This window comes from Notamacropus eugenii, chromosome 4 (genome assembly GCF_028372415.1).
Source record: "Notamacropus eugenii isolate mMacEug1 chromosome 4, mMacEug1.pri_v2, whole genome shotgun sequence".
Classification (NCBI taxonomy): Eukaryota; Metazoa; Chordata; class Mammalia; order Diprotodontia; family Macropodidae; genus Notamacropus; species Notamacropus eugenii.
In genome coordinates, this window is record NC_092875.1 from 420,597,040 (window position 1) to 420,669,128 (window position 72,089).

Consider the following 72,089-nt stretch of genomic DNA (forward strand, 5'->3'; position numbering starts at 1 on the left):
AGAATTGGACTCAGTAATCTCCAAAGTCCTTACCAGCTCTATGATTCAATAAGCTATAAATTTAATATAAATATAAATATTTAATATAAATATAAGCTATATATTTAAGAATGAAGAGTAAGATGAAAGTTTACTGCTGAAAGCTGCAAATAAATAAATAATGATAATAGCAGTAATACCAAATAAATCCTGTAAGACTTTCACTTATTTTATATATTGATTTCTTAAAGCTATAAGATAATGGCTTAAAATGAGATTATTCTTAAAAATCATCTCCAAAATGTCTATGACAAAGAAAATAAGTCAGAAAACTTGCTCTGGCTTCAAGTGACATAAGCAGCCTCAGAATCAGTTTTACCTTTAAGCCCTTTAAAATGGGAGGCTGAACCAAATGAAGGGTTTAGTTAGAGTCTATAATGAGGGTGAAGATTTGGGATGAATACAATAACATTGAACCAAACTAGGCAGAGGCTTGAACAAAGCAGCAAATATTGGTCTGCTTATTCTTCAAGCTCATAGGTCAATAACTTCATGACAGATACTCCAATGATCTCTTGTATTCACAAGGGAAGTATTCAAATGGGCCCATAAATCAATACCTGCCTAGTAAGAATCAGTCGATATTACTGTGAACACCATTACTAAGTGAGCAAAGAGGCTCTTTTCACTGTGGATATGAAATGGGAACTTCCAAAGGCAGTGACAAGGCTTAGTGAAGACCTCAACAAATCTCAGATGTCTCATTCTTTCATTAAGATATTGAAGATCATGATCAGAAGTTGCAGAGTCACACTGTATATAACCCAACTCTCCCCACTGTCAGGTACCTGGTTCTCTGCCTGTCTCCTCTCTTTCCTATATTCTCCTATTGTCTTTTCATTTCTTTTGTACTGTTGCTTTTCACTTCAGCAACATACGTGGATCCAAGACTATAGGAGTGTGGACAGCTAGGATTCCTTTAACTTTCTAATTTCATGTTCTTCAGCACCATTGCTCATCCTAGAACCACATTTGGGATCACGGGCAATCATCCCTCCTGCCAACCCGTCTGTCATGAATGTTGGCACATGAATACACACAGTTGATAAACCATTTCCAATTTCCCCTCTGTATTGTATTACTAACCCCCAATATTCCACAATTTGTCCCAGACAAAATATATTTGTCATAAGAAAAGGCATCAAGCATATGGTGAAAATTTTGCCAGATAGAAGAATCAGTGAGGCAATAAAATAAATTTATTTGAAATACTAATCAAAAGCCAACTTGGCATAAAGCAAAAATGGTCTAGACCGCTGTGTAACTAACTTTCCTGGAAAAAAAAATTCCAAAAATATAAGAATTCACTAGAGTGACATATTTCCTGGAATTAAAACAGAGAGGCCATTGGTGAAAGCTGTTACATTTCATGGCCAAGAGGTCTTTGGGGTTCCTGCTGAGTCATTTTCAGGTATTAATTGTGCAAAATGGGCCTGGGGGAAGGAATGGTTTTTCCTGCTTACCATTACCCTCACCCTTCATACTAGCAACCTCGTGATAATTCTAAGCAACCCTTGGCTCTCTGGTCAGCCAATCTGTTTTAAACAAGGACCTGTGATGGTAAAACAATCTCAGGGAACAAACTGTGGTGAGTGAGCAATAGGTCTGCAAAAGCTCTGACTGTGGGCCTGGCTGAAGTCCGATAGCTAGCTTCTAAATTACAATTCCATGTGTCCCCTTGGACAGTTATTAATTAGCATTTGGTACAGTTGAATTTGAAAAAGTTCTTAATTGTAGATAAAGTCAGGACCTCAGAAATCTCACTTTCAGCCAATATGATACAAGTATTTCTTAACATGGAACATACTTCCATGTTTCAAAAGAACCATAATGGGCTAGCCCCTCCATGAACACAGATTATTACCTACTCAATCAACAGGTCTAAGAGTCACTGTGACAAAAAAAAAAGGAAAAAAGAAAGAGAGAGAGAAAGAGAGAGAGAAAGAAGGGAGGCAGGTAAGAAGGAGGAAGGAAGGAAGGGAGGGAGGGAGGAAGGAAGGAAGGGAAGGAGGGAGGAAGGAAGAAAGGAAGGAAGGAAGGAAGGAAGGGAGTGAGGGAGGGAGGGAGGGAGGAAGGAAGGAAGGAAGGAAGGAAGGAAGGAAGGAAGGAAGGGAGGAAGGGAGGGAGGAAGGAAGGAAGGACAAAAACTGCTGGGAACACTAGAAATAGTATGGCAGAAACTGAGTATGGACTAACCATCTGACATTGTATACCAAAATAAAGTCCAAATGGGTGCATAATTTAGATATAAAGCCTGATACTATAAGCAAATTAGGGGAGCAAGGAACAGTTTATTTGTGAGATTTATGGAGAATGGAGGAATATATGACCAAACAAGAGATAGAGAATATTATGAAATGCAAAATGAATAATTTTGATTACATTAAATTGAAACGTTTTTGCATAAACAAAGCCAATGCCACCAAGATTAGGAGGGAAGCAGAAAACTGGGAAAGAATATTTACAACCAGTATCTCTGATAAAGGCCTCATTTTTACAATATAGAGAGAACTGAGTCAAATTTATAAGAATACAAGTCATTTCCCAGTTGATAAATGGTCAAAGGATGTGAAGAGGTAGTTTCCAGAGAAAGAAATCAAAGCTAACTATAGTCATATGAGAAAATGCTCTAAATCACTATTGATTAGAGAAATGCAAACCAAAACAACTCTGATGTACCATATCACACCTGTCAAATTGGCTAACATAACAAAACAGGAAAATTTTAAATGTTGGAGCAGATGTGGGAAAATTAGAACACTAATTCATTGTTGGTGGAGTTGTGAACTGATCCACCCATTCTGGAGAGCAATTTGGAACTATGCTTAAAAGGTTATAAAACTCTGCATGCCCTATGACCTAGCAATACCACTTCCAGGGCTATATCCCAAAGAGATTGTAAAAATGGGAAGAGGACCTACATCTTCAAAAATATTTCTGTGGTGGCCAAGAAATAGAAATTGAAAGGAGCTCCATCAGTTGGGGAATGGCTGAACAAGTTGTGATATATGAATGTAATAGAATACTATTGTGCTATAATACATGATGTTTCAGAAAAACCTGGGAAGACTTATATGAACTGATGCTGAGTGAGGGGAGCAGATCCAAGAGAACATTGTTCATAGAAACAGCCAAAGTGTACAATGACTCATTTTCATAGACTTAACCCTTGTGAGCAATGGAAGGACCTAAAACAATTCCAAAGGACTCATGATGGTAAATGCCATCCACATAGAGAGATCGAATTATGGAATTGGAATGCAGAGCAAAGCAGTCTATTTTCTTGCTTGGCTTTGTTTTGTTTTCTTTCCCATGGTTCCTCTCATTCATTCAAATTCTTCTATACAACATGACTAATGTGAAAATATGTTTCATAGGAATGTATGTGTAGAGCCTATATCAGATTACATGCTGTCTTGAAGAGGGGGGAGGGAAGGTAAGGGAGAAAATTTTAAACTTATGGAAGTGAATGTTGAAAACTCAAAATAAATAAATTAAATTTTTAAAAATGCTCAGGGATTGCCTCCAAGCCTAGTAGGAAATTAAGAACCTAACTACATAATGGACAATGCTCCACAAAATTCATCAAAGTCAATTAAGTGGGAAAGTCACTGATATTCTGCCTCATTAAAATACAGTTTGTTTGAAGTGATAATCTTGCAATCAAGCAAAGCCATAGATAAAATGAGGCCAGGTTGTACCCACAATGGCCCAATTCAGAGTGTACTAAGAGTGAATGTGCTCCTACAACAGATAAAAATAACAGTGTGGCAAATGGTAAGAAAGAATAATTAATTACAGTTGGAAGCTACTAGGTGGCGCATTTCTTTCCCCAACACACTCACTCTGGGTAGTTTCTTTCCAGCCTGGGGCCACTCTCTTTGGTCCCTCCCACTGTGGTGGTCATCCTGTCAGCTGGCTTCATGTTCTTTTGGTATCTCTTACCATGGCATGTATGTTCTAAGCTCTGTCTCCTCAGGTCCAAATCTCTCCTCAAAACCCATTGCTTCTCCCTGATTGTTTTTGGAGTACTAGCCATAGGTACCAGATTTGTTAATCATGTCTCTGGTATCAAGGAGCCATAATAATAAACACTCATTTCTATTGTTGAAAAGCTTAGGATCTCAGACCAGGATTAACTTTCTCTGACAGGATAACAAAGCAAATGTTTAGTTTTGTGTGTAAGTGGGAAGGAGAGGAACTATAATTACAAACAAACCTTAAAATGCTGTACTGGATGTATGAATAGTTTTCTGAAATATTCATGATCGATTTATTCAAACCACATCAAATTAGCAATTGTCACTGGGTTTTCAGAACATCAACAAAGTGTCAGATTCTAATTTGGGCGTTGGTATTATCCAGGATGCAGTCAATTAATGTGTTCCCATTTAGAACAGATACCAATCCAATAAAGGTGTACCAAGCTATTAAGCCTTTGTTTGGCCATCTGTTTCAGAGATGCTGTTGGGAGACGCATGATTTATTCAAATTGATTCTAGAGTCACTAAATGGAAGCAAGTCTCCTCTCTATAGACAAAAATAAACAACCGCACGCAGAAGGAGTCTGTTTGAAACAATTTCCAGATCTCTAGCTTTTCCTGAGTAAATACCTACTTAGAAGGCTAGATATCAAAGAAATTATCTGAAGTACAACAAATACACTAATTATGTCTCCCTTTTTCATTGATCCACACACAGAAATAATGCTGTAAAAGTTACCAAGTCAAGCTTTTATTAAATTTTTACTGTATGTGATCAGTCACTGTGCTAAGCCCTGGGGATACAAAGAAAGGCAAAATCAAATAAAAAAACAGCCCTGCTCTCAAGGAGCTCAATAACTATGTGCAAACAAGAGACATTTGGAGATAATTTCAGTGGGAACACGCTTAAATTAATGTGAACTGAGAAAGGCTTCTTGCTGAAGATGTGAAGGAAGCCAGGAAAGCCAGGGGGTGGAGGGAAGGAGAAAATGGAGGGATAGATACTGAAAATAATGAGAATGGAGAGTTGGAGTGTCTTCTGCAAGAAAGAGCAAGGAATCCAGTGACACTGGGTCACAGAGTAAATGGAGGAGAGGAAGATGCAGGAAGACAGATAAGATAGGAAGAAATCAGGTTATGAAGAGTTTTACAAGCCAAACAAATTATTTTATAGTTTATCCTGGAAGTAAATCACTGGAGCTGATTGAATTGAGAGGGTAAAGAATGAGGGTTGGGGGGGGAGAAGGGAGAAGAAGCAGGTCACATGGTCAGACCTAAGCTTTAGAAAGATCCATATGACAGAAGGCCCTCTCTAAAGGAGACGCTAAAGAGTCGTCAAAGCTAACTAAGTAAAATGTCACAGGGTTAGAAAAGAAGTGTGTTTGTGGCAGGGTGGCCTTGATGATTACAATAATAAAATAAAATTTCTCCTAAATGATACAGAACCCCAAATTACAAGTGACGAATACAGAGATAATGTGTCTCATTTGTCATTGTTGAAATGCTATCAGTGCTTTTACCCATTGCACTACTCATCTTGAATTGTCATTCTTAGAGAGAAAAGAGTAAGGATTTTAGATCTTCAAAGTTATTGAAGAAAACAGGCTGCCGTTTGTTGTAGGGGGGAAGTAGGACAAAAGCCAAAAAAGCCTTTTTTCATCTCTACGTAGCCCAACGCTGGTCTTTTGAATAAAAAATAGAGTATAATCAAAGGAGTTTGAACTCAATTTGGGGCAGCTAGGTGGCATAGTAGATAGATTGCCATTCCTGAAGTCAGAAGTACGAATCAAACCTCAAACACTTCCTAACTGTGTGACCCTAGATAAGTCATTTAACCCTGTTTGCCTCTGTTTCCTTATCTATAAAATGAGATGTAGAAGGAAATGGAAAACCATACCAGTATTTGCCAAGAAAACCTCAGATGGAGTCATGAGGAGTCAGACATGACAGAAATAAATCAAGAACAAATGGAATTGCCTTACCACAGTTTTACTCATCTCTTTGAGTTCAGTGAAATGGGATCCTGGGGATATTTGCCTGTCTAGAAGGATAAGATAAAAGCTAAGAATTAATACCAGTTTTGAACAAAAGTCAGATAATAGTTGGACTATAGAATTCAGAAGAAACAGTGGAGAAGATAGTATTTTTTAAAAAGCCTTTGAAGAGTTCAGAATTAGACATGATCTTAACTTGGGTCCCTCTTTCTATCTGTGAGCATAATGGTTTAAGTTAAGAGCTTCATGACTATTGAAAAGATATGGCTAAGAGCACTTCATAAGCATCCATTGAGAGAACTGACTAAGGAGAGCTCAAGACTTTCTCTGCAGAGTCTGCAGCATCCTCAGTGGATGTTGGTCATTGGAGCAGATAACCCTAGATATCTACCTGACTAACTTAAAGATAGAGCAACGAAATTTCTTTGCCCAGGCAAGTAGAGAGGGAAATATCGGAAGGCAAGACCCCAAAGGGAACATGCCCAGCAGAGAGCAGCACAAAAACATGACCATATACTATCAATAGTTCTGCACTTTTGGAGACCTGAGTTGGCTCTCAATATGTATGTCCTAACCATTCCTATATATGCATTCCATCCATACAGAAATACTGACTACATGTGTTTCCCTCTTATGTATGGCCCACACAACATCCACATGCATGTTGATTCTTCTTGCTGAGGATAGGTTGATATGTATGAGGATAAACTCAAGATTTAGAGGGAGAATGTTCTACTGGTGTTCTATTATGTCAGGAAAGAATTTCCTATTTGATAAGAACTGCTGGGAAAACTGGAAAGCAATCTGGCAGAAATTAACATTAGGTCATCATGTCATACCCTCTACCACCATAACAAGTATGTGTGGTGACCATGAAGCATAGATTGCCTACCACCTCTTATATGGGCATATATGGATACCTACCCACTCTATGATTGGCCTGCTTGCTCCATGCTGCCTTCACACTGCCAGGATTCAGTTCTGAGAGATATACTATCACATGTTAAAATCAAATTCTCTGCTGTGATGGAATATACACTATGTACGCCATTGAGCTCTTAAGTCCCCATCAATGCCTTTCTATTTACAAAGCAAGATACTCAGAATATTGATATTTTTAGATTTAAATGGAACAATTTGCTTAAACTGGAGCAATAACAATCATTGTCATTGTAATAATATCACAAACACTCATGTTTAAAACAAATGTATTAACAATAAAAACATCACAATTTGCAGATAACTCTGAGAACTATCCTTCCAACAAGGCACTCTGTTTCTGTAGGGAATAATGAGTCCACACTTAGAGAAACCAACTAAGGAGATATATGAATAAGGAATGTGTTGAAGTAACTTACAACTGTGGAACTGTGAATTTCAGTGTCTTCTTTCTCAGGAACTGTCCATAAAAGTCCCTTGATGAATGTAGCTTCTATGTTAAATAGATGCTTCCAATAGTAAGCTGAGTTGATACACACTATACTTCACTAATATCTAGATACAGTATTTCAGCAAACTAGTTGATTAGATGAAAACTTTTCTATTCTCTGTTTCCAAATTGTTCCTCCACTCAGATATAAACTTACTCATTAATAACAACTATGGTACCTATCACTTTCAACTTAAATTTAGCTGTTTGAGGCAGATCTAACTCTCTTCTTATATCCTCTCTCTCCACTTACCTTAATTTGTTTAAACCCTGGATCCTCTCCACAAATAACTCCACTTCAGCTTATAATTAGTAATAAAATTATCTTCCATCTACAGTTAGAGAAATTATGTTCATTCCAAACTCATACAGCAGTTCTGGTGTCCATATCTTCCCAGTTTTCTATAGTTCATTACGTTAAATAAAATAGCAACTGCTTGCTCAGAATTTTTGATCAGTCTTAACCCTCAGCAACTGCCTTTCAGAGTAATTATAACTTTTAAAACTCTAAATAAACTAAAATCAACAACAAATTTTAAAGAGATATTAAATTATGCCGCAGTAAATTCAAAACACATCTGTAACCTTTAAGATCATACCATAAAAAAAAAAAATTGGAAGACAATCAGGTGATATGCTATGGGTAGAAGGCACTTCAAGGTAAGGAACTATAAGTAGACCAGCATTAGTGGATGGTAAAGTTCATGAAGAGGAGTAAAATATAACACTAGAAAGACAGGAAGGAATTAGATTGTAAAAAGTTTTAAATATCAAATATAGTGATTCATATTCTTTTTCCTAGAGGTAACAGGAAATCACTGGAGCTCATTGAACAAGGGATGAAAAATTAGATCTTTGTTCTTTGTGGTTGAAAGAACTGGAAACAAAGGAGGTGCCCACCAATTGAGAAATAGCTAAGCAAATTTTAGTACTTTAATGTAATGAATACTGTGATGCTGTAAGGAATGATGAATACAGATAAGCAAGGAAAAACATATGTGAACTGATACAAAGTGAAGTGGACAGAACTATGGGAAAAAAATGGGAACAAAGACTACAAAAATATAAATGGAAAGAACAAGAAGAAAAAAATAATAGAAATTCAATACTGTGAAATTGTAATGATATGAGAATGTCCTTGTCTTCCAGTTTTATGCTAGGTTTGAGACTACAGATATGCAGTAATTCATATAAAACCAGATTTTTTTTCAGTATATGTTTTCCTAAACCTGGTTTTCTATCTCCTTTTGCCTTCTTCATTGTGAGGGTAGGAGGAGGAAGGGGTGGGTATATAGAGGTGGAAAATGTAGGTGATGCAAAAAACAGATGATATAAATAAAAATGTATTTTTAAAAAGACTAAATGGCCCACTTTAGGCAGGGTATTGACTGCTGTTCCAAATAAGTCAGACCTTTCATGCTCTGCTACTAGAGCAGCTTTAAACTCATTGATTCTCATTATAACTGCTTGACATTTGGAACTCTGAAGCCCCCTGGGCTTCTTCCCTTTCAGCCTCTCATCCCTACCACAAAGAGACACTGGAGCTATGTAATTGCAGACAACCAACTGTGTAATCCCATCTTGTCAGGTTTATGTTTACAGCTAGAAGGGAGCCACTAAGTAAATGGGATATATATCATTGCACAATATGAATCAATTTCTATGAAAGCAAGATAGTTTGATATAATCACAAAAAAATGATCACTATCTGAGGACGTTGTCCAATTGAAAAAACACAGAGAATGGCATAATTAGGTGATGGCTTTCTCCCTAAAATTCTTCCCTTAAGAAATTGTACTAAGATAGATTAATGACTGCCACTGGACCTACACATACACTCAGATTGTTGAACACTTTGCTATTTTAAATTGTCATTGCATTAAACTAATCAGATTAATTATAACATCTTGGTGACAAAAAAAATAAGCTATCTCTCACTTATCTCATAATCTCTGATTAGGGAAACTTTGATAAAATGTACACAAGAAAAATATCCCATCTCTCAAACTCACAAATATAATGATGCCAGCTAAGGTTAGGTTAGTTTCCACCTAAACCCCTCCCTTGTCTCTGTCTCTTCACCCCCCTCCTCTTCCTCTTCTTCTTCTTCCCCTCCTCCTCCTCCTCCTCCTCCTCTCCTTTTACTGATCAGTCCTAATCCACTTCCTGCCACTTGAATCTGGTTATGCCTTGTCTCTCCAACCCTAACCCTACCCTTACTTTCATTGGCCCATATGTCCTTTTCTAATAGCTGTTCAGAGATTAATAGTGACCTGCCAACATGCTGCTCCCTACTCACTTGGGCAAGATGGAGAGGAGTCTTGTGTGGCCATTCCTGTATATCTGAAGCAATCCCTTTCAAAAAATCCAAAGGAAACCAGAAAGATTCACAACTTTTAGAGCAACCATGTACTCTAGCCTTTAATCATCCCACCTCTCACTGACATATATCTGAGAAGGAAAGGTTTTTATATTGATTCTGTGAAAATTGGTCAGCCAACAAGTAGAAGGTCAGTAAGAATTAGGGATATTGATCATATGAAGGTTGGATAGCTGATAAACCAACAATAAATTCTAGCCAAGACCATGAGGATGGAGGAAAAATTACATCCTTTTTTTTTAAACCACATGCAGGGCTTTATTTAATTGACTGTCAATTCTAAACTGCTTCTGCCCAGATCAGAGGTAAATCAATAGAGATGGCCAAATAAGCAGTTTGATATTCTGGTTGCAAGCATATAACACTTAAAAAACCTATGGAGTAGAAGGACACACCTCTAGAAGCTCTCCTCCTACAGCCCACAAAATACCTGTAAAAAATGACTCTAAACAAATTCTAGAGCAGCAGAAGCCAGAGCGAAAGAGATTTTCAGCCCAAGGAATCCTGGAAGGCCTACAGGAAAGGTCTATTATGCCAGGCATAGAGCAGAGCATGGGCTGCACCAGGACAGGGACAGGACTGAAGCTGGATTCAAGGCACCACCACCAGCATCTGTGGGTCCCAGATTCATCAACTCACAAGCACCAAAGAAAGCTTCAAAGGTCAATGAGAAAGTTCTTTCACTTGGGTGAGAAGGGAACACAGTAGTCTAGCCCTGGCCCCAGGAAGCAGCAGCTTCCATTGTTGGAGCCCTGGCCTACAGCCCCTGGGGGAATTGAGCAGCTGATCTGTACCTCAGTCCTGAGTAGTGGTCCTGGGGTTTGAAGGAGTGCTGGCTGACATGGTGCAGCTGGTGGAGGCTCTGGAGAGGGAATCCTCTCACAGACCAGAGCACAGGCCAGGAGAGGAATAAACTCCTCTCCCTTGATTGTGCCACCATGGAGGAACTGAGAACTTACAGGTCCCCAGAGTATATCCGTCCCTTGACAAAGACTGAAAACTCAAGTAACTGGCTGGGAAACTGCCCCTAAAATAGAAAAAAAGAAAAAAACAATAGAAGGTTACTTTCTTGGAGAGCAGGTATTTTCTTCCATTCTTTCAGATGGGGAGGAACAATGCATACTATCAGAGAAAGACCTAAAAGCCAAGGTTTCTGCATCCAAAACTTCCAAAACAAATATGCAATGGTCTCAGGTCATGGAAGAACTCAAAAAAGAATTTTGAAAGTCAAGTAAGAGAAGTAGAGGAAAAATGGGGAAGAGAAATGAGAGCAATGCAAGAAGATCATGAAAAGGGAGTCAACAACTTGCTAAAGGAGATCCAAAAAATGTTGAAGAAATTAACACCTTTGAAAATAAACTAACTCAATTGGCAAAAGAGACCCAAAAAGTTAATGAGAAGAATGCTTTAAAGAGCAGAATTATCCAATTGGAAAAGGAAATTCAAAAGCTCATAGAAGAAAATAGTTCCTTAAAAATTAGAATGGAGCAGATGGAAGTTAATGACTTAATGAGAAACCAAGAAATTACACAACAAAACCAAAAGAATGAAAAAAATAGAGGATAATGTGAAATATCTGACTGACCTGGAAATAACTGACCTGGAAAATAGATCTAGGAAAGACAATTTAAAAACAATGGGACTACCTGAAAGCCATGATCAAAAAAGAGCTTAGACATCATCTTTCATGAAATTATCAAGGAAAACTGCCCTAATATTCAGAAACCAGAGGGTAAAATAAGTATTGAAAGAATTCACTGACTACTTCCTGAAATAGAATCAAAAAGAAAAACTTCTAGGAATATTGTAGCTAAATTCCAGAGTTCTCAGATCAAGGAGAAAATATTGCAAGCAGTCAGAAAGAAACAATTCAAATATTGTGAAAATACAATCAGGATAACACAGGATCTGGCAGCTTCTACATTAAGGGATCGAATGGCTTGGAATATGATATTCCAGAAGTCAAAGGAAAGACTCAAACCAAGAATCACCTACGAAGCAAAACTCAGTATAATACTTCAAGGAAAAAAATAATCATTCAATGAAATAGAGGACTTGCAAGCATTGTTGATGAAAAGACCAGAGCTGAATAGAAAATTTGACTTTCAAACACAAGAATCAAGAGAAGCATGAAAAGGTAAACAGGAAAGAGAAGTCATAAGGAACTTAATAAAGCTGAACTGTTTACATTCCTACATGGAAAGATAATATTTGTAACTCTTGAAACTTTTCTCAGTATTTGGGTAGTTGACAGGATTATACACATATATATAGAAAGAGGGCACAGGGTGAGTTGAATAAGAAGGGATGATATCTAAAAAAAATAAAATTAAGGGGTGAGAGAGGAATATATTGGGAGGAGAAAGGGAGAAATGGAATGGGACAAATTATCTTTCATAAGAAAGGAAAGAAAAAGCTTTTTCAATGGAGGGGAAATGGAGGAGGTAAGAGGGAAAAAGTGAAGCTTACTCTCATCACATTTGACTTAAGGAGGGAATAACATGCACACTCAATTTAGTATAAAAATCTATCTTACACTATAGGAAATTAGGGGAGAAAGGGACAAGTGGGATGTGGAGGAAATGATAAAAAGGAGGGCAAATGTGAAGAAGGGGGTAATTAGACATAAACACTTTTGGGGAGGGATAAGGTCAAAAGAGAGAATAGAATAAATAGGGGGCAGGATAGGATGGAGGAAAATATAGCTAGTGTTTTACATCATGATTATTATGAAAGTCTTTAGCAAAACTAGACGTATATAGCCTATATTGAGTTGCTTGCCCTCTAAGTGGGGAGGGAGGAAGGGAGAGAAGTTGGAACTCAGTTTTAGGAGTGAATCTTGAGAATTATTTTTGAATGCAACTGGGAAATAAGAAGTGCAGGTAATGGGATATAGAAAGCTATCTTGCCCTACAAGAAAAGAGAGAAGATGGGGATAAGGGAAAGGAGGGATATTATAGAAGAAAGGGTAGATTAGAAGAAGGGGTAATCAAGATGCACGGTGTTTTGGGGTGGGAGAGGAGAGAGGTGGGGAGAAAATTTGAAACTCAAAATCTTGTGGAAATGAATATTGAAAACTAAAAATAAATAAATAAATTGGGGAAAAAAGCCTATGGAGTACCCTGAAATCATCTTGCTTTATTTTAGGTGGGAAAATATGTCTCTTAAACAACTAAGATCTAGGGATAATTCCAAGAAAGTATGGAGATGCTGCTCCCTTCTCCTCTAAAGGAACTATACATCTTTGCAGGCATAGTTTTACTTTCCTCCTGCCCAAATATAAGGCATAAAATCTGGCTTTTGTATAAGTGTGGTAATAAAGAATGAGGAAAAAAGAGAGATGAAATCAAGGACACTTCCTGGGAAATTACTGAGTGAAAGGCTGAGACACAGAGTTATCAAAAGCATATATGACTGACCAACAATTGTGGGACCCTAGTCAAGAGATAGGGAAGAGAATATGAGGAGACAGTCCTCCCATCTCCAGGGTCTTGAAGCAAAGACAGATAAGTGGCCATCACCTCAGGAGATGCATGGTCAAAATAGCCTTTGCTTCATCTCTTTTCCCAGACTGGCACCCAAAACTGTAGCTATGGAGGAGGAATTCTATGGAAATCTTCTGCCTATGTTTGCCAGAGCTAAGAGCCCTCTAGGTCCAACAGAGGAAATTAATATTTCAGAAAAAGAATAGCAGGTTTCAGGTTTCATATAAACACAAAAGAATTATATGTCATTTTTCAAACTGCCACAATACCAGCTTAGTTTATATATGGTCATTCACAAAGCAATCTGACGTACTTCATAGTTTATTTATAGCTACATGAATAAAGATTTCCTTGCCCAGGATGTTTCCCAGCATAATGCCTTGCAAATATTTGGAACTTTGGAAGTGATTGTTGAAAGAATAGATGGATAGATCGATGGTTAGATAGATGGATGAATAATTGAACAGATAGATGAATGAGTCAACTGTAGCCATAAAATTTCAAGACAGCTATGTGGGAAGGTCCCTATAAGGGTTCAGGGGTCCATTGGAGAGCTTGTGGAATGGAACGGACAGGACTTACCCAGAACAAGAACACATAAATAAGTTGTGAGATTCCTCTTTGGGCAGACCATCCATTAATGAGATCACAGATCCATCAACATATAACTGTGCACAGTAGCTTATATGTAGAAAGACGTTCCAAGTACTATTTGTTGGTTCAAAGAACCCAACAAAATGCATCCAATCTAGTATGTTGGAAGTATCCCAAAGAGGAATGAACTATCAAGAGATGTGATGATCTTTCCATATTCCACTCAATCCTTCTGTAAATGACTGTGACATCCCTTCAGACTTTAAATTCTGTGCTTCAGTGAGAACAAGTTGACATGGGTGGAGGAAGGAAAGGAGGGAGAGAAAGAGAGAGAAAATAGAGGGGAAAACAGAGAGCTAGGAACAGAGCAGGAGCAGAGACAGAGTGACAGAGAAAGAGAGAGAAACAAACAGAAAAACAGAGAAAGAGACAGACAGAAAGTCAGAGACAAAAAGAAAGAAAGAAGGGAGAGAGAAAACAAAAATAAAGACAGAGTGGAGAGAGAGAGAGAGAGAGAGAGAGAGAGAGAGAGAGTTAGTTTTGTCTTCAAGAAATGTATATTAATAGAAAATGAAGAAAACACAGATGATTAGAAACACTGTGAAGAAAAAGTTCTAGTTCACATCATTGGGATTACTAATTCTGAATCTATAGGAATGCCATGGAATTCCCCAAGATCATCTTATTTTAATTTAAAAATAAAAATGTCTTTCAAATAATTGGGACTCAGGGGAAATATTCAACATGTTTGTCCTGAATTCTAGTAGAAATACTGGCCCTAACTGAAAAGGGGGAAATGCTCATAATTATGGGATAGTCTCACTAATTTTTTCTTTTTTTTTAATTGGAAAAGATTGGACTAATTTACTTAACATGTTGACAATATGCAAGGGTCACTACTGCCCTCTGCTGCCAAGAATATCAGAATTCCTCATATTCCCGAATCAGGCAATCACCTCTTTGTTTATTGCCTACAGATTACTAGGTTTATGCTTTATGACTTCCAATCCTTATAGAAACCTTCCACATGGCATTTGTGATACACCCATATACACACATATACATAGATACACGCATATATACATGTATGGCTTGTTTAAATGAACATACTGTTTCTTTTAAAACGTGATACCTATGGGCATATATACATGTGTGTTGTTATAATAGGTATATATTTAATATTTTTAAGTTATTAACATCTTTGTTTTTAAAATGCCATAAGTAACTGCTCTAAAAATCAATCAGCAAGCATTTTTAAGCATGTGTGGTATGATATGTTAAGCACTGTGTCAATTGCTATAGGCATGGTAATAAAATAAAAGATAGAGTTCTTGCCTCCTATACACCAAGAATTCCACATAAGTATAAATGAAAGCAAAATCAAAGCTCAAAACAGAATCATCAGAACTCTTCTTTTAGAAGCAAATGAAGTTAATAAATACCAGTCTGAGGTTAGAAAATATTCTCTCTAAGACTACTGTTAAGAAGCAAGACCAAAATGTACCTTGTTAAGTTCATCATATGAAAAATAAGCATTGACATGTTAATGTCATTTTAGAGGGAACATAATTTGACAAGAAATGCATAAAAATCCATATAATTAAAAAAAACCCTCTGCTCATAAGATCATAGAATATCATATGAGGAAGAGGACTTAGAAGTCCTCTATTCCAACTGTGTCGGACCAAGAATCCCCTGTTAAGATGCAACATCTAAGTAAGTGGTCACTCAGCCTCCACACTGGCCTCCACCCTCATGTCTTTCAAGTGGAACCTTGAGTTCTGCCCATGCAACACCCAGCACTGATAAGTGAGCCTTCACCTGCTTTGCCAGGAATTAGGCCTCAGCTTCACTTCCCAGACATCTCTGCACAATACCTCCATGTGTTTACCATCCTACTTACCTCTTTCTTTCAATTCCCTTTGAATGTCTTATGTTCCCCTATTATAAACACAAGTTCCCTGAGGGAAGGGACTCTCTAATTTTCATATGTTTGTGTTCCTAACTCTTATCTCAGTGCCTGGCACATAGCAAATACTTAATAAATTCTCCTTGTATCTAAAGATCTGTCTACCCATCTATCATCTATCTAATCCATCCATCTATTTTTATTATCATTATAAACATTTATTTATCTATCTTATCCATCCATCCATCCATCATCTTTCTGTATTACCTATTTACTTGAAGACTTTCAGTGATGCAGTTTACAATCTCCCCAAGGCATCCACTTTTGGACAGCTTTGATTGTTGGGATGTTTTTCTTTATAAAAAAGCCTAAATTGGCCTTTCTACGACTTCCAACGAATGTTCTCAGGTCTGTCCAAGTAAAACAAGCCTAATCCCTCTTCCACACAATAGTCCTTCAAATATTTGAAGACAGCTATCATTTCCGCCCAGAGTTTTCTTTTCTCCAAACTAAACATAGCCAATTCCGTCAGCCATTCCTCATATGGCAAATTTTCAAGTCCTCTTGTGATCCTGATCACCCTCCTATGGATACTAGAGTGACTGTCCTTCCTAAAATCTGGTGCCCAGAACTGAATATCATACTCAGAATGTACTCTCACTCAGAAAGCATTATGTTATATTGGATTCCTATCATACTTAAAGACTATAACAAGTTTACACTTGGCCTTTGCCTGTTGCTTTCTATCGCAAATGTTCTGCTTACGAATTTGCAGATGGTTTTTCGTAGTACTTGTTGAACTGAATAGGATAGAATAACCGATATGCATGTTTTGTTTCTGTCTAGGGGCCATCTTACGCAAATAGTGCAGCAACAATGTTCTATAACATTTGACCTCAAGAAGTAACTGTACTCTTGAGCTTCTGTAGTTTAAGCTGCGATCGGAGACATTAATGAGAGGAATTTTGTATTTATGAAAATGAAATAAAATTAATCCTTCATTTCCATATAAGCATTATTTCCTGTCTTCTCTATGAAGATTGTTACTGCCCATACTGGTTTGATGCTACCAAAACAGGCAATAGATGGTTAAGTAGAAAATGGGGGAGGGATCCTTTTTTTGTGTCTATAGCTTTTTGGAAAGTGATGAACCTGACACCTTTACTGATTAAACAATTAAAGGAGATCATGAGGATATGCAAAATCGATTTTGTATTGTAAGAAATACAACAAAGATGGCAGTTAACATCATAAATCAGCATTAACTCAAGTCAAAAACTATTTCAGAATCCATTCCTCAACTTCATTAACATTCCCACCTCTTATGCATCAGCCAAAATAAGGCATTATTTCATTCAAAGCTTTATCATGCAATTTTGATGTTCTGATGGTGTGATATGAACCAGAAAAGTACTATTCATTTAGAAAAGAATTAAATTCCTTTCATTCAAGTGAATAAATGGCATTCTTGTATAACATTTAAATTGATGATAAGTATAGCCCACATTTATTGATCATCTACTCTGTCCAAAGCTCTACAGAGTTGACAAGATGTTGAACAATATTTCAGTTTGGACCTCATGTGGGAAAAAAATGAAATCTGTTATTCTAAGTGGGTTTTTTCAATGCAGTCATTTGAGAAGATTGCAAGGATAGGAGAAAAGCATATTTTGTCTAATTACAACGTTGCCTATAGCACAGCTGAATTCAGTTGCTGAGAATCACAGTTATGATTCCCAGTTCTGAAAGAATTAAAAACACTTCTACGGAGAAGGAAGGTATGATTTTCTGGGTCATTTCTCTTTACTACCAAAGTACAAATGAGGTTGGCATAGCAAGCATATCAGCTTGAGCAAATTTTCTATCAGGATAATCTAAAGAAGCTATCCATGTATTGGGTTCCTTTCTTAGCACTTCCCCAGCTTGGGAAATTAACATTGGGAGGCAGAGCAGGACAATGCTGTTTCCAGTACTTTGGAAATGACACTCATTTGGAATAACTTTCCCCACCATCTGTTTCCATACAATTTATTAGACTTACTGAAACTATCAAGCCATGCATAGGTTCCTGGAAATTGAACTTTATGGGCTGATGTCAATTAACCACAATATTAAGTTATACACTTGCTTTTCCTCCTTCCAAAATGACTTCAGCACCATCATGTAACCTATGCTAACACATAAAAGGTAGGATTGCAATGGAGGGCAATTGGAAGTATGTTCCCTAATTAAAAATAGAGTGATTCATCCCCTCTTTAATGGGCACTGGGAAGAACCAATGGCCTCTTTCAATGACAGATATATTACTCTAAAGTCTTTGAAGACTCAAAAAGACCATCTGGTATTTGGAAATATGACCTTTCCAAACATATTCACTCACACACGTACACACATAACACATGTAGACTAAGACTCCTCAGAAAGTTTATGCAAATAGGTCAATGTAAAGTACAGCAACAATAATTTTGCTGTGAATGCCAGATTGTTTTCAGACCAATCTTTCCTACATTTTGTTTCCTCATACTATAACCTCCAGGAGAGAAATATTCACCTTGGACTGAACTCTAATGCTTTTTTGTATATGTTGGAAAGCATCACAGGAAGATAGTCTGGTCAGTCTCTAAGGATCATTGTCATTTAACTATCAGAATATTATAGGAATATAGATGTAGACTTGGAAAGGATCTTAAAAGATCTTATTTAGTCCAACCCTATTGTCTTAAAAAGGCAAAACTGCTTTCCAGGGAGTCAGTGACTTTCCCAAGGACATGAAGGGATTAAGTGGGAAAGCTGGGATTCAAAGTCAAGTCTACTGACTCCAAGCCCAGCATTCTTTTCCATTCTCGCCATTATGTAACACCCCCTTCCCTGATCCACTAATCAGAATATGAGGCAGAATCACAACCACTTTTGTGACAAGTCCATCTGAGAAAATCAAGCTCTTTTCTAAATCAACTTATCTCATTTTCTAAGATGAAATCATAAGTCAAAAAGGAGGCAAAGTGAATTGTCTAACTTTAAAAGGCTAGGCAGTATCATAACTGGAAATCAGAGATCCATGATTCCTCAGTGCAGGCTTTGTCTTATGATAATTCTCCATGTGCTTCCAAGATGAGTTATAAGTGGGGAAATGGATATCTAGCTTCTCACTTGATACAGATGCCATTTCTGATACACAATTCCCTTTATTTCCTTTCTTGCATCAAATACCAGGTTTTCTCTTTCTCCTACAATATGATAACCTTCCTCTAATATTCTTCCATTAAAGGCTTATTGTAACCTTATTTTGTTGTGGGTTTTCAAAAGCTATGTCAATGGACTGCAAATTCTGCCATATCTTACTAAGATGGAAAGGCATCAAATTTAGGCATGCAAAAGATATAGCTGTCATCTCAGGACCACTTTAGCTAAATTTGTAGTCTTATCCTCAGACCTTGAACAGGTGATATACTTTTCCAGTTACAGCAACTCATGAAGTTTTTCTATTATGACATGAATTGTGACCTTTGTGGAGAGAGGGAGTCTTCATAATATTTGCCACACCAAAGAAACCATGGATCATTGGCATATTGAAAAAAAAAGATGTTTACAAAGATATTTAGCAATCCTTTTCACAACCAAAATATTCCTACTTCAAAGTCTCATTATGTCATGGAGGTGACATTGTGTTCTTGAAGATTCTACTAGAACAAGACCAGGGAGGCTCTACCATATAGTACTTCAAGTGTGATCCCAGTGACAGACTGCTTTATTTTTGAAGATCAATCTACCTCAGAAATACAAAATGCTCATTATCACTAGGTTATCTGCAAGGTGATGAATGTTCATACTCTACATGTAAGGTCTTTGTAAAATAAACATCAAGTCAACATGCTTGTGAAGCAGCCAAATAAATTAATATCAAACTCTGCTCAAAATAAAATCAGAAAACAGCAAGACATCACAGCTAACTTATAGGATGGTATACAAAATTTGGAAAGGCAAATGCAGAAATTTCTGGAATTGATTTTACCACATTCCGAGGTAATAAGAAACTATTTCATGGGACATTTGGTCTTCTCATTAGATGTGCACAAGTAAAAAGATCATTATGAAAATAATCATCACCTTTCTTCCAAACATGAAGAAGTGAAGAGTGCAGTAAGTCCCTCAAATTAATTTGACAGATGCTTTGATACTTGTCACGTCAATGCATAGTTTGTCATATGGGAGGATTGTGAAAATTATGCAGGAAAACATTGCTCAGGATCAAGAAATAATAGGTCAAAGACTTAAAGATTACACTGACATGTCACATTTATGTATTATGAATATTTTCTCAGGAAGATATTTGAGAGACATTAGACATGGCAAGTATTAAGTAATATCAAAAACAGAAGTGACTTTATCTTAACTGGATATAGATGTAAAAGTCATTTTCAAATCATCTGTTTATGGTCAGATTATCAACTCAGCATAAACAGCAAATTAGGAGAATAAAAATGAAAAAAACACCTGACAGGCAAATAAAATAGTGCTAAAACCAAAAAATGAAAAAGTAAATGAAAAAGGCAACAGATATCTAGCATGTTTTCTATAGTGTTTATATGGCATATAACAAAAATCAAAATAAGAAATGCAAAAGAGCCCAGAAATTCCTTCAAGTGAGCAAACATTTTACCTCCTTGCCAGATAATGAGATTTAGTAGCCAAACACAATACTGGTCTGGAATATAATCTCTTTTATGAAAATATACAGAGAAAGATTGTGAAAGATTACGAGCAATATTGCCTCATAAAAGATGAAGAAGTGGTGGGGGCAAGGGCAGGGACAAACTAATAGACAACTTGGTAAGAGACAGTTAAGCTTGCTTGACCATCTTGGAGAAGTTGAAACTTGTGTTTAAAAGATAAACCAGGAAGGAAGATATAAAACAAATGAAAAATTGAAATGATTTGCTAAAATTTCTGTTGTTATAGAATTATTTATAATTCATTATATTTTCTTTTTTTTATTAATTTTTAGTTTTCAGGATCCATTTCCCCAAAATTTTGAGTTCCAAATTTTCTCCCCATCTCTCCCCTCCCCCACCCCAAAATGCCGAGCATTCCCATTAACCCTTCCCCCAATCTGTCCTCCCTTCAATCACATCCCTTCCTTCCCCTATCCTCAAGGGCAATATAGATTTCTATACCCCATTACCTGTATTTCTTATTTCCCAGTTGTATGCAAAAACAATTCTCAACATTTGTTCCTAAAACTTTGAATTGCAACTTCCTCCCTCCCCATCCATCCTCAATGAGAAGGCAAGCAATTCAATATAGGCTATATATGTGTAGTTTTGCAGAAGACTTCCATAATAATCATGTTGTAAAAGACTAGCTATATTTCCCTTCATCCTATCCTGCCCACCATTTCTTCTATTCTCTCTTTTGACCTTGTCCCTCCCCAAGAGTGTTTACTTGTAATTGTTCTCTCCTCCTATTTGCCTTCCCTTCTATTATCCCCCCACCCCACTTATGCACTTCAACCCTACTTACCTGTAGTGTAAGGTAGATTTTCATACCAAATTGAGTGAGCATGTTATTCCCTCCTTAAGCCAAATGTGATGAGAATAAGCTTCACTTTTTCCCTCTCATCTACCCCCTTTTCTCCTCCATTGAAAAAGCTTATTCTTTCCTTTTTATGAGAGATAATTGAGATAATTTGCCCCATTCCACTCACTTTCTCCTCCCAATATATTCCTCTCTCACCCCTTAATTTTATTTTTTTAGATATCATCTCTTCTCATTCAACTTACCCTATCCTCTCTGTCTATACATATGTGTGTGTGTATGTGTGTATATTCCCTCTAACTACCCAAACACTGAGAAAAGTTTCAAGAGTTACAAATATTATCTTTCCATATAGGAATGTAAGCAGTTCAACTTTAGTAAGTCCCTTATGATTTCTCTTTCCTGTTTACCTTTTCATACTTCTCTTGATTCTTATGTTTGAAAGTCAAATTTTCTATTCAGCTCTGGTCTTTTCATCAACAATGCTTGAAAATCATCTATTTCATTGAATGACTATTTTTCCCCTGAAGGATTATACTCAGTTTTACTGGGTAGGTGATTCTCGGTTTTAATCCTAGTTGCTTTGATTTTTGGAATAACATATTCCAAGGCATTCTATCCCTTAATGTAGAAGCTGGCATATCTTGTGTTATTCTGATTGTATTTCCGGAATACTGGAATTGTTTCTTTCTAGCTGCTTGCTATTTTCTCCTTGATCTGGGAACTCTGGAATTTGGTTACAATATTTCTAGGAATTTCTCTTTTTGGATCTCTTTCAGGAGGTGATCAGTGAATTCTTTCAAAATTTATTTTATCCTCTGGTTCCAGAATATCAGGGCAGTTTTCCTTGATAATTTCATGAAAGATGATGTCTAGGCTGTGTTTTTTGATCATGGCTTTCAGGCAGTCCCATAATTTTTAAATTGTCTCCCCTGGATCTATTTTCCAGGTCAGTTGTTTTTTTCCAATGAGATATTTCACATTATCTTCAATCTTTTTTATTCCTTTGGTTTTCTTTTGTAATTTCTTGGTTTCTCATAAAGTCATTAGCTTCCATCTGCTCCATTCTAATTTTTAAAAAACTATTTTCTTCAGTGAGCTTTTGAACCTCCTTTGCCATTTGGTTCATTCTGCTCTCATTGACTTTTTGGGCCTTTTTTGCCAATTGAGTTAGTGTATTTTTAAAGGTGTTATTTTCTTCAGCATTTTTTGAGTCTCCTTTAGCAAGCTGTTGACTTGCTTTTCATGAATTTTTTGCATCTCTCTCATTTCTCTTCCCAATATTTCCTCCACCTCTCTTACTTGATTTTCAAAGTCCTTTTTGAGCTCTCCCATGGCCTGAGAACATTGCATACTTATTTCAGAGGTTTTGGATGTAGAAGCCTTGACTTTTATGTCTTCCTCTGATGGTATGCATTATTCTTCCTCACCTGAAAGGATCGAATAAAATATCAGTTCACCAAGAAAGTAGCCTTTTCTAGTCTTATTTTTTTCCCTTTTTTGGGCATTTTTTCAGCCAATTACTTGACTTTTGAGTCTTTTGTCAAGAGGAGAGTGTACTCTGGGGAACCTGTAAGTTCTCAGTTCCTCCAAGGGGACACCATCAAGGGAGAGGAGTTTACTCCTCTCCTGGCCTGCACACTGGTCTGGGAGCAACCAAAAACTTTTCTGCCCAGAATCTGTGAATAGAATTCTCTCTCCACCACTTCCTCCAGCTCCATTATGCCAGTGCTTCTCCTCATCCTAGGGCCACCACTCAGGGCTGAGATTCAGATCAGCAACTTAATTCTCCCAGGGGCTTTTGGCAGAGAGCTCCAAAAATGGACACTGCTGTTGCAGTGGCTACTGCCAAAGGTCCAGACCACATTCTCTTCTCCTGGGTGAAAGAGCTTTTTCACTGACCTCTGAAGCTGTATTTGGCATTTGTGGGTTGAACAATCTGGGAACTGTGGCTACCCTTGGCTCCCTGAAGCCTGTTTAGGTTCCTGTCCCTGCCACATCATGCTACCCACACTAGGCTGTGCTCCACTCTATACCCAGTGAGATAGACCTTTCCTGTCAGCCTTCTAGGCTGCCTTGGGCTCAAAATCTCTTTCACTCTGTCGTTTTGTGGCTTCTGCTGCTCTAGAATTTGTTTAGAGTCATTTTTTACAGGCATTTTATGGGATATGAGGGACAGCTGTTACAGGTTCATCTTTCTACTCTGCCATCTTGGCTCGACCCTATTATTATATTTTCTCTGACAATGACAGTGAAGCCATCACATATAGATTCCAACATTGCTCTCAATATGCTGTCCAAGGAAGTATAAAGACATTAAAGACAAAAAAGATGAAAAGAGCAGCTGAACCAGATCAAATATTCACAAAGCAGGTCTGTGCTGGAAGCAGTATAATTTTGAGGCCATTAAGTCATCATTTCTCCACAGAAGATTTCAAATATTTAGGGGAAATATCATGAATGCTATTACTATTGGGAAATAGCTATAAAGAAAATCTAAATAATACAGGCTTATAGATGTGTTTTCCTATGTCAAAGAAATTCTTTATAAAAATCAAACACATCTTTTTTGAAAATATGAGAAAAGAATAGTGTAACTTTCAAAAATGATATCCTATATAGTAGGCTATATCTTTTTATTAACACAATTCACTGCAAGGTGCTGAGAATATAAAATGCCATTGCTCACTGACTACAAACTGATTAATGATGATTTACTACCCTCCCACCCCCAAAAAATGATTAGCAGAGAAAAATGTAGCCTTAAAGACTCTCATTCAACACCTTATTTTTCTTTCCATTATTGTGGTCATTGCATAAATTGTTTTCCTGATTCTTCTCATTTTACATCAGTTCATACAAGTTCAAGATTTCTCTGAATCTATTTCTTTTGTTATTTATGACACAATAATATTCTATTAAATTATATACTCTAAGTTGTTAAGTCATTCAAATCGACTGTCAACAAGTATTTGTTAAGTGCTACTATGTCCCAAGCACTAGGCTAAGTGGTTGAAAATCAAAGAGAAAGCAAAAATGGTCCCTCCCTTCAAGGAGATTGCATTCTAATAGTTGAGAAAAGATGTACACAAATAAGTATAGACAAATTATATACAGAGTAGGTACCAAATATTCTTAGAGGACAAGGCATTAACAGCCGGGAAAACTGAGAAAAGTTTCTTGAAGAATTTTTAATCTGTTTGAGCTGAATCTTGAAGAAAACCAGTGATTATAAGAGGTGCAGGCAAGTAGAGAGAGTATTTGAAGAATGCGGGCAAGTCAGTGCAAAGGTACAGAAATGAGAAATGGAATGATATGTGAGAAATGGCAAACAGGCTAGTATGGCTGGTACGTAGGGTTTGTGGAAGTCAAGATGAGGCAACATTCATTCATTACTATGCAAAGCACCATGCAAAGAGCTCTGGATACAAAGAAAGGACAAAATAGTCCCAAAACAGTCAAGAAGCTCACAATCTAATGTGGGAGAAACAAGCAACCAGTTGTGACCAAACAAGATATAGAAAGGATAAATTGGAGGTAACCACAGAGGGAAGGCACAAAGATCAGGAAGGACTGGAAAAGGCCTCATGTAGAAGGAAGGCCTTTGCATGAGATCTGAAGGAAATCAGCAAATAAAGTTGAAAGGGAGATAATTCTAGGCATGGGAGAATAGGGAAATGTACAACTTAATAACACTGTGTTGATGATTGATTTAAATGACTTAAATTTAGCTGTAAATATCCAATGGATATCTGTTACAATAGGTGACTTCTCTTCTACTTCTTGCCAAATGTGGTTCACAAAATGACCATGACAAATCCATCTCATATTAAATGATGAGCTCAATGATTTTAGCAAAACATGGAAAGACATGTATGAAGGAAAGAAAACCCAAATGAGCAGAATCAAGAAAACATTGTATTGAGTCATAGCAATATTACTTTAAGAAAGATTTTGAAGAAATAAGTAATTTTGACTATTATAAATACCCAAGTTAGTTAACATAGAAAGAAAAATGCATCCAGAGAAAGAACTGATAAATAGAATATGTATAGAATAATTTTACATATCTATACCTATTTGTTTCTAATGGTAATGCTAATTTGTTTCTAATGGTAGTCATCTCTAGGGCACGAGTTAGAGAGAGGAAGATAAAAAAGAAATTGACATGATCATTTTGCTGTATATCTAAAAGGAATAGAGAGTTACACACAGAAAATTTACAGTTTCATAGTCAATCATCTTTTTTATTGTTAGTGTTATATAGAAATGCTTTTTTTATTTCATAAAGTTAAAATAATTTTATGAAGGGAAGAAAAAGATGTGAGGAAGGGAAGGAAGAAAAACCATCTCAGTTATTCCCTTATAAGGACAAATACAATTGCTCAAAACTGCCTGTTTTATAAACTGAAAGAAAAAAAAGAAAGAAAGAAGAAAAACCCGTTCTTTAAATTCAAAGTCCATCCAGAGTCTCTAGAAAATATGTTCTATTCCAAATGCTGTGGAGGCTTCAGTTTCAGATAAGCTGCCTGATATATGGGATGAAGGGACATTGCATCCAAAGTGTGAGAAAACATAGATGAGGATTTTCTGACCTGGAGACTCTCACATTCATTATTCCAGTACCTGGATTTTATACTATTTCTTTTCTTCCACCACCACCACCCCTCCCACCCTCCCACCCTCCCACCTATACTTTCTGAAAAGAAAACACTGGCAACAAAAACCATAGGGTGAAAAATGATACTACTCATGCAATGTAAAGGGGAAGATAAAATTATTGATTTTACATTTAGATTGTAACAGTCCTGAAATGAGTCTTCTAACTCTATAGCTGATAAAACACTGAAAAGCTTGACAGTAAAGAATGATCCTTACTGGCAGAGCAAGTATAACAGTGGGGTGAGAGTGGAGGGGGGCACCTTTATATGTGTGCCAATTGCTAAGCCAAGGCCACAACCAGCAAACATTTGTATTAGAATGCATCAAATTATTTTTTAAGTACTTCTATGGTTGGTCTTCAGTACCTTGGAGTGATGAAGTGATAAGAGAAAGATTCTATGAATACATTTCAAAGTAGTATACATTTGTTTCCTACAGTGTTTCCCCTATCCCAGTTAGAGGTGGCTGAAGCTTTTTTTTATTGTTTTACTGGTGTCTTTGTTTTTATATCACCATCATTCATAGATATTCTTTCATGCTCCAACCCCACCCTTTAAGAGTCATTTCTTGAAACAAAGAAAAACAGCTAAAGTAACAAAGGCAACAAGAGCATCTCAGACCAGATTCTATATTGTGTACCCACAGTTCACACACACACACACACACACACACACACACACACACACACACACACACACCTCCAAGGAAAGGAGAAAAGTGCATTTCCTTATTTCTTCTTTAGGGAAAAGACCAGTATTACAATTAATAGCTAGAATTAATATATATACCTTTAAGTTTTGTCAAGCATGTTAAGCATATTATATTTGATCCTCCCCAAAACCCTGAGAGACTCTCTATGATGCCCATATTACGGACGAGGAAATTGAAACAGAGAAAGGTTAAGTGATTTGTCAGGGACATAAAGCTATCCAGTGTCTGAGACAGGATTCGTATCAGGTCTTCCTGACTCTAAAGCTATATCTCTATCTACTGAGACAAAGAGCCACACAATAACATTGTTTTGATTTGCCTTAGTGTTATTTTCATCTATATCTGATTTATTTCTATTAAATTAAGATCCCTGAATATCTTATTTTAAAGAATCATATGAGAATTATGGGAAATGAAGTTCAGAAATCAACTTTCAACTTTGAAGTAGTCCAAGGTGGTTTTTTTTTGTTTTTTTTGTTGTTTTTTTTTTTTGGTCAGGTTTTTAGTTTTTTGTTTTTTGTTTTTTAATGTTTAACAATCACTGCCATACAATTGCGATTTTATCCCCCCCCCCACCTACCCTCCACTACCCCCCTCCCTCCCCACGACTGCATACAATTCTGTATAGATTCTACACATACTTTCCTATTGAGTACATTTTCACTATAGTCATGCTATGTAGTCAGACTAAGATAAATGAAAGAAATCATATAACAAATCAGAACATGATACACAAACACATACACATACACAAACATGATCTGCTACATTTTGTGAGTGACTTCCATATTTCTTTCTCTGAGTGTGGAAGGCATTTTGCCTTGAGAACCACCTTTGGGATTTTTTTTTTTTTATAAGAAGTTTTTGCGTTATTACAAAAATCCAAGTCTACCAGAAAAAACTCTCGCACACTGTGGTCGTTGCTGTGCACAAAGTTCTCCTGGTTCTGCTCCTTTCACTCAGCATCAGGTCATATAAGTCCTTCCAGGCCTCTCTGAAGTCTTCTTGTTCATCATTTCTTATGGCACAATAGTACTCCATTACATTCATATACCATAATTTATTCAGCCATTCCCCAATTGATGGACATCCCCTTGACTTCCAGTTTTTGGCAACTACATAGAGTGCTGCTATAAATATTTTTGTACATGTGGGACCCTTTCCCATTTTTATGATCTCTTGGGGATATAGTCCTAGTAGAGATATTGCTGGGTCAAAGGGTATGCACATTTTTGTAGCCCTTTGGGCATAGTTCCAAATTGCTCTCCAGAATGGTTGGATGCACTCGCAGCTCCACCAACAATGAATTAGTGTTCCAACTCTCCCACATCCTCTCCAGCATTTATCATTTTCTTGTTCTGTCATGTTTGCCAATCTTATAGGTGTGATGTGGTACCTCAGAGTTGTTTTGATTTGCATCTCTCTAATCAATAGTGATTTAGAGCATTTTTTCATATGATTATAGATAGCTTTAATTTCTTCCTCTGAAAATTGCCTGTTCATATCCTTTGACCATTTATCAATTGGGGAATGACTTGTATGATTATACATTTGGATCAGTTCTCTATATATTCTAGATATGAGGCCTTTATCCCCGAGCTTAGCTGTAAAAATTCTTTCCCAATTTACTACATCCCTCTGGATTTTGGTTGCATTGAGTTTGGTTGTGCAAAAACTTCTCAGTTTAATGCAATCAGTTATCCATTTTGCATTTCATAATGCATTCTATCTCTCCTTTAGTAAAGAATTCTTCCCTTCTCCATAGATCTGATAAATACACTATTCCTTGCTTCTCCAGTTTATTCATGGTATCAATCTTTATACCTAAATCATGTACCCATTTGGACTTTATTCTTGTGTACGGTGTCAGGTATGGGTCTATGCCTAATTTCCGCCACACTGTTATCCAGTTTTCCCAGCAATTTTTGTCAAACAATGAGTTCTTATCCCAGAAGCTGGGGTCCTTGGGTTTATCAAACAGAAGGTTGCTATATTCCTTGCCTACTGCATCTTGAGTGCCAAGTCTATTCCACTTGTCTACCTCTCTGTTTCTTAGCCAATACCAAGTGGTTTTGATAATTGCTGCTTTATAGTAGAGTTTGAGGTCTGGTAGCACTAGGCCACCTTCCCAAGCATTTCTTTTCATTAGTCCCTTTGATATTCTGGACCTTTTGTTTTTCCAAATGAATTTTGATATTATTTTATCCAGCTCTAGAAAGTAATTGTCTGATAGTTTAATTGGTATGGCACTAAATAAGTATATTACTTTGGGTAGAATTGTCATTTTTATTATATTAGCATGGCCTACCCACGAGAAACTAATGTTTTTCCACTTACTTAAATCTGACTTTATTTGTGCAAAAAGTGTCTTGTAATTGTGTTCATATAATCCCTGGGTTTGTTTTGGCAGGTAGACTCCTAAGTATTTTATACTGTCTACCCTAGCTTTAAATGGGATTTCTCTTTCTATCTCTTGCTGTTGGACTTTGTTGCTAATATATAGGAATGCAGAAGATTTGTGTGGGCTTATTTTGTACCCTGCAACTTTGCCAAAGTTGTTTATTAATTCAAGTAATTTTTTACTTGAATCTCTGGGATTCTCTAGGTAAATCATCATATCATCTGCAAAGAGTGATAACTTAGTTTCTTCTTTGGCTATTCTTATTCCTTGAATATCTTTATCTTGTCTAATTGCTACAGCTAACATTTCTAGTACCATATTGAATAATAGTGGTGATAATGGACAACCTTGTTTCACCCCTGATCTTATTGGGAATGCGTCTAGCTTATCCCCATTGCATATAATGCTTGCTGAAGGTTTTAGATAGATACTGCTTATTATTTTATGGAAAGTTCCCTTTATTCCTACGTTCTCCAATGTTTTTAGTAGGAATGGATGTTGTATTTTGTCAAAAGCTTTTTCTGCATCTATTGAGATAATCATGTGGTTTTTGTTAGCTTTGTTGTTGATGTGATCGATAATGCTAATAGTTTTTCTAATATTGAACCAGCTCTGTAGTCCTGGTATGAATCCTACCTGATCATAATGTATTAATCTTGTGATAAGATGCTGTATTCGTTTTGCTAAAATCTTATTTAAAATTTTTGCATCTATATTCATTAGGGAAATTGGTCTATAATTTTCTTTCTCTGTTTTGTCTCTTCCTGGTTTCAGTATCAAAACCATATTTGTATCATAGAAAGAATTTTGGAGGACTCCTACTTCCCCAATTTTCAAAAACAGTGTATGTAGTATTGGAATTAACTGCTCTTTAAATGTTTGATACAATTCACTTGTGAATCCATCTGGCCCTGGAGATTTTTTCCTAGGGAGTTCATTGATGGCTTGTTCAATTTCTTTTTCTGAGATGGAGTTGTTTAAGTATTCAACTTCCTCTTCTGTTAATCTGGGCAATTTCTATTTTTTAAAATATTCATCCATCTCGTTTAGATTATCGAATTTGTGGGCATAAAGTTGGGCAAAGTAGTTTCTAATTATTGTTTTAATTTCCTCCTCATTGGAGGTGAGTTCACCCCTTTCATTTTTAATATTAGTAATTTAGTTTTCTTCTTTCTTTTTTTTAATCAGATTGACCAAAGGTTTATCAATTTTATTAGTTTTTTCATAAAACCAACTATTGGTTTTATTTATTAATTCAATAGTTTTCTTAATTTCAATTTTATTAATCTCTCCTTTGGTTTTCAGTATTTCTAATTTGGTATTTACTTGGGGATTTTCAATTTGTTCTTTTTCTAGCTTTTTCAACTGCAAGCCTAAGTCATTGATCTCCTCTTTCTCTATTTTATTTATGTAAGCATTCAGAGATATAAAACTTCCCCTAATAACTGCTTTTGCAGTATCCCATAAGTTTTGGTATGTTGTCTCACTATTGTCATTCTCTTGAATGAAATTGTTGATTGTTTCTATGATTTCTTCTTTAACCCAACCCTTCTTTAGAATTAGATTATTTAGTTTCCAATTGATTTTTGGTTTCTCTTTCCATGGCCTTTTATTACATGTAATTTTTAATGCATTATGATCTGAAAAGGATGCATTGATTATTTCTACCTTTCTGCACTGGATTGTGAGATTTTTATGTCCTAGTACATGGTCAATTTTTGTAAATGTTCCATGTACTGCTGAGAAAAAGGTATATTCCTTTCTATTCCCATTTAATTTTCTCCAAAGATCTATCATATCTACCTTGTCCAGAGTTTTATTTACCTCCTTAACCTCTTTGTTGTTTATTTTGAGGTTGGATTTATCGAGTTCAGAGAGGGGGAGGTTGAGGTCCCCCACTAATATAGTTTTGCTATCAATTTCTTCCTTCAACTCCCCCAACCTCTCCTCTAAGAATCTGGATGCTATACCACTTGGAGCATACATGTTTAGTAATGATATTGCTTCATTGTCTATGGTGCCTTTTAGCAGGATATAGTTTCCATCCTTATCCCTTTTGATTAGATCTATTTCTGCTTTCGCTTTGTCAGAGATTAGGATTGCTACTCCTGCCTTTCTTACATGAGCTGAAGCACAATATATTCTGCTCCATCCTTTGACCTTTATCCTATGTGTATCCCCCCATTTCAAATGTGTTTCTTGTAAGCAGCATATTGTTGGATTATGGCTTTTAATCCATTCTGCTATCCGTCTCTGTTTTATGGGAGAGTTCATTCCATTAACATTCACAGTTATGATTACAATCTGTGTATTTCCCTCCAACCTCTTTCCCACCATTTGTGCTTTTAGCTCTCCCGTCTTCCTTCCCCTCCTCAATAGTATTCACTTTTCTCCCCCTCCTCCTGCAGCCTTCCCCTCCTTCTTTTAGCCCCCCTCCCTTTTACTCCCCTTTACTCTTATTGCTTCTTTCCTCCCTTTTAGCCACCCTCCCCTTTCTTCCCCCTTCCCCTCCTACTACCTATAGAGCTAGTTAAGATTGTCTACTTAAGATTATTGTTCCCTCCTTTGAACAAATCAGATGAGAGTACCTTTCAAACAATGCTCATCTCCCTCCCCTCCTTCCCTCTACTATAGTTTTGTACTTCTTCCTGTGATATAATTTGCCATTTTCTGCTTCCCCCTTTCCACACCTCCTATTACATTCCCTTCTCATACTTAAATCATATTTTTGACATGACATCATTTGCTTTATGCCCTTTCCCTCTACATATATCCCTTTTATCATAATAGCTGCACAGTTCTCAAGATTAACAGGTATCATCTTCCCTTATAGGGAGGTAAACAGTTTGCCCTAATTGAGTAGCAAGTTTTTGTTTTTGTTTTTTCCCCTCTGTTTACCTTTTTATGATTCTCTGGAGACCTGCATTTGAAGATCAAATTGTCTATTGAGTTCTGGTGTTTTGGTCAGGAAGCTCTGGAGATCCCTTATTTCGTTGAATGACTTTCTCCTTGCCTGAAATGTTATGCTGAACTTTGCTGGGTAGTTGATCCTTCGTTGAAGTCCCAACTCCTTTGCCTTACGGAATATTGGGTTCCAATTCTTTCGATCTTTTAATGTAGAAGCTGCAAGGTCCTGTGTGATCCTGACTGTGTGTCCTTGATATTTGAATTGTTTCTTTCTGGCTGCTTGTAGTATTTTCTCCTTCACTTGATAGCTCTGGAATTTGGCAACGATATTTCTTGGGGTTTTTGAGTTTGGGATCCCTTTCGGGAGGGGAATGGTGGATTCTTTCGATGACTATTTTGCCCTCTGAGTCTAGTACTTCTGGACAGTTTTCCTTGATGATTTCCTGGAAGATATTGTCCAGACTCTTTTCTTCATCATGGGTTTCTGGCAGGCCAATAATTCTTAGATTTTCTCTCCTGGATCTATTTTCCAGGTCAGTTGTTTTTCCAATTAAATATTTTACATTTTCTTCTTTCTTTTCATTCTTTAGATTTTGTTTGACTGATTCTTGTTGTCTCATTGAGTCATTAGTTTCTACTTGCCCAATTCTAATCTTCATCGTATTGTTTTCTTCAGTTAGCTTTTGCATCTCCTTTTCCATCTGACCAATTTTTCCCTTTAAGGAGCTATTTTCTCCATTTAATTTTTGTACTTCTTTTTTCATTCGACCAATTTTCCCTGTTAGGTTTTGGGTTTCCTTTTCCATCTGATCAATTTTCCCAATTAGGTTTTGGGTTTCCTTTTCTGTTTGATTAACTCTTCCTTTTAGGGAATTATTCTCTCCAGTTAATTTTTGAACTTCCTTTTCCATTTCTTCAATTTTCTTTTTCAGAGTGATGTTCTCATCAGTGAATTCTTTTTTTATAATTTTAAAAGCATTGGCCAGTTTTTCTTTTATATCCTTCTTCAGATGTTCCAGGTAATCTAGTTGTGCTTGGGAGAAATTCATAGTCCCATCTGAGGTTTCAGATGGAAGTACAGTCTCAGCTCTAACCTCTTTGGTGTTTGTGTTTTGGTCCTTATCCCCATAGAAAGATTCTATGGTTTTTTCACTTTTCGTGTGCTTTTTCCGATTCATGATGTTGGCTGAGTGTTGTAGCTTTTGGTTCTTTCAGTCAGAAGGTACAGATCTTTAAGTTGAGCTGATGTGTGTCTAGGTTAAAAGCAGGCTTTTGTTTTTTGTTTCCCCGATCAACCCTGGGGTTACCTTGTTAGGTGTGTAGGAGGGGTGGTCTGGTCTCAGGAGATCTCCTCAGCCGACTTGAGGCAAAGGCAAGGTCAGGGGATGGTGATCCCAGCTTCCCTATTGTCTTCCCTTTTCCCCTGGAGGGCTGGGGCAGGCCTAGAAGCTAATGCATGTTCCCGCCCCTCCTGGGGCTCGTCTCCTGGCGCTGAGGCTTGCCTGGGTCTCAGTGCGAATTTTCTCTGCCCTGGGTCGTCTGTCCCTCCAGATCGCCTCCGCCACAGTAGGAAGAATCCCCCCTTGCCACTTTTCCAGCCTCTGGTATTATGAGACCACCCGCCCCCTTCTGCTGTTCCCGCTGATCCAGGATTAATCTGGGGAAGAATTTTATGGTTCCCTCACGGTCATCAGGGGGGAGGAGAGAGCACTTACTGATCACTCCGCCATCCCAGCTCCTGGAAGTTCAAGTAGTTGACCCACCGAAGTCCAGTCTTCAGGCTGAAGGTTTCAAGGGCTGCTGCGCTGATATCTGGCGCTCAGCGGCTCTCATCGGCTCGGCCTGGCTTATCTCCTGCTCCGCTGGTCTCGCCCGCCACTCTCGGGCCCCTCAGGTCCCCTCTGCCCTGCCGCGCCGACCGCGCTGCGCTGTGCGCCGGGGTCTTACCCCCTCGGAACAGATCCCTCCCGTGGACCCTCCAGTACAACCTGGGCTCCGAATCCGTCAAAGTCCGTCACCCACTGGATTCTACACCTCCAAAGTCTGGTCAGACTCTCCCCCAGAGTTATCCAGAGGAGTTTTTCCAGGAGCTTAGGTGAGTCGTTGCTTTCACTCCGCCATCTTGGCTCTGCCCCCCCCGCCATCTTGGCTCCGCACCCCCGGTGTTTTTTATAATAACAGCTTCCTACCATATTTGCCCTTCATAATGTTATTTAGCCATTTTTCTTTATGACCCCATTTGAGGTTTTCTTGGCAAAGATATTGGAATGGTTTGTCATTTCCTTCTACAGCTCAATTTATGAGGAAACTGTGACTTGCTCAGGGTTATACAGCTAGTGAGCACCTGAGGCCAGATTTGAACTCAGGAAGATGATGACTCTTCCTGACTCCAGACCAACGTCCCACTTGATAGGTACTTATTCAAAATATTGGCCCATTCTTATCCTTATGAGCTGGTTAGATCATAGATTAGACCTTAAAGAGAAAGAGGACTCTTTTAAATAGTATGCTGAGGTAAAATCAGAACTTCTCTAAAGAAGGTGGAAAGAAGGAAGGAAGGGAAGGAGGAAAGGAAGGAAGGAAGGAAGGAAGGAAGGAAGGAAGGAAGGAAGGAAGGAAGGAAGGAAGGAAGGAAGGAAGGAAGGAAGGAAGAAAAAAAGTAGCATGGAAGGAGGGAGGAAGGGAAGGAGGAAGGAAAAGCAGCAAAAGAGGGAGGGAGGGAGGAAAAAAGGAAAGGGAAAGAAGAAAGAGAATGAGAGAGGGAAGGAAGGAGGGAGGAAAGGTTTTGCTCCAATCCTTTTCAAAGTAAATGGTAATATATTTGATTGCACTTTTCAGGACTTTGGCAAAGTCAGGCATGCACAAAATAGGCATATGTATCAGTGAGAAAAAATGCCTAGGTTACAGGTTTAGTCTGTCCAGTCATGTGGCATTTTCTACAAAGCCTGTCTCCCAAACTATGTTACTTAATCAAAAAGAGCAAGCTGCTCAAAGTCTGGTCATCATAATGTTCTCCCATAGAAAACAGAAGGGCAGTTGCAGTCCTTTAAAAATAACACTTCTGCCAACTCTAAAAATACCCTGGGACCATTTATCTTGCTTTAGTGACTATATATTAAGTGATTATCTTAACCAGGATTCTATAATCATCACCTCTTCCTGGATATTTTTAAATGTTCTTTTTATGATTCTTGTGGCATAATCAAACATAAAAGTATAAATTAAAAGCAGAGTACTGCTTACTCATTCCTAACATCTTTAGCTAAGCTCAGATGACCTGGATCAATTAAGAAATCTTGAATGTCACAACTGGCAAGTGACTCTGCACCTGACATTTTTCAGGGCAAAATAAAATGTCCAGTCCCTCTAGCTCTGAATCCACACAAAGAATGAGGGACAATTTTTAGAAGTAAAAAACAAAGCAAAAATCCTCTGTTTCCCCTTCTAAGAGGTGTGAATTAAAATATATCAAAAATAAAGAACAAATAGCACAGCAAAAACAAAAACAAAACACCACCAGTGACCACAAGTATATAACCCCTCCCCAAGTCATAACGAGTCTTTGCTCAATCTTAGTGTTTCATTTGATGCCACAAAGGAATTCTTCCTGGAATCAGGAAGACTTGAGATAAAATCTGATTTCAGATACTTATTAACTGTGTGATCCTGGGCAAACCACTTAATCTGTTTGCCTTAGTTTCCTCAAATGTAAAATGGGGATAATAATAACACCTATTTCACAGAGTTGTTGCGTGGATCTAATGAGATGATATTTGTAAAACCACCTGGCATAGTGCCTGTCACATAGTAGGTGTTATAGAAGTGGTTTCTTCCATTCCTTTCTCCTCTCTTTATCCATTTGAAAGATGCTTGATACAAAGCTTACCATGACTTTTGGAGTCGCAAAGTTGAATTTGCATGAACTACCCATGAAAGATATAGACATGAAAGGGAACAGCTGGTTTAAAAAGATAAGTTTATTTTAAAAGGCTCAGAGATGTGTGTGTGTATGTACATGTACATATACATATACATATATATATATACATATTTTACTCTTATGAGTAAACTCCAAAAGAAGATATAGTATGCCCAGTGAAGAACATATGAATGAGATCAATATAAGGAAATATAGATGAGTAGATGTAATGTCTTATGATAGAAATAGATAGCTGACCACATTGTTGGTGAAACCATGAGTCGATGCCAGTATTTTGGAAAGTAATTTGGACTTAAGCAAATAAAGGGACTAAAATGTCCATAATCTTAGATCCAGAGATTCCATTGCTATCTATATATCTCCAAATTTTTTTAGGGTTGTTGTTCATCCTTCATTCTCAAAGAGGAACAGTTACATCACATGGTCATGTCTTGACTTGCACTTCAATTGTATTGAAGTGAGGCAGAATTCAGCAAAGTTGTCAGCCTCACTTTCTCTTCCAGAGTCACTAAAGTCCAGAGACAAGACAAAAGTCGGTATGTCTGGCAATGAGCCGGGATGACCTTGCCTTCTTCAATATCTGACCAAGCTCTTAGAGTTTCTCAAAACCTGCTTCAGTCTCCTTTATGACTGTGGAAATAAATTGTTCTCATTTGCTCATTCCACCAGGGGAAATCTTCACATGTTTGGAGTAGATAGTCCCGTACCTCAATGATGGGTCTGAGGCTTGTTGATTGCCCTTAACCTGTTTGAGGGCAAAACTGTCCACTGAGACAGTTTTACTGGAGTATATCTGCTGCACTTGCTGCAGCTTCTTGGAGTCACAGGTTAGACTTGGGTGAAACATGTGTTACCAAAGGTGGGTGAGCAGCCCTGAAAAGGGTTCTCAGGAAGCCCTCCTACCAGAAGTGCTAGTCCTCCCTGAAAACTCCACATACCATTCTTTTCGTGGTAGCAAAGAATTAGAAACAAAATAGAAGCCCCTTGATAGAAGAATTGCTAAACTAGTTGTGGTACATGAACTGATACATAGTGAGGTAAGCAGAGCCAAGAAAGCAATATACACAGTAAAGACAACAATGTAAACAGAAAGGACAATCACAATATGATCAAAGTGAATGCTGAAAAATTATGAAGAATAATCATGATTCCAAAGGGGAGATAAAAGAAGACAATCCACCATACCTCTTTGCAGAGTTGGGAGGTCTGTGAGTGTGGTATGTTGCAAATGAACTCAGGCTTTTTAATGTTTTGATCAAATTTGCTGAGATTTTTCTTCTATGTTTGGATTTTTGTCTTTAAAATTAATATTTGTTATATGAGATGGCTCTTTGGCAAGTGGGAAGGGAAGGGATATTGAAATTTTGTTACAATAAGTTAAAACAAGTAAAAAAATTCAAAAGAAACAGTATCAGAAAGAAGGATGATTCTGTTCAATGTACACCATGAGCAAATTTGAGTAAAAGTTTCCTTCATTTGTGAATTAATAAACAACAACATTATTTCTAGAAAGAGTCCATAGGCTTTACCAGACTGCTAAAGGGATGCATGACTCAATGAGAGTCCGGCAAAGGATATCCAGTTCAAGACATCTAATAGGTTGTTGTGGATTCTGACTGGAGGTCAACAGAGGTTAACTCTGAATAATTAGATCTGAGAATCATCAATATGAAGGTGATCACTGAATTCATGGAGATGACAAAAATACCAAGAGAAGAATATTATTAAGAAGAAACTATTAAGCAATGAAAAACAACGGATATAAGCAACTCAGAGAAACACGCAAAGTCTTATTTGAACTAAGTAGCAAAAATAGTAAAACCAAGAGAAAAAGCATACACAAGGGCTACAATAATGAAAATAAAAATAATTCTAAAAGACATCTGCTTTTGGGTTAGTTACAATGACCTATCTTTGTCCCCAGTGAGCAGATGATGAAACAAATTTCCCTCCTGTCTATAGATGGGAAAGAGGCTTTAAATATATGATAATACTTGAGCTGGCAGACACAGGAGCTATTGGGTTGGCTTTGCTTAACTGTTTTTATTTTTTACAAGGAAGAGCTCTGTCAAGGACAGCACACTGAGAAATGAATGTGATCTTAAAAGGGCATCAATAAAACTTTTAAAAAGAAATTAAAGTAATTGTACCTCCTAAAAGAACATTACAATTAGTTCAATGTTTTCTTTAACTATGACATGTTATTTTAGCTTTTGTATTCACAGATGCTTCTGGCATTCGCTGACTCCAGCTTTTCCTCACAATGACACTCAGATGGAAAGCAATCTTCTCAGAAAGATTATCATTATATTCTTATTGCCAATATTTTTTCCACAAAATTCTTTCTATAACAACAAATAAAAATATATTACGAACTTGTGAACAATTTAATATACGATCATGTTGTTCATCAGTGTTCAACTGTTTGTGACTTTATTTGGGGATCTTCTTGGAAGGGATCCTGGAATAATTTGACATTTCCTTCTCCAGCTCATTTTACAGAAGAGGAACCGAGGTTAACAGGGTTAAGTGACTTGGCCAGGTTCACACAGCTAATAATTGTCTGAGGCCAGATTTGAACTCAGGAAGATGAGTCTTCCTGATTTCAGGCCCAGCGCTCTGTGCACTACGGTGCCACTTAGCTACCCAAATACTATTCTGCATTTACTGACTGCTTAAGCTGCCATGAAAGAATTGTTAGATCAAATCCTTTGGAAGGAAATTTGCTTGTTAGTGCCAGCTCTGGAAAACCTTATCTTCCATGGCTGGCCTATTGGCCTCAGCCAAATCTAAACTTCTTAAGCCTCCATTGTTTTGTTTTATTTTTCATCTTTAGAATTCAGTTAATCATGTCTGTCCTACAAATCTCCCAGGGTTATCATGGCAATGCACCATAATAGCATGTTTTCATTTCTAACACCCATTGTTGTTTTCTAATTGTTCTGGCATCCACTTTCCTCATTGGACAGAATCTTCTGTTGTTGTTTATTTGTCCTTGACCCATTTTATTCCTAACTACTTTTCCATATGTGTTAATAAAGCATGATCTGGTTGTGTTGGCATACACACACACACACACACACACACACACACTCACACACACAAAACAAACCCTCTGTAAGATGGGGAAGAGACAATGGTAGCACTTGCCTTGGGTGTTCAGACCACCCTACAGCTGAGGCATATTCATTCTGGTGTGCACTTGAGCCAGTTCATTCAAACCAGTGAATTGATAATTACGTTTTCAACGTGATCATTTACACCTGAGAAATTGGAAATTGCTACAACTCAGGTCTTGACTGATTGTTCTATTGATTGTCTGAACTTAAGGAAGTGCTAATGCAGATTAAATTTTAAAATGTGTGTCCACAGATTTTGTCACTAGAACAGTGGGAAATGTATATAACTTACAAATAAGTACACATACTCATATGGATGGGGGGACCCTTAAGATATTTTGCTAATGGAGATATATAATCAAAAAAATTTAATGACCACACCTCTTGAGATGAGAAATATTGTGGTTTCTCACAGGGGGTTATTAGTAAATATTTAACCACCTCTCCAAAAAAAATGTATATGAGATATTCCTTTTTGTTTTATCTGCATTGTTCATATTTTTTCCAATATGTTCTAAATCTAGACAATCAACAAAATAATAAATCAAGATCTGATTTATAGCATTTGCTGATTTCCAGGGTTTAAATATTCACACTGATAATTTAGCAATCAGTTTCCCAGAGCACTTTGAGTAGGCTCTGGTACACCCCTGGTTGCTTCTCTCAAGGAGCATACAGTCTAATTTTTATTGTTATTAATCATGCGGACTCTTCCTGTCCCAATTTGGGGGCCAACACTATATCTGTCTATCTATGGTTCCACCTAGCTGCCCTTATACAATCTAATAGGAGGCACATAATATATGAGTTCATCTCCTCAAGTAAATATGATACCAAATTGACTAAAATATATAGAAATAAGACCCAAATAAAGAGATCCAAGCTATTTGACAGGAAAGGTTTCATTTCTGTGTTCTCAAAGTTTCCTCTTCCTTCTGACATCACTAACCTATTCTCTTAGTGCTTTAAAGTTCTTCTCCCAACAAATTTATGTTGGCTATTTTCTATTATGGATTTTTGTCTACTAAACTATAAACTCAATGAAGGACATCTGCTTTAATGTCTGCATTGCTGCCAATGCTTAGTAAAGTGCTCTGCACGTAATAGATAATTAATAAATCTCTATTGAGTTGGCTTGAATTTAAATGCAAGGCAGCATAGAGTAATGTATTTGTCCTGGACTTGACTATAGGAAGAACTAAGTTTAAATCTTGTCTTGGACGTTCAGTACCTTAGGATTTAAGGTCTCTGTGCCTCACTTTGCTCATCGGTAAAACGAAGGGATTGGAAATGATCGTCTCTAAGTTTTCTTAGAGAAAGTATTAAGCCCAAATTCCCTTTTCTGCACTCTTCCCACGTTCCTTCCCTGTGAGCCCTGGCAGTCAGGTAGAGTTATAGAAAGGTCATCCTGACTTTCTAGCTATATCTATTTACAACAACAACCATTTGTTGCTACGAGATGGGTCCTGATAGGGCTGAAAATGATTATTGTTTAATATGTATACAGCAGAAGAGAATGAGACGACCAGAAAGTTTTGTTTGTATTAGCAACAAATGTAGAAAAAAAAAAGAAAGATGCTCCTCAACATAGAGAAAGTATCACATAAGAAATAAAGAAAATACTCCTAAAGGTCCACAAACAGCAGAACAAAGAACTGCATGATGGAACACTCCCAGTCTGAGTTAATGCTCCTCAGGATTCCTGCTCCCACTAGGCAGGGCTTGCATCTTGCATTAAGATTTTGTGTGGGGGGTGGGGGGGAGGGGGAGGTTATCAGGAAACTTTGTACCTCTTGTTATAGGGAGGAAACAGGTTGGCATGACCCAGGAATGGAAAAATTCCAAAGTTATTTGCCAGCTCTCAAAAAAAAGACCACAAAGTATTAACAGCCATATGAAAGAGTGCACCAAAAACATAAATGAGAAACATACAAAGAACTCTCAGGTTTCCATGCACACTCAGCAAATTGGCAAATTTGATGAAAGAAAAAAAAATAATCAATTCTTAGGGCATCTGTTAAGATAGGCACACTAACACTATTGATGGAGTTGTGAGCTGGCTTAACCCTTCTGCAAAGAAATTTGAAGACATGTTTGTTTGTTTTTTGTAAATGGGTCTATGTCCTCTGTCCCAGAAATCTTGCTGCCAGGCAAAGGTCTCCAGGACAGATCAAAGATGTTAGCAAGTTGCCACATACACTAAAATATTCATAGCTGCACTTTTATAGTAGCAAAAAATGAGAAGCTAAGTGAATACTCATCAATCGGGAGAAGACTAAGCAAAACATGGTATATGAATGTAATAGAATATTAAATCTACCTTATAAGAAATTATGAAGAATTCAAAAAATATTTACACTAATGCAAACCAAAGTGAACAGAACCAGGAAAATAGTGTACACAATGAGTACAAAACTGTAAATGGAAAGAATGAAACAAATGAAAAAAAAAACTGACCACGTACTTATAATGACCAAGGTCAACTCCAGAAAAAAATTGGGAAAATGGTCCCTTATTTGTTTGCAGAGGAAGGAAAATACAGGTATGGAATAGGGAAGATAATGTTACACATGCTCTGTGTGGGGGTTGGTTTTGTTGAACTTTTTTATTTTATTTTTAAAGTCTGTTGCAGGAAAAGATAATCTGGATAGAAGAGGATTGGAGGGATATAGTCAGAAATGACTATGATGTAAAAATGAAAGGAACCTTAAAATATAATATCTAAATTAGTTTCTCAGGCCATATCTAGCAATGATAAAAATTCTTCTGGGAGGAATAGACTCCACTCCCTGCTTTTACTTCATCATCCCCATACTCTTAAATTCCTTACAATCCATCTTTCCCCTGACTACTCAACTGAAATGGTTTTCTCTGAAGTCACTAAGGAATTCATTATCACCAAATGCATTAAGTGTTGTTTCAAGCCTCTTTCTCCTTGAATGGTCTCTTTTATGAGTGTTTGTGTTTGTCCTTCATTGCCAAAGAAGACCATGCCATCAGAGAAATAATGACATGACTTGCACTTGACTTTGTTTTGAGTGAGGGAGGGCTGTGCAGGTCACCAGCCTCACTTCTCCTCCAGAGTCATCTGAATCCAGTGACCAGATATTCATCAGAGATGACCCAGGATGAGACAATTGGAGTTAAGTGACTTGCCCAAGATCACACAGGTAGTGAGTGTCAAGTGTCTGAGCTGAGATTTGAACTCAGATCCTCCTAACTCTTGCACTCTATCCACGGCACCACCTAGCTGCTCCCATCTCTTTTTACATGTCTATATCAGTCAACTTCTTCCTGATAATCTTTCTTTCTTGTCTCCTGTGGCACTATACCCTCATGGGCACCCTTCCCATGCTGATAATTTCTGTCTCCTTTCATGGCTTTTCTCCCTTTGACTACCCCTTTAACAAGACTCTTCCTCAAGTTCTATGCCTTTCCTTTCTTTTTTTCTGTTCTCTCTTTTGGTAAAATGACCTACTTTTTGATTTTGCTTATGGTATTTTTTTCAAGTAACAAGTTTTTTGTTGTTTTTTTTTTTCAAATGATGATTAATCTTTTCCTCCACCTTTCCCTAATTGAACAAATTAAAAAAAAAGTCATTACACATATCTTACATAGTCCAGCAAAACAAGTTTCCACATTAGCTATGTCTGGAAAACATGTCTTTCCACATTTTGAGTTCACCAGTTCCATGTCAGGAAGATGAATAAAATGTTTCATCTTTATTTACTTGACTCGTGCAGTTCTAATCCTACACTTCACAAGTTTGTTCAGTTTTGAAAGGCAATTCCAAGAGAGAAGAAGCTCTTGCAAATCCAGCCAAGCTGGGATTCAAGGGATTCTCAAGGATTGTTGGATTGGGGTTTCAATCTTAACGTAGAAGCTCACTATCTCACTTACGAGGTCCTGTCTAGCTAAGGTGAGGGAAGTTTATCCCTCAGCAGATAGTCCACAAAAGGATGAATTCTTCAGGTCACAGAAACTCATAAATACCCTCAATTAATTCCTGCAAGTATCCTTATCAATTAAATGTTTTCATAAAAATAGAATCAATGATCTTTGAAAAAATTATATGGTATTAATGAGTTATAATGACATGTCATCATTAGGCAGCCTCATCTAATGGATGAAGAGCTTCTCTTGGAGTCCAAGCAACCTGGGTTTATGTATTGTTTCTGATACATACTACCAGTGAAACCAAGGACAAATCATTTAACTTCAGTAACCCTAAGCAACATTCTTAGACAATAAATTACAAACAAGTAGCTGATCTATATAATCAAAAGGTGTGATCACACCAAGAGTTCCTTATATTAATGAAATAAAAAATATTCCCTTATAATTTTGGACACAAAAATAAAATTAAGTATTTAGAGGGATCTAATGTCATGATCTGAAAGAGTAAACAGTAGATGAGAATTCTAAGGATGAGGGTGGATTAATTGGGGAGAGCACTTGGAGGAGGGGACTTCTTAGTATCTCAAAAATCATATCAAGGTGAAAGTTTCCTTGTCTATTCTTCGAGCTGTCTCTGTATCTGAATCTTCTTTACAATAGTCTAACATCCTTTCAGGCATATTAACAATTCCTTGGTTTCATACTAATCTACTAAAATATGATAGTTCAGGTATAATCTTATTTTTCAGAAAATAACTCAATTTTTGTTAGACCTTCAAACTTCTTGCAATATATCTAGAAGTAATTAGCATCACTAATTCTAACTGATCTTTTATCTCCTTATAACTCCCAGCTCCTTATATGTTTTCCTCCACACTCAATTGTCTAGTCAATTAACAGATCAGAACCAGCTGAGGACTAAGTTTAAAGTATACTAAGGATAATTTAAAATCAGTGTTTGTCTAAACATCAGAGGCCAACCATAAAAAGGCTTCAACTCAATGAAGTCAACTCACAAATTGCCCCAGTGAAGCATAGGAGTGAGACTTTAGCAAAGAATGCCTTACTACAGAAAAGCTAAATTAGTATCTCAGATTAGCTCTAGCACAGAGAGAATTTTGAAGTTCATGGGATACAGGATTGGTTTTAATGGAGATGGAGATTTTTTAAGAAAGCTCAGTGCTTGACTCACAGTATGCACTTAACAAATACTGACTTTTGAGCATCTTATTTGACTGGGAAGAGCAGGAATAAATACTGTGGCAGAGCTTTGATCATTAATTGGAAAGAATGGAGTTGGTGTAACAAGTCAGGATCAACAAATGAAAGGGTTGCTTGAACCACAAAGGTTAGTATGAAGAACAATTAATTTTTGCTAAGGGTTTTCCAGAGTTGACTACTGGATAAACTTAACCCTCATGCTGGGCTCCCACTAACATCTCCAGCACTAGTATGAGTTTCCAAGTTCCTCCACTTCAGAGGTTCCTGTTACAAGTTGTCCTTGTCCTCTTATCTTCCCTCTCCCATTCACTATCACCTATACATTCAAACAATAACTGTTTATAGAATACCCTTTTATTGTCCAGTCCTATGTCAGGCACCACACAATTTCTTTAATAGGTCAGAAGATAGAGGAAGCCCCCTACCAGTTTATGCTGAGGGGAGAAATTTGTGCAGCCTAAGCAAGCATTATAGGATGTGGGTAAAAAGTTTTCTTTTGTCACCAAGGAGTATGGCATAGAGGATAGAGAGGCAGACCTGGAGTCAAGAAAAATTGATTTTGAATAGTACCTTAGGTGTTTATTGCTTCTATGACCATGGAGCTGTAACATGCACAGCAGCCATGGCCTGCTAAACCATCTCAACAGATGTGCTAAATCCAGTTGAAGGTAACTGACAGATCTCAAACCCATTAGTAAGCTGGGGGTGGGGGTGTCTACCTCAAGCATGTAAAGATTTTCCCCAGTGGAATAGGTGAATGAGAACAATTTGTTCCAACAGTCATGAAGGTGGCTGAAGCAGGTACTGTGGAGCACTTAAACCTTAGGCAGGAATTGAAGATATCGAGGTCATTCACTGCATCCTGAGTTATCACCATTCATCCTGACTTTCATCTTGCCACTTGACTTTGGTGACTCTGGAAAAGAGAGCGAGGCTGAAGACTTTGTGCAACTCTGGCCAACACTTAAATCCAATTCACGAGCAAGTCCAGACATCATCTGTGATGTCACTTGTTCCTTTCAAAAACAGAATGAACAATGACAACATGACCATGGGCTAGTCAATGAATCTCTGTAAATCTCAGTTTCCTCATCTCTGCAATGGGAGTAATATTACCAATTCACTATGTAGTAAGGTACAAAAGATAGAATCTATCAAAAATCCTTTGTGAACTTTTCAAAGCTATGTAAGTGTAGCTGTTATTATTAAAACTAGGGGAAGATCAGTTCGATTAAACGGAGAAGAAAAAGGAGTCTGAGAAGACCTTCATGGGAGAGTCTGCATAATTATGTTTTGATTCTAGTTTCATAAAATAAGTATTGTTTAAAGGCAGAGACAGAACAGAACCCAGGACACAATTGGCACCAAACAAATTATGAAAAATAGTAATAGCCATAGCTAATTTATAGTACCAGCATTGTGGGGGGAGGATAATCCAGTAGTTTTCATATTGCTGCATCAATTTGCTTTAAGTCCTTACCATTATGGGCAACTTCTCTAATGGTCCTCAAATTACATTTTCTGTGGAGATGGGCCATATGGTAAAGTAATAAGGAGAAAATCAGAAAGCAGGCCTCTTGTGTCCTGAGCCTAAGAACATTATGGAAATTTACTGGCACTTACACAGGTTGTAGTACTGGTTCAGCCCCTAGAAATTTGTAGTCTCTATTGCAAATTTGTGAATCTGAGCATGCACAGCAGCCTAGATCCTGTCCGTTAAGAGGTTTAGGCTATGTCTAGGTTAAGATTACTCAAAACATGCCTTGGCTGGGCATTATTCTAGAAAAGGGACTGAACTTGGGTTTGTGAAAATCAGGAAAAAATACTTCTTTATTGAAATATGTGTTTCCTTTGCAATCCTATGTATTTTATTGTATGCAATTAAAATCATTATTCTGAGAAGTCCATAGGTTTCAACAAATTATACAAAGGATCCATGAAACAAGCAAACAAAAAGCTAGGAATTCCTGTTTTGGAGACTCCATTTCGGAATTTAAAAGGAATTGCTCTCAATTTTCATTTGCAAGCAATTTACTACATTAAATTCAGTAGTGCTATTCAGTACTAGGTGTGGAATTTCAGAAAGTCAATAACTCATCTTAGTCTGGGGAATAGAAGGAAACACTTCTGTCTTAAAAACAAAGCTTTCCACCTCTTCTTGTGGAAGAAATGCTAACACAAGAACGCGATCCTACCCAGATAGAAAGCAAAATATACTACTGGACACTGTCCCAACAACTCATTACCCAATTGGATCTTTTTTGCAGCCGCTGAACTTCCATTTCCATGTTAGGTGTTGTGGGGGGCAGTTACAGAAAACATTCAGGATCAGGTTCTGAGTGTCCCTGAAAGAGAAACTTCACAAGGCTCCAGTAAGATTACTCAGACACTTCACTCCATTTGTTTGCCTGTGGACAGATTGTACTACTGCCAGTTGGAAATGGGATGATTTTCATCCACTCTGCTTACATCTGGACTTTACATCAGGAGACTTTTCTCTCCCATCCTTCTAAGATACCAGATGTCTACTCTCCTGGCTGCTAAAACTATGCTGTTCACACATTTTACCCAGGTTTGTGACCAGATGAGACTAAGCACTGATGCTCAGCTGCTGACAGCCTATGAAATGGCTAGCAGATAAAATGAGTTGCTGGGGATGAAAAGCAGAAGCCTAGCCTAGGCCCTTCTACTGAGCCAAAGAACACTTGCTTAAGTGACCAGGCAAATCGCTTAAGTCCCAGACCCCTCCCACAACAGAACTATTTCAGGATACTTTTTAATATGTGCATTCCTAATAATGGATAAATAGAATTTCAGGTGTCTTTGTGTTTCTGCCATTTTAGAGGCAAAATTCTCCATGCAAGGATGTTAGTTGGTAGACTGGAGAATTAGTAACCCTCTGTAGCTTTCACCTCTACCTTTTCCCCTCCCTCAGCCCCTTGAAATGCAGCTTGAACCCTCACAACACAATTAGAGCAGCAACTCTCTCTGAAGTAACCAAGGACTTCTTAGTCAGCAACGCTAACTGAACACCAAGCCCAATGGATTTGGCTTCCCCAATCTTTCCCCTCTTCAGCCTGTGTGCATCCTGCTTGTCTTTGAATCTCCTCCCTCTCCCACCCTCCCAGTTTCTATGCCTGTTATCTCCACTGAGTCTCATCTCACTGGTCTAGTAACTCCCCTCTTTTCATAGCACTGTCCTTTCCCCTCTTCTCTTTCCCATCCACGTTCTCAGCCACTGAAAATCCACTAAATTCTATGTCTTACAATTTTTACCTCTATGCAAATGAGTCCTAAATCTACACCTTCAACCCTAACCTTTTCCCTTCATCTTCATGGTCACATTTCTAACTATCTGTTGATTCCACTTGTTAGACTGTCAAATTCTACAGGTCCCAAAATGAGCTCACCATCTTCTCTCTTTATTATCTCTTTTTTGTCAAGAGAACCACTGTTTTCTTAGCTATTAAGGCTCCATACCTTTGAGTAATCAGTTGTTGTTCCTTCTTCATCACTCCATGCACCTGTTCAATTATTGCAAAGCCCTGTACGTTCAATCCCCTCAGTACCTTTCATATTGTTCACTCATTCATGTTCCACTAACTCTATCTAGTTTAGATCCTAATGAGTCTAGCTACCTTTGGTCTCGTGTGTGTGTGTGTGTGTGTGTGTGTGTGTGTCTTTCTCTGTCTCTGTTTCTCTGTCTTTCTCTTTGTGACTCTGTCTGTGTCTGTGTCTCTCTCCCTCTCTGTCTCTGCCCACCCCCTTCCAGGTTTGTTGTGAGGAACAAATGAGAAAATATTTATAAAAAACCACTTAGCTTTGTGCCTGTCACATGCTTTTTCCCTTTCTTTTCTCCTTAAGGGAAGTTTAATTTCTGAGTTCAAATCCTTCCTCAGACAAAAACTATTTATGTGACTGACAAATTACTTAATCGTTGTGGGACTAATTCCTTGTAGAAATAAAGTGGAGGTAATACTAGTACTACCATAAAAAGTTGTGGTGATCAAGCCAACAAGCATTTATTAAACACTTTCTGTATGCTACACGTGCTAAGTGGTAAGGATAAAAGAAAGGCCAAAAACAAAATGATCCTTAAGGGAAAAAAAAAGGGGGAAAACATGTGACAGGGACTTTGCTAAGTGCTTTTTATAAATATTTTCTCATTTGTTCCTCACCACAATCCTGTGAGTGAGGTGTTATTATGATACCCGTCTTACGGTTGAGGAAACTGAAGCTGACAGAGATTAAGTGACTCTCCCAGAGTCACATAGATAGAAAGTAACTGAAGCTATACTGAATTCAGGTCTTCCTGACTCCATGCCTACCGATCTATGTTCTGTAAAACCACTAAGGCACCAGTTGGGAAATTCTCCTCCAGAGTACTCAGACAAAAGTGTCTCAGTACTTGGAAAGGATGGTAGCCACAGCCATAGTCTTTGGGAAATATATGGACACCACATAACCTGCCTTTGACTTCCTCCCACTTCTACTGTCAGTATCCTTCTCGCCCTCCCCTTCCCAGTTTCACCTTTTCCCCTAACCAAAAGGGTCCAGAGCCATCACGCTACTATTGTCTGGCTGACCAGAGCCTCACCCAATCCAGAATTGTGCCCAGGTTCTAAACCAACCATTCACTCTCCCATTTATCAAAACTAACTCCCTTCCGCTATGCCCTTAGAGCAGATATGGGATGTTTAATATTTTATGCTTCCCATGCTTTTTTTAACTTTCTTTGTTTTTCTTGAGGTTTTTTTGTCTATGTTTTCTTTCACAACATGACTATTATGAATATGTTTTGCATGGTTACACATGTATAACTAATATCGAATTGCTTGCCTTCCTGATTAGAGAAAGGGAGAGAATTTGGAACTAAACGTTTTACAAACCAATGTCAAAAATTGTTTTTACATGAAACTGGGGGAAATAAAATATTGAATTTTAAAAAATTAAAATAAATCATAATTAATAATTTGGAATTTTTTAAACATATTTTGTGCTTCCTAGATCCATTTATATTTTAATATGGGACAGTGCCACTAAGGTATCATGTCGAGATCCCAAATGAATTCCCAGCAGACATCTTCTTTACATGCTCAAAGCCTAGCTGTGAACTTTTACACCCCCAATTGTGCAGATAAGTCTTTTGGACATATTATAGTATATGTGTACACCACTGGCAAAGTAATTGAGAGCTGTTCTTGGTGTCCCAAAACCCCTATTCCCTTGTAAATTATAATTGTATGTATACAAGTGGCGCACCCAGCCTTTGGCAACCATTTACCCAGAACCTCCAGTAAGGCTGGAAACTCCTGGCCCCAGGAATGCTCAGATCTGGGAAAAACAATTGACAATTTGAATATGTGGTGGCTGAGTTATGTACTTGCCTTCACATTTACAAGAGTCAGTTGTTTTCATATCTTATTCCTGAATTTCATAATTCTACAGGGGGGAAATCCCCTCATTGTGGCTTAAGTAGCTAATTTACTTGTGGTACAAAAGCTAAAATCCAGCGTAGGATTTTAAAGGAGACCCAGAATCTTCCTGATGGGAAAAGCATAACTTGTAGAGGTCCTACGTATAAGCTTATAATCTTAAACTTCCAAAAACTACTGAGCCCAGTGCTCCTTTGATTGCATCATGCAGAATACTAATAGCACTTAAAACTATAGGATATAAACAGAGACTCTTCACCCTATTTCATTCATTGGTATCTTTGGCAGCAACTGAAGGGCTCCTTCTCAAAACAATGTTTTTAAATGTAAAAACTACACAGGATTGCAAAGGAAACCAATTATACTGGAACACAATTATCAAAATATTTTTTGAAAAAAGTTTACAGTCGCCTGGTTAAAAAACTTTGTCATAACCCTTGTGCTGGCCAAAAGCAAGAGGACTCTGTTTTTGGAATATTTACACAATAAAGGCAAAAATTCAAACTTGGAGGATAATGATCTTACCATCTTCATTTAGCTTTTATAATTGATTAATTTCATTTGAAGTCATCAATTCAATTCATTTTAGTTGACACTAGTGTTTCTAAATATGTCATTATTTCATCTGCAAAAAAGGAATAATTTTGATTTGCTTATTTTTTTCCTTTAATTTCTTTTTCTTGTCTTATTTCTATAGTTAGTATTTCTAGAATTATATTAAATAATAGTGGGGACAATGAATGTCTTTGCTTTACTCTAGATCTTATTGCAACGATTTTTTTTTTACAAAAAATGATTACTCTTGGATTTACATAAGTATTAATTACTATATTAAGAATAAATCCACTTATTCCCATAATTTCTAGAGTTTTCAACTGAAACAAGTGTTGGAGTTCATTGAAAATCTTTTCAGTATTTATTGTTATAATCATATGGTTATTATTTAAATTATTAATTTCATTCATTATGTTCATAGTCTTTCTTATATTGAACCAACCCTTTATTCTTGATATAAAATAAACCCCATCTAGTCATATTGCATAATTTTGCTAATAAGTTGTTCTTGTTATCTATTTGTTAACCTTTTATTTAAAATCTTTTCATCAATGTTCATTGGGGATATTGATCTGTGGTTTTCTGTCTCTGCTTCTTCCCTCCCTCATTTAGAGACTGGAAGGAGACTTATTATTGCAGTTTATGCAGCTGTTCTTTGAATATCTGACACTTTACTTGTAAGTCCATCTGATCCTAGGAGTTTTGTTTTTTTGTTCTTCATTTATGTGTGACCATAAATACTCTATTTCTCTTTTGTAAATCAGAGTATTTTATATTTGTGTAAGTGTAATTTGCATAAGAAATCAATTTCCTCCAAGTTTTCAGTTTTATTGGTGTATAAGTGGACAAAATATGTTCTATCAATTTGCTTTATTCAATTTCTATAAATTCTCCTTTGTCATTTTTTGATGTGAACAGTCTGACTTTCTTGTTCTGTCTAACTCAACAAATTTGTTTAATTTGGTGACAAATTTTATTTTATTAGATTTTTGAAAGCAGCTTCTGGTTTTACTTCTCTATTCAGCAGGGTTTTGCTTTTAATTTTATTAATCTCTTCTTTAATTTTCATAATTTTTCTTTGTTACTTAGTTTGGCGTTTTTGACCTGTTCAGATGTGTGGTGTTTTTCCCTAATTGCATGCAACACAGCTAATATGGAAATAGGTTTTGCATGACTTCCCAAGAATAAAAGACATCATATTGTTTGCCTTCTCAAGGGGTGAGGGAGAGTATAGAGGGAGAGAGAATTTGGAACTCTAAATTTTAAAAAATGAATGTTGAAATTTTAATATAATTGAGGAATATTTAATTAAATAAATAAAAGTATGTTAAAAGAAAAATAATGGTTAAATGTTAAAAAGAAACATAATGGTAATTTAAATGGGAAGATCTTTCCCATTCATTAATAGACCCATGTGACCTGCCTGGGTCACATGGAAGTTTGAGTTGCATGGAGCCTGTTGTGGGAGGAGTTTGTTGAATGAGTGGAGCAGGAAAGGTAGACCAGAAAGAGGCAGAGCTGAGAGAATGTGAATCATGAGAGCAGCCAGAGCTAGGAAGGATGCAGGCCAGCAGGCAGCTGGCTAATGTGAGGGAAAGAGCTTGTTTGTGATTTTGTTTAAGGGAGTCTGCTTGTGATTTGTTTGATGGAGCTGATTTGTGGGAAGCCTAGAAGGGGGAAGGCTAGGGAATGATGTTGCCCTCTGCATTGTTACTGTGTATAGATTTTTTGTTACTATGATGGATTAGGCTTTCTGGTGTCTGATAAATGTTTTGGTTCTGTCTTCCATGTGGAGAGTCTGCTGTGTTTCACAATTCAGAATTTCGCCAGAATATTCATGGCTGCCATCAGCACTGTGAATATCATGTTGGCGCTATAAGATACAAGCTTATTGGCCATGAGGCTAGTATATATGCTCAGTTCAGAGATTTTAAGGTGCTTGGTTATGAGTTTTTGAGTCTCTACTGGCCCTCAGAGTACCTTAAACCTTGGCTAGATTTTTCCGGAGGTTCATTTGTAAGGGGGTATCCAGATGATACATTATAAGCATTTATTTGTATTACAAAAGTTGTCATTTTGCCACAAATAGTAAATATTGAGTGCATAATTGATGATAGGAAAAGGGTCTGGACCTGTGAGTATTATAGACAACTACCATATAAGGAAACTCTCTTTGCCAATGAAGATCAGCACACGCTCTGTAACTTCATAATTCTTCCCTTCAAGAGTGAAGGATGGACAATAACAATTTTAAAATGTCTCCTGGAATATCAGTAAAATGGCCTGTTCTGGATCACACAGCCAGTGTGGGCCAAAGGCTAGATTTGAACATGATCTTTCCCAACTCCAAGACAAACTTTCTACCTCCTATGTCAAGCTACCTTGCTATGCTTTATAACCTTTCCATTCAATTATGCAGTCTTGAGATGAATAGATAATAACCTGAAAAACTAGGTAAAACAAAATTCCTATCTAAAATCTGAAGAATTTAATTAAGGATTGCTTTCATATTTCAAAAGCATTGACAAAAATGTAAATTGAGGCAGCAGGGTCTGTTTTCTTCTCAGGGTCTGAGGAACCTGAACCCTAATTGGAATTACTTAGTTCTGAAGGGAATATCTAGATGTCTGAGACACAAACACATTTTCAAAGGGGCTCCAGTAGGCATTTTTGTGGGATGGGACACATACCTGAGGAATTATATGAGACTTTACTACTCCCAAAAATATGTAAGCCCATGTAAACTCAGTGCCTGCTGTTTATGATGTTGGATCACAATATAATCCTATATAAGCTCTATATACAACTCTATATAAGCTCTATATACAACTCTATATAAGCTCTATAACCAAATCACCTGGAAGAAGTATTATTCAATTTGACCAGCTGCTCTTCTGCATTTCTAGTTCTGGTTTCCTTTGAAAGACTGAATATCTGCATCCTTCCTACTATTTGTGGAAGTGTTCCTCGCCCAAGACTAGATCTGGACCACCAAGTGCAGACACTATATGTATCTGAGAAAATGATAGTCTCTGTTTCTGACAGAACAGGAACTTTGAGCAATTTCCTTTTTTGTCTTCCAAGTCATAAATCTCTAGTTCTGAATTATATAAGTATATGGGCTCCTGCCTCTGATTGTTCCTGTTCAGTCATTTTTCAGTCATGTCCAATTCTTCATGGCCCCATTTGGGGTTTTCTTGGCAAAAATACTGCCGTGGTTTGCCATTTGCTTCTCCAGCTCATTTTACAGGAACTGAGGTAAACAAGGTTAAGTGACTTACCTAGGTTCACACAGCTAGTAAGTATCTAAGGCCAGATATGAAGGTGGCCTCACAGGATTCACAGGAAGTTGAATCTTCCTGATTTCAGGTCCAGCACTTTGTCCATTGAGCCACCTAGCTACCCCCTAACTGACTGTTCTGCTTATACCTTTAAGGTATGGAAGGTGGTACAAGCAACTTCACCATGCTAGAGCACAAAAAGAATATAGTAAAGTGTCTTTTAGTTCCGAAGGGTATTTAGGTGGCACAGTGGATAGAGAGCTGGGCATGAAGTCAGGAAATCTAAGTTCAAATCTAGCCCCAGACACTTGCCATCTAATTGACCCTGGGCAAGTTACATACTCTGTCTACCTCAGTTTCCTTATCTGTAAAATGGGGACAACAATAGCATCTCAGAGTTGTTGTGAAGAATAAATAAAATAATATTTGTAAAGAACCTCGCACAGTGCCTGACACATAGTAGGAAGTGCTATATAAATAGCCATTATTATTACCTCTGAACTCAAAACTAATATGGCATTCCCAATCTTCTGACTTGTTCCAATGCTTTGGTTTCACCTCACCTCCTATTTTTGTGTGTCCATTCTTGGGCATTCCACATAGCCTAAGTGCCACCCCCCCCTCCCCATCCCATCTGCTTCTGCTGTGTCCTTGATGCTGTGGTTCTGTTTTATGACTCTAGTTTATCCACATGCAGGTTTCAATGGTCAGTTCTCTCCCTAGATAGCAGTTAGAGTAATCTAACAATTACCTCTGTCTGATCAATACTAGTTGACTACATGTGATAAGCAAAATCCCACTACCTCTACAATAAAGAGTGGCTGTCTTGTATAGTATAAGCAGTCTCAAAGTACGAGAGATCTAGCAATGACATAGACTCAGATTCATTCTTGGAAGTGAGTTAATAATTACACTGTATGGTGTATTCTTGGGAACAAATTATTTTGGCCCATTTCTAGTTCTCATCACGGTATTCTCAGTTCTCTTGAAAACACCAAAACAACAACGAAATACATAGAGGATAGAACAAGTTTGTTTAACATAATGTAAAGCATAGAAAGAACTTTTACTCGAGCTAATGATAATAATAGCTAATATTTATTCAATGCCTCCTGCTTGCCAGGCACTGTACTAAGGGCTTTACAATTGCCATCTCCTTTGATTCTCACAATAACACTGGGAAGTAGGGGCTATTCTTATCCTCATTTTACAGATGAGGAAAGTGAGACAAATAGAGGTTAAATGACTTGCTCAGGGTCACACAGGTTGGACATATTTGAAGCTGGATTTGAATTTAAGTCTTTCTAAATCCAGGCTCAGTGCTCTATCCACTACAGCAGCTAGCTATCTCAATATACAGACTTAACAAACAAACAAAAATTCTGACTTTACTCATCTGAGCTTAGGAATACTGGTCACTGCCTCTTCTACTCTGCTTGGCATCAGCTTCCATTTGTTTCTCCTTTCTCAGGTAAATGCCAACACACTTTACAATGAAGACAATAAGGGTCAATATTCCCCTAGGCTAATATCTTTAGCCCTTTCTCAGTCCCCAGCGATGGGGTCCCTTAAGCAAATACATAGCTTGCCTAAAAGATTTTATCTCACTTTGGTGAGAAGTTCCTCATCCCACACTCCCAAAGGACTTAAAGCAACTCAATTCTGCAGTCAATACCCACAATCCTCCTTTTTCCAGTCTTTTGGAGGATGGAAAGAAACATTTAAGTCTCTTTCTATTTGCATTTCCAATTCCCTCCATCCCCCCTCCACCTCTACTACTTCTACTGACTGGAAATTACCCTGAGGCATGGAAAAGATTTAGGATGCCACAAGGAACTCTGGAAGAAGAAGGGTAGATCTCGCAGGTGCTGCCGACAATCCAGCCACAGCAGCAAATGTCCATACCCCTGTTAAAATAATAACAGTGCTTGTAACAGAGCTGATTATTACAAAAAAAAAAAAAAGTCCTACGATGAATAATTCAGTACAACCAAAGTGTTTTCCAGTTTCTGCCTATGCAGCAGTCCTTGATGAGGAATCCTCCTCATTGTGGACAGTTCATTCTGCAGGAGAAGAGGGAGGCTATTATCTTCACAGCCACAGAGTAGCAATTATTTTTCACTTTTCATCTCCTCCCTGACTTAAAATGTACCACCGATCTTTAATATGGGTTGCTGCTGTGGGTGAAGAGAAAAGCCTAAAGTTTTCCTCACAGTATATACATGCACATATACATATATACATATGTCTGTATATGTGTGGTTTTGTATAAGTATGTTTGTATACACTCACCTATGTACACACTGTTACATATATATAGTATGTACATACACACACACACATATATATGCTGCTCAAAAAGTAGAATACCTTGTTCTTACTCATCATGGAATTGAGAGAACAGAGTCATACCCGCCAAATCTATGTGGAAGCTATAAACAATAAATACCTTTAAGAGTGATTAAACAAACTCATCACCATGTGAGTTCACCAAATGAAAGTAAGACATGGATTGAGCTTTCTGGGAAATTTTGCCTAATGATGACTAGGTTGTCAAAGGCTTGAAAAAAGAAGATGAATCTCCTCAGGTACATCTCATTTTCCAAGGAAAGGCAGCCTCCCATGCTATCCAAACTGCTTTGTAGCTAGGACAAAGGAATTTGGGGAGCAGGTGGGTGTTAGGAGAGACCCTTTTACTGAGATTCCCTGGGCCCATGCCTCTTTGCCCTGCACTCTAGGAGTTCAGAATAAGAATAAATTCCTCTAATCCTCTCAGTCTTTTCTCACTTTCCTTTCATTTCATTTCCAGGACATACATTGTCTGGCTCAAAATAAGTTCACTTTAATTTTAAGTTTCACTTTAATTTATGGAGCTGGGTTCTAGTGTATTTTTTCCTATTCTTCAATCTTCATTTCTTCTGTCACAGCTTATCCAAAGTCTCCTCCTCATTCAATATCTAAAATAATTGTATTTACTTCCTATGATTTCCATGACTGTTTTTCCCAAATCAATTATTATTCAGTTTATTCAGAAAGAAGGGGTAGAAAAGCATGGATTTTACCTGAGTCACTCAGATAATTGAGGAGAAAATGTCATTTTTCATGGTAAGAGCCATCTGTGTTGGCTGCCTGTGCTGCCAGTGTCCCTCATAAATAGGACTTTGAATTTTACTGCCTTGATTAAAACCACAAGAATATATTAACATAGAAATTGCCACTCTGGTTTAGGCCTTTGGTCCAATCGACTCAATGTGCTACTGCCAATGAAATATGAATGCTTATACAAACATGGGAAAAAGGGGTTGGAGATTGGGCAACAGATAAACATTCAGGAAATGGACAAAGGGTGCATTGGACCCAAACACAGAGGATTCTGGTATAGAAATATATCAAACTGAACAGGGAATAAAGCAGGAAAGGGTGTGGGTAGGTTAACCAGGGATAGTCCCAAGCAGATTAAACACACTGATCCTAAAATGGGGAAGGGGGTATTAAGAGGAAAAAAGAAAAGAATTAGAATGTAAGGAGGTATCCATTAGTTGGACAATTGCTGAGCAAATTATGGTAAATGAATGTAATGGAATATTATCAAGCCTTAAAAGGCATGGAGAGACGTAACATTTTTGGATGTGGCTATAGCATGGGCTCATTTTGTTTGACTGTGTTTCCTTGCTACATTATTTTTACTCTTGGTCTTTAAATAGGAGTAGAGAAATTAATAATAGTGAAGCACTGTCCCCCAAAAAGAGAGCCATTGAAATATTTTAAAGAACATACAAAAGAAAATAGATTGAGATTGAGAAAAGAAGTACAGAGAAGTTGGATAGTTTTCAAAGCAATGTGTAGAAATCACTATTTATCTTTTAAAAAAAGCAAACAGTATAAAATGGAGATCCATGCCTTTCTTTAGAATCAGTGTGTGTGTGTGTGTGTGTGTGTGTGTGTGTGTGTGTGTGTGTGTGTGTGAGTGTGTGTTCCACTGTGTATGTGGAAATTATCTCTTCTGGATGTTTAGAGTTACGATATTGTTTTTGCTTGTTTGTTTTTTTAATAAGACTCTAGAAGAACAGGGAAATGGAAAACTTCATAATTTAACCTCAAGACTTCAATGCTAATTATTTTCCTACCATCCCTTGGAAGGACTGTATTCTACTACTGTGTATTTAGTATCAACTCTACAGAGGTGTTGCTCTTGGCAAGACGGCAATGTTAACAAAGTTCATCTTTATTCATCCCACATCATTTCCCTTTCTGGTGGCCCCTACTAAGTTCCCTGCATTTTCGTGCTGATCTTCCCTGCAGCCATTCACCTGGGCCTGCCCCCACCAGTGGCACCCTACCCTCTGCACTTTTCCCAAATGCCAACCAAGCCTACCTCTTCTTCATTCCAATCCCGTTGGGCCTTAAAAGTGACAACTAGTTGATTAACTAATCTATGCTGATAAACTAAAGAGGCAATGGACTAATCTATGCTAATGTGATCATGGGAAACACTAAGTCATTGTACTATTTTTCTAACAATGTATTTATTTTTTCAGGCACCAACAAGAATGTTTCATTTAGCCTAACAGATAACTTTTCACAATCAGGAGTTCAGGTGCTGTTAGATCAATGGAAGAGATATTAAGACGATTGTATGATCTCCTTCACATTTCATGACACACATAGCTGCCTACTTAGCATCAGGATAAGGCTGACCCTTGGTCTTAATATTTCCAATGCCCCCGTCATTTGGTGAAATAGTGAAAGGGTACATTCATGACGAACCAAAAACGTGCTTTATTTACACAAACCGTTTTTGAGAAACAACCACGGCTTCATGCCATGGGGTGATTTTTTTTTTAATTTTCTATAAACTACCCTGGCATTATATAAACTAAGGCAATAAAAACAAGACACAGCCAGAGCTTGGTTGAGGAGACAGTTGGATCAATATCAGCTATAAAGAATTAGTCACTCTCATGCGTACATACCCTGTAAGAAACACTCTCAAAAAGATAGCAGGACACACTCTATATGTGTGTGTGTGCGCATGTGTGCATGTGTGTGTGCATGTGTGTGTGTGTGCACATGTGCGTATTCAATGGGCTCTGATGTCACTAGAGAAGCATTCACAGTAGGATGTTATTTCTTTGGCTTTACCTTTGCTGCAAAAGCAAGAGAATGTTGTTCAGAATGAGCATTGTATTCAGATGTTATCAGCATTCTTTCTCATGGATGCATGCCCCTTTTACCATCTTATTTCACCTGGCCCCTCTTCCCCCACCTCACCATACCTATTCTTAAAGAAATGCCTTCTCAAAGCACTCTAGGTAGATAAGGAATGGTGCAAGGCCTTCCTGAATAATAGGAGTAATTTGTATGATCCTTCTGCCTTGGATAAAGATAAGACCATTCAGAGTCAGAAGGTAAGTCTCATCTAGATGATCTGTCTTTTGTTGATTCATATTTTATCTTTGGATTTTTTACTTCCCCTTTATGTGAAAATTAAGCTCATATAAAAACTGCACAATGATAAACAAGTAGAGTAGGCAGTCACTTTTGTGGTGTGATTGGGAGGCTAAGTGCACAGCAGGAAGACTGAGATTTTGAGTCAGAATTTGAATCTTACTTCTACTATAAATCACTTGGTCTCCCTAGGCCTCAGACACTTCATCTACTATGTGCTAGACCTGGGCTCAGTCAATGTAATTCTTCAGGCCTCAGTTTCCTCATTTATATAAGAAGAAGTAGAGACTAGATGAGCTTTAAGACAGCTTCTAAAATTAAAATCTGTCATATGGTCAATGAGAAGAATCATAAACGTGTGTATCTGATATATAACCACTCTCCAAAGTACCAGTTCTCAATTTCCAATTGTCTCATGAATATCTCTGCTCAGATATTGAGGTCCTGCCAGGCATCTCAATGTCAACATTTGGATTGGAAATAAAATAAACTGGATTTAGCAAAGACCAGATAAGAGACTATTTTATATAATAGTAAAGGTAAGAAATGATAAAGGGCAGCTAGTGGCTTAATGGATAGAGTAGGACCTGGAGTCAGGAAGATCCACCTTCCTGTGTCCAAATCTAGCTTCAGACACTTACTAGCTCTATAACCCTGGGCAAGTCACTTAACCCTGGTTGCCTCAGTTTCCTCATCTGTAAAATGAGCTGGAGAAGGAAATGGCAAACTACTCCAGTATCTTTGCCAAGAAAACCTCAAATGAGATCATGAAAAGTCAGACATCACTTAAAATGACTGAACAACAAAAAAAGTGATAAGTGGTTGACTTCTGTTGGTTTGCAAAGTATGTGTAGCAGAAGACTTTTCAAAAGCTGCAGAGGTAAAATCAATTAGACATGGCAAATTACGAGTTATAGGAAGTAAGAAGAGGGAGGAGTCAAAGATGATTCCGAGAATGCAAATCTGAGTGACTAGGAGAAGGATGGTGTCATTAACAGAAATGGATTTTGTATTTTTTTTTCTTCAGTATATTAGCAGAGAGGAGTAGAAAGGAGAAAACATGAAGATTTGATAATTAAATATAAAACTAAAAGATTTAAACTTTTTGAAATTTAAAAGAGAATCTAGGGGGCAAAAATGAGAAGGGAAGGATGATTCAAAACTGAAAATGTTGACTTGAATAACAGATATTATTTTCTCTCTATGAGGATGATTAACCCAAATCTTCTGCATGGTTTCCTGTCTCTTTCTGGAGGCTCTTCATTGCTTCAGAGCTTCATGAAACCCACACAGCATGATCTTCAAACAATGGCATCCAGAGGACCTCTCTATCTATAGGAAGTCTCTTTTCAAATTGGATTTTACACTGGATTTCCTCCACAAGATTTGTGGATGTCACATGCACTTCTGCTTAGCCTGTGTCTCATCCCATATTTATGTTTTTGTAACCCTGTTTGTTTGATTTTATGCATTAGAACAATGAAAACATCAGCAGTCAAAAAACCCTACAGATGAGAAAAATCAAATTTCAGAAGAGGTCATAAAAACAACCTTGTTCAAATGAACGTACACATATTGTTTGAATGTTTGTTTTAAGTAATCTCTAAGGAATAGTGCAGAACAACCTTTGTAATCACTATCCCCCTTCATTTCATTTTTCTTCTTTTCTTTTATCGTTATTTATCTAAACAAATGCTTGCACTTACTGATGGGGAAAAAAATAAAATGCATTCACTGGAGAAAAATATATAATTCAACAGAGTCCTATGAAGTAGATGGCACAAATAATGCTATTGTTATCAATGTGTTTATTCCCCCTTATGTCATCCATGAACCCACGTGGATTTAGGCTTGAAAGATGGGAACTTTAAAAGTAATTTAGCTCCCCTGCTTCCTTTACCCCAGTTTTGTCAGAACACCAGGAACTTAAGAAATTAACTAATTTTTTTCATTTACTCACTGAGTTAACAGACTCAGACAAAGAATAGTACTGAAACTATAAACACTCTCCTGAGCTACACATGAGAAGTAAGGTAACAAAAACAATAGTGGCCATCTTCTTGAATGAGTACAATTTTCTTCTCTATCTTCCTTAGAGTGGTTTTGGACACATCCTTCTCCAAATTTATGAGACCAGTAATGAAAACATGGGCTTAGATTTCTTTAGGTATAAGATATTCCTCTGTAGTCCAAGACTGAAGATGTCAGGGAAGGACTGAGTCTGTCTAGAACTCTCTACTTCCCCGTTCATTATCCCCATCCAGAAAGTACACAACATCTCTCAATGTGAACCCCCGTCACTCTACCTATCTGCCTGAGGCTTGTTTTTCTCTGCTTCCTGTGTCCATTAGTCCTCCAAGGCATCATGGGAATAAAAATTTCCCCCATGTTTGCTTTCTTTCAAGTAGGGGAAAGAAAAGATAAATTCAGAGTAAATTCTCCCTCAGCAGCTAAAGGAAAAACCATTCTTTCCCATGGTTGTGTTATTTGAGGAGGGAGAAATGGGTGAGAGCAAACCACCTTAGGAAAAACATTTTCTTCCTTTTATTTGAAAAAAACCTAAAATTATCTCTTCTCTCACAATTCATTGAAAGGGAGTTATCCCAATGGAAAGACAGATAAGGAGCTATGCACAAACCAACCCCACACTACACAGAGTTGATAACTGCACTAGCTTCGTTTTACAAATGAAAAAGGCTTGGAGAGTTTAAGTGACTTGCCCAAAGTTATACTACTAGTAAGTATTAGAGTCAGGACTCAGATTCAGATCTTACAATTCCTAGCCTATTCTTTCCACATCATTCTATTTGTAGTTATTTGGACTCACAAGATTGGATCCAAGCTATATAGTAGGGTGCTATTAACAAACATACAGCTTGGGGCAGAGAGTACAAAGTTCTCTGGTTATTTCATTAAGGAAGAGAACTTGATCACTGCATTGGTTCCATCAACCATGTACTTCCTGGTTGCCAATTCGTAAGAGCAACCTTGCATCAAAAGTTCTCTCTCCTGGAAATATTCAGGTTCCTTCAAGGTACTTTCTTACCCTTCTGGTTCATAGTAGCCACAGGGAAAAATATGGCCTGACCCAAACCAATGCCCCAGTTTGGTGACACCATTTCCTCCCCAAGGACACAGTCCACAAAATTTCCAAAGGAAAACTTTTGTTGAAAAGTCAAAAAAAGCAAAATCAAGATTAGGACAAAACTTTTAGAAAATAAAGCAATATCCGCTTGGTAACCATTTACCAAGGAACTATGTAAACAGCAGACAGCATGTACCAACCAAATCTGGTTGGAGGTCCCCTGGTCTGGATTCCCCTGTAATTCTGCCTCACTCCTAGGAGATAATAGGCCCTAGGTCAGTCAAAGCAAAAGAAGCCCAGTATTCTCCCTGTATTATAACTCCAATGATATACTAAGGGTCACAGATTTCTCTCACTGGCTCCCTTATTTTCTAATAGCACTTGTGGCCCCCAAACTTCACAAATATGTATCTAGGGAGCAGGAATTCTTCTCTCCTTCACCTAGAGAGTCTAAGTCACCAATCCAAGGTTTAGAAATGGTGACAAAAATTTTTATGCCCTCTCTTGTCCAAAACTTAGAAGGGATATTTACCTATATGAAGGAGCATGCCTCCCTCTTTCAGCACCCAGCTTTTCCCCTGATTAATTAACAAGTCCAAAACAATGTCTCCAAGGCAATATAGAGTAGGACTATTCAAATTGCTCTAAGCTGTTACCTTTCCATTCAAAGTGACCAGAATAAATATACTGCACAGGTCATAGGTCTCCAGAATGTATTCCTCCAGAGGATATCACTGCTTGAGGATGGGGGGTGGGGGTGGGAGAGGAGTATACTTACATCAATCATATTTCAAGGAAATTGCAGTGGCTCCCTATTATTTCAAGAAGCAAGTACAGGCTCTTCTGTTCAGTATTTAAAGCCCTGACCCCAGTCTATTATTCTAATCTTATTAGAACTTCTTCTTCATATACACTGTGGTCCAGCCAAACTGATTTGATATAAATCCATTTCCCTGTCTTTGCTTTGGCTGCCCTGTAGCTTGAAGGGTCACCCTCCTCCCTTCAATATCTTAGAAACCCTAGTTCCTACAAGGCATTGCTGCACTGCCACCTTTTGAATGACATCAGTTCTGATTCCCTAAGCTATTAGGGCTGAACCACCTCCCTTCAAAAAGGAAAAAAAAATGCATTGTTTCTATTTTGTGTGTGTGTATATATACATGCATATATACATACATATGCTTTGTATGTATATTTGTACATATATACATGTATGTGCCTACATGTATATCTATGCGTATACACATACATGTCTATATATATACATGTGTGTTCATGTGTGTGTATATACAAATGTGTGTGTATAAAATATATATGTATACACATATAAATGATCCCCCTGCCTCAGCTTAAATGAATGTTCCTTGAGGGAAGGTTCAGTTTCATCGTTGCCTTTGTATCTCTAGTACCTGTTGGTTTATAAAATGTTTATTAATTGATAGTTTGAAGAAGATACCTCTGATCAGAAGTATCCTGACTGCAGGGGATGCCATTCTGGGATCCCAAAGAGTAAGGGTTCTCTGGACAGGTCTACATTCCATGAGAATAGCCCATTCTGAATGTTCTGTGCTGAATCAAAGCAAAATTAGCCTGGTTTGAGGAGGGTTCCACTCACCTCCCTGATATTTTCTCTGCATTGATGTCCCTTCTGCACTAGAGTAGTCTTCATCTCTTACTCCAGTTACTTCCCCCTGAAAGTGATGTATAGTTTCTGAGTCAGCTAACATGTTCAGAGGCAATGTAAAAGTCTCCAGGAAATCTAGGGAAATCTATTCCCTAAAGCCTTTTCTCCAGCCAATAATTCTGTGAAATAGAATGGAGGCAGGAAGTGTTCCTACTCTGACAGATGAAAAGGGAAAGACTATTATAGCCCAGGTCATGCAGAGTGATGGTCATAAATGGAAGGCAAAATCCAGGAAATGGGATTACCCATGCCCTGCTCTAGACTGATGGTGTGTGTATATATGTATAATTAAGATCTCAAAAGAGTTTGCAGAAAGCAGGTAAGGTCTCAGTAGGTAGTATTATTTAAATAGCTGGTTTTGTGAACAGATTCAGACGCAGTTAGGTGGTTCAGTGGATAGAGTACTGGACCTGGAGGCGGGAAGACCTGAGTTCAAATTGTGCCTCAGACACTTACTAGCTCTGTGACCCTAGACAAGTCACTTCACCCTGTTTACCTCAGTTTCTAATCAATCAAATGAACTAGAGGAAATGGCAAACCACTCCAGTATCTTTGCCAAGAAAATCCCAAATGGGGCCACGAAGAGTCAGACAAGACTGAAACAGCTGAACAACAACCATCATGAAAAGACTGAGAGGCAAAAGGGTAGAGTGAATAAGGAAATAGATGCTGAAGTCTGTGGAATCATAGAGGAACTAAGAGGGCAGTCTCTCCTCTATCACTGGTGGCTGTCTGATATCAGAACAAGTTACTTAACCTCTCAATGCCTCCAGAAATCTTTGCACTATATTCATAGAGCAGGTTTTCTCCTAAGCACTCCCCTGTACCAATGTAATTAGAAGTCTCAATGTTCTCTCTCCAATCTCCCACCCAGCTTTAAAAAAAATAGTGATGGAAATAACACTGGTTGGAGTCTGATAAACTGAGTCTGAATTTTGCCTCTGCCGTTTATTCCTTGTATGACCTTGGGCAAGCTACTTAACTCCCTTGGCCTCTGTCGTCTCATCTGTAAACTGGCAGGGTAACACTAGATGACTTCTAAGGTGAATAGCCTGGTGGTGCAGTAGATAGAAGACTGGGCTTGCAGTCAGGAAAACTCACCTTCCTGATGTCAAACCCCACCAGCTATGTGACCCTGGGAAAGTCACCTAACTGTTTGCTTCAGTTTCTTCATCTATAAAATGAGCTTGAGAAGAAAATGGCAAAGCACTCCAGTACCTTTGCCAAGAATATCCTAAATGGAGTCACGAAGAGTAGGTCAGGACTGAACAACAATGTTGTGTCCAACCCTCAGTTTATGACCCTGGATCCCAACTTAATGAGATTTTATTTCATAACACAGTGCAAACTATTATTTTCCCATGTTTTTCCTCCACCCCCTCAGAACTGATGTGGTTTTGGTTTAGGAAAAAGGGTCTGGAAAGTTTAATCCAGTGGCAAAAGACCCAGGGAACAGAGCTTGTTCTTTAAGGTCTACCTAGCAGAGTCCAAAGTAGCAGAGCTAAAAGACTAAATGGTTCCCATGCTAAAGAGTCTGATAAAAAACTCTTATTTTTTCTAGCTAAAAAAACATGTTATGCTACACAGACGCAGATGTTCTCTCAACAGAAAAAGCAGCCAATCAAAGCAACGAGTATTTGGAGGCCACGAATAAGGCATAAACCTAATCTCTGGCTATCCTGTCAGAAGTGTGTGAAGAAAGATAGGAACAGATAGGATCAGTTTTTGTAAAACCAGGTGAACAAAAATAATGAAAAAATAAAAAGGTTGGGAAGGGGACAGGGAACAGGTTTGGGAGGAGGAAGGTCGGAGGGAGAGATTGATTGTGCAGTACAAAGATAGGAACTGAATTAAAATCAAAGGTATTGAACTCAGTGTTTAGGAACATAATGTTTGTAGGAAATTGCAAAATGATTCCCCTTTGTGACAGTGGAATTCAAGGAAGTAGTCTGCCAACAAGCCTTAGTAAATGTTTACTATCTGCCAGGTACTGCGCTAAGAGCTAGGGATACAAAGAATGGAAAAAGAAAGAAGGAAAGACAGAAGGAAGGAAAGACAGGAAGAAGGAAGGAAGGAAGGAAGGAAGGAAGGAAGGAAGGAAGGAAGGAAGGAAGGAAGGAAGGAAGGAAGGAAGGAAGGAAGGAAGGAAGGAAGGAAGGAAGGAAAAGGAAGCAGTGAGAAGAACAGGGCAGGACTAGTTAACAGCCGAGCCTAAACCCAGTTCCTCCAAATCACGTTTCAGAGTTTTCATGGAGGAAAATCTAGGTTCAATCCTTACCCCAGCACTTACTCTCAGGGTGACTACATGCAAGTCAGGCCTCAGTTTCTTCACATCAATAAAATGGGGAGAATGATGCTGGTAACATCTACTATACTTCACAGAATTGTTATAAAGGTCAAATGAGAGAACATATGTAAAGTGCTTTGTAAACTTAAGGGTCCTATATAAGTAATGCTGGTTATTATCATTATATCATGCTGCCTCTTAACTGAGACTTTCTTGAAGAATGGGTAGAATTTGGGGACACCAAAACCAGAGGTGAATGGAATGTTTTAAATAACTGGAAATAGGGGATTATATATAATGATAGATACGTGTAAACACACATATATGTATATATGTGTATGTATCCCTTCCAGAGCTGTGATTCTAATAGATTTTAAAATCTATAAAGAAAATCCTTTCCATGTGGGAGTTAGCATTTATATAGCTATATATAGCTTTGAGGTTTGCAAAGCATTTTACAAACATTACCCCCCTGGATTCTAACAAGAACTCCTTGAGGTACGTGCTATTATTATCCCCATTTTACAAATGAGAAAGCATGGGCATATATTGAATGATTTGCCCAGCTAGTGAAGGTCTGAGGCAGGATTTGAACTCATTCAAGTCACATCAGGTTAGGGAAGTCTTGAAGCTCAAATGAGATAATGGATGTAAAGCTTTCTGCAACCTTTAAAGTGCTATGAATATCAATACTATCTTTATTGTCATAATGGTTAGCCTACAATAGCAGGCCCTTAGCATGATGATAACTTCATTCCCAATGCCTTTTAATGTTTTCTTGCTGAGCTCAAGCAGTGGTTTTAGAGGAAAGTAATGGGGCGCTACTAAAGGTCGGCAACCAAGAAATCTCAGAGAAAAGCAAAAAAATGCATGTATGTATACTTTTAAGTTTAATCTGAATTATTAATATTTTTCTTTCATAGAAACAATCAACAGAACAATAAATCAAACTATTTGTAGTGAGTGTGTGTTTCTGAGGTGCAAGTGCTCGCATTGAAATAGAGCTGGCAATTTCTAACCATTAGATTCTTCATGAATCAATTATCCTCATTGTAGGGAAATTTTGTTTTCGAGTTCTTGTGAGAGTTTTGAACTGAATAATCATTAACGCAGTTTTGATCACTGAAATTATTTCTTAAACTAGCCTTTAAGAGTAACTCCACTCTAGTGCTTTGTTGACATTTCACACTTTCTCTGTTTAATCTCAATTTATACTAAGCCCCCAGAGGAACTCAAAAGTCCTTTGAAGTTAAACCATTAACTAGGGAAGATTTTGAAGTCAGTGGTTCCTAAAATATGGCCCTGGGACTCCTTAGAAAAATCAACAAATTTTTGCAGAGTCTTTCTTATTAAATAACTCTAGCACCAAATAAGCAAACACTTTCTGTGGATTGGAAAAAAAAAATCTATTATACATAACTGAAAGATATAGATAGATATAAACACACATACATACATACACACACATACATATATATATACATGTGTACATATGTATATGTATATATATATATACATATACATATATAGCTTAAAATAAAAACCCCTGTGAACTGCTAAAACAGAAAAAAAAAGTCCAAAAAGGGGAATCTGGAATGAGCCAGAGTTCAATCACAGTTTACAAAGATTATAACTACATGTATTGCCTTGAGAAGAAGCTTGTAAGCTAGAGCAGTGAGTGACTAAGTTCTCAGTTGTTCAAGGCAGTAGGGAAAAGGTGAGATATTTCTACATATTTGAGATATTCATGGCTAAGTGGAGGTGATGGATTAAGAGAAACAGAATAGATTGGGACATCAATGAAGTGGGAGTCCAGAGAGAAGGCATCGACAAACACAGCAAATCAGAAACCAAAATGTCTGCTGCTCTTTAGATAAGTTTGAAACCAAGATGTCTACTACTCTCTCTGAAGTGGTCAAGACTGGTTTCAGCAGTCATCCCCCTTTCTCCCCTTATACGCACACACCCCTCAGACCTAGCCTTCAAAGCTTTCCTTGATATCCATTTCAACTTGAATTAATGTGCGCAATAATGATAGTAGTAATAGTAATAATAGCCACTTATATTTATATATGCTATTTGGTGGCATCTCTGAGTTCAGCTGTTTACATGCAAAGGATGATTGGTATGTCAAGCAGTCCTGGGCTTCAGAAGTCTTCCTGATTGGCTAGCTGTTGTGTTACTCCCTTGTTTGATTCCCTTGTGAAAAAGGGAAGCTCTGGAATATTTAATCAACTAATACAGTCATTACAGAGTTCATATCCTATACATGTGTGTATGTGTGTTCGTCCTTCATTGGCGAAGAAGACCATGCCATCAGAGAAATAATGACGTGACTTGCACTTGACTTAGTTCTGAGTGAGGGAGGGCTGTGCACATACATACATACATATCTATATATAAGTGTATATATCTATATCTATATCTATATATATATATATATACACATTATATATCTATTTATACACATATATATGTATCTATATATAGATGTATTTATCTATATACACATATATACATCTGTATGTACACATAAACACATGTATACGTATGCATGTCAATATGTATATGTCAATGAACTGGTATCTGATCTAATGAACCTATTATAAAGAAACCAGAGATCCTATCAACTCTTGCCATTTGATCAAGCCTTGACCACTGCCTCCCCAATAGCACTGTCTGCATTTCTCCTTGGCGCCCATCACAGTCTACCTTACATTCTATCTTGGTCCTCATCACACTATCCCTTTCATCTGTCTGGGTCCAGGATAGAATTTTTTAATAGATTATAAAATCCCTTAGGGCAGAAACTTCATTATTTTTTTACCTTTTAATCTCCAGAATTGAACATAACATATGCTTAATAAATATGTATTAAATTGAATTGTGTGTTTTCCAGAGCTATTCTTAGGGTATGAAAAGTATACGTAGTTCTCCTCAACTCCATGATTTAGGGAGTTTGTTCTTTGGGGCTGGGCTGGTGGAAAAGAGATACATTTCCCATAAAGTCTGTTAATTCACATAGGAGAATCATGGTATCGTGTAGTTCTGGACATAATCCAGGTTCACCTGCAAGCTTTGGCATTTTAGCTGGCTGTGACCCTGGATGAGTCACTAAACTTAACTTCTCTGCACCTCAGTTTCTTCATCTGAAATGAGGATAATAATACTTTATTAAAGGGTTATTGTAAAGAAAATCTTGGCAAACGTTTGTACTGAATATTAATATAACCTATTATAAATGCCCTTATCATCATCAAAGGATAGGAATACCTCCTTACTCTCCTTATATGCACACACCCACGCACACACACACACACACACACACACACACACACACACACACACATACACACACGCCCCAGACCTAACCTTCAAAGCTTTCCTTGATTTCCATTTCAACTTGAATGGATGTACATAATAATGATGATCATAATAAAAATAGCAGCTTATATTTATATACGCTATTAGGTGGCATTCATGAGCCAGGCTGACTGTGCAATTAAACATTACTTGGGCCAAAGGACCTGTCTGAGCATGATTATGCAACTCTCTACCTCTTCCCTTCCTGAGGGTGGAGCTTTCTTTCAACTCAGGAGTGTGGCTTCTCATTTCTAGCCAACTCAATCCCTCTTGTTTCCTGAAGGCAAGGCTTTCTTTTCATCACCTGCTTCTAGGTGGCTGCCACAAAAGTGCCTGCTTTTAGCCTGTGGTTATTATGAGTCCATTCTTTTAAATTAGGGATCAGGAATTTGTAAGTTTTTTGCCAAGGTTAGCACTGTCCAATACAAATTCCTCCCCTCAGCCTTGCTTTGTCTTAATGGCTCCAAGCCCTCAACAGCACCTTGTTAGGCAAAAGGCCTTTCATCTCCACCAGGACATTCTGTGCCCTGGTCTCACTTCCTTTATTCTGATACAGGAGAGATAAGTAAAATAGAACAGCAGTTCAGATCATGCTGCTCAAAATTTGTATTGCAGATAGGAAGCATTTGGAAAGAAAGTAACACTCAATCAAGGTACTAATAGTCATCAAGGAAACTTCCTTTTTCTGAGGCAGATAAAAGGGAGGAGGGAGGAGAAGAACGGGGAAATATTTTGTTGTCTTCCTTCATGTTCATCCCTGGGTCAGCAACCTGACCACTCAGCAGTGTGATTGAGATCTGTCCTCATTTCTCTTCCAGCCCAGTTTGTCATCCACTGAAGCCTGCTGTGACCTACTCCTGTCTTGTCACTTGCTTGGCTTCTTTCTTCCTCTACCCTCCAGCCTCTTTATTGGAAACCAGAGCACTCTCTATTCAGTGAGTAAAGTCCTTCATGTCCAAAGAAGCCCAAAAGGATTGATTAAGCACCTACTATGTGGTGGGAAGTGTACCAAGCTCTGGGAACACCAAGCAGAAAGAAAGGCAGTGCCTGCTCACAAGGAGCTTATCTTCTACTAGAAAGAGACAACAACACATAAAAGTTTTCTATTTGACATAGATAACAATGAGGTTTTCCCCACTGTCTTAACACGTTATGAAATAAGCAAGACTGTTGGAGGTTGGTGGCTTTTTTTAATTATTTAGATTTGGAATAATAGGACTGAAGTGTCACCAATGAGGCGTGTGCATTGAAAGCTTTCACTCCTGAATTTCTAAGGTACTTGGTAAATTCAGATCAGCTGGGTTTGCTAGCTCCTCCTAGGGTACAGTGAATACCAGTGAATAAATAACATGGTTCCTTAAAATCAGTGGTCTGGGATCATTTTCTATGGGGGTTAAAGGGCTTCTGGCATCTGCTTTCAAATTAAATAAAATGAATATTTGTTCCAAATTTGGCCAAACTTTGTGGAAGGAATAAGCAGAAAAGTCATTTTGCTGCAAGTCCAGGGCCAGGGTGCTTTTCTTTAAGTAGCAATGATGTGCCCAGTGTCCCTATTTACCCAAAACCCATTTTTTGTGACAGGATTCATTGCTTATTACAATTTTGCCAAATAGGATTTTTTTTTTTAAAAAATAGAAACATCGCATTGCCCTGGGGCCCAGTGAACTGAATGTACTTAAAGTAGGACTTGCTTTAGGAGCAGGTCTAGGAAGATGATGTATAAAAGGAATAATGCAGTGGGAAGACCTCTACAAATACACATGATCACCTTCTCTACCACTTATAGAGCCCTGAGAGGTTAAGTGACTTGTCCAGATTCACACAGACAATGTGTGTCAGAGGCAGGGCTTGAATGCATATGTTCTTGGTTCTCAGGTCAGTTCTCACTTTACCTTGCTGCCCATGACTTGACTTTAAAAGAGAAACTTTAAGGTTTACAGTGGAGGATTAATGAAAGAGCCAAGTCATGTCAATATACATTTATTATGTGGCTGGTCTGTGTCTTGCACTTTGTACACAAAAAAGGGGGGTCCCTATTTTCATGGAACTCACAACTTAATGGGTAAAACAATATGCAAACAACTATGTACAAATGAGATATAGGATAAACTGGAGATAAACTTAGAGAAAAGGCAGTGGCATTAAGAGAGACTGGAAAAAGCTTCTTGTAGAAGTGGGATTGGGATAAAAAGGTATCTAGGGAAGCTATGAGAAGGGAAAGAATTATACACATGAGGGACCATCAGTGAAATTGCTTACAGTCAGGATATGGAGTATCTTGTGAAAGGAACAGCAGAAAGGCCAGTGTAACTGGACCACAGAGTGTGCATTCATGTTTGTGCTTTGTTGCCAAAAAAGACCATGCCATGACTTGCACTTGACACTGTTTTGAGTGATGGAGGGCTATGCAGATCACCAGCCTCACTTCTCCTCCAGAGCCATCTGAATCCAGTGACCAGATATTTATCAGGATAACTGGAGATGACCTAGGATGAGGCAATTGGGGTTAAGTGACTTGCCAAGGTCACACAGCTAGTGAGTGTCAAGTGTCTCAGGTGAGATTTGAACTCAGGTCCTCCTGACTCCTGCATTGGTGGGCTATCCACTGCACCACCTAGCTTCCCCCACAGAGTATGCAGAAGAGAGGGTGAGCAAAGTGTAAGAAGACTACAAAGGTGGAGGAAGATAGGTTATGTGAGGCTTTCAAAAGTAACCCAGATTTTATATATGATCCTAAAGATAATA